Source organism: Typopeltis vanoorti, chromosome 14, assembly GCF_054136105.1.
Source record: "Typopeltis vanoorti isolate ZY-2024b chromosome 14, IOZ_Tvanoo_1.0, whole genome shotgun sequence".
NCBI classification, from domain to species: Eukaryota; Metazoa; Arthropoda; class Arachnida; order Uropygi; family Thelyphonidae; genus Typopeltis; species Typopeltis vanoorti.
Window position 1 is genome coordinate 24708112 of NC_143562.1, and position 72089 is coordinate 24780200.

The 72089-nt window shown below is 35.7% G+C and overlaps 2 protein-coding genes across 2 annotated transcripts; one reads left to right on the top strand and one right to left on the bottom strand.

Annotated features, from left to right (window-relative positions):
• The first annotated feature begins 5999 nt into the window (after positions 1 to 5999).
• LOC150099312 (uncharacterized) lies at positions 6000 to 23118 on the top strand. The gene is made up of 6 exons (XM_090403645.1): positions 6000 to 6164; positions 7313 to 7398; positions 7562 to 7723; positions 12080 to 12237; positions 13188 to 13344; positions 22573 to 23118. Exons 1-6 carry the CDS (start codon positions 6085 to 6087, stop codon positions 22635 to 22637), a joined length of 708 nt encoding a protein of 235 aa, XP_090259771.1. The 5' UTR covers positions 6000 to 6084; the 3' UTR covers positions 22638 to 23118.
• A 115-nt stretch (positions 23119 to 23233) lies between these two features.
• Positions 23234 to 32420, bottom strand: LOC150099313 (uncharacterized). The gene is made up of 2 exons (XM_090403646.1): positions 32150 to 32420; positions 23234 to 23669 (listed from the first exon to the last, which is right to left on the bottom strand). The coding sequence occupies exons 1-2, from the start codon at positions 32165 to 32167 to the stop codon at positions 23370 to 23372; spliced, it is 318 nt and encodes a 105-aa protein (XP_090259772.1). The 5' UTR covers positions 32168 to 32420; the 3' UTR covers positions 23234 to 23369.
• Between the last annotated feature and the right edge of the window lie 39669 nt (positions 32421 to 72089).

The window sequence follows — 72089 nt, forward strand, 5'->3', positions numbered from 1 at the left end:
TGGTTCTTGATTGATTTTTAATATAATTATTGTTCGAAATTATTTGCTTGCAGTAATAAGTCGAACCAAATCTGAGGAAAGGCGAAACGCAAGCATTTTCAGATTTATATTGTCTCTGGTAAGCTACTCGACGCATTGAACACACGGATATTATTTTGTTCCTGTTTTTAGCTATTTTATATTCGCCACCGCGGCAAAGATTAACCTTTGTCTTGCAGTACGTGTGCTCTGCTCGTGATGTTCAGGCAAGTCAAACGGAAAAGTGATTGCGGGGTGCGCTTGTCGTGCATGAAAGCAAAAAGAGCGGTAGTTATATGTTCAAAGAACCGCACGTTGCCCTGTAGTCTATTCCGAATGAGTTACGGAGGCTACACAATAAGGGAAAATATCGTACACTTCAACAACAACAAAAAAAAAAAAAATCAAAATTCTATTTGAACTATCAGTACTGTGCTAGTCATAGTGAAATTGGCAAAGATAGATTTATTAAGGGGGGGGGGGGGGAGTAGATATGCAGACCTTAGGGAGACAGTTGAGTGTATGAATGAGTATAATATGCCCAAGCGAGTACGAAGGACAACAAATCAGAATAGGATAATTAGTATAAGGCATCAAGGTAGGGATGAGGCTAACGAGGGTCTGCATTTCATGTATACTAATGCTAGGAGTATTAGGAACAAGAAGGAAGAATTTTTGGCCTTGGTTGGAACTTCCAGGCCACAGGTTATTGGCATTGGCTAACTGAAGATGATATAGCTAGTGGGATTGAATTTGAGGGGTATAGTGTGTTCAGGAGGGACAGGGAGAATAAAATGGGAGGAGGAGTATTATTGTTGATAGCTGATGAGCTATAGCCAAGAAGAATAGAAGTTGAATTGCAGGATAGAGAAAAGAGCACATTTGAGGCCATTTGGTGTGAGATTGAGGGTAGCAGAACAAAATATACAGTTGGGTGCTTCTATAGACCAGGCGATGGAAAATATGGTGGATAGTATGCATAAGCAAATAGAAGAAATGAGTGGAAGGAGGGTAATTATTATGGGAGATTTCAACTATGGTAGCATTGATTGGAGGGAGGAGAGGAAACATGGGAGGAAGGAATTGGATTTTATGCGGTTATTAAGGGATAACTATCTGCGATAGCATGTAATTGAAAATACTATGGGTCAGAGAGTGCTTGACCTAGTAGTTACATCTGAGGATTTGGCTGTAACAAATATGACTACATTGCCACCAATCGGTGGGAGTGATCATAGGGTCTTGACTTGGGAGGTGGCTAAAGGTGTGGAATTTACAATTAAGACAGGGTACATGTGGAAGTATCGGGCTGGTAAGTATGACAAGTGTAGGAGTTTGATTGGTTCAGTGCCATGGCATGTAAAACTGCAAGGGCTGGATGTTGATAGTGCATGGGAGGCGGTTAAGAAGTGTTTGCAGGAGGCAATAGCTGACTGTATACCTAGAGTCCGAATAATAAATAAAGTAGGGATTAAATGGATGAATAACACTTTTAAGCTTGAGCTGCAAAAAAATAAACTGTGGAGGGAATTTAAGGAGAAAGGTGACCTGCAGGCACATGAACGGTATAAAGCCCAGGCCAGAAGGGTAAAGAATGTGGTAAGAAAAGCAAAAAAAGGATTATGAAAGAACATTAGCCATGCAGGCTAAAGAGAATCCCAAACAGTTTTTTCGATATGCTGCAAGTAAAAGAAAAAATGTATACGGCAGATCAATTTTAAAGAATGCCGATGGTAGGGAGGTAAACGAATCAGTTGATATAGTAGAATTAATGAGCGAGCACTTTGCAAGAGTATATTATCCAGGTGGTGACATTGCAGAAATGGAAGAACCAACAGCTTATACAGGAATTGTGGTGAATGAAATGAAGGTGAATAGTCCATTACAAAACCTCAATGTCAATTCATCTGTGGGATTGGATGGTATACCAGCTCGTGTCGTACGAGAAGCGGCAAAAGAATTGTCAGTGCCAGTGACCATTTTATTTAATTTGAATCTCGTGTGTGGGTTAGTCCCAAGGGGATGGAAAGAGGGGAAAATAGTTCCACTGCATAAAGGAGGTTCCAAGACTGCTGTTGAAAATTGCCGGCCGATCAGCATATCAGGAATTGTTGTCAAGGTCTTGGAGAAAATAGTCAAGAGGAAAATACAAGATTGGATTGATGAAAATGGGATACTGTATGGGAGACAGCATGGTTTTGTGAAGGATAGATCATGCCTCAGTAACTTGCTCACGTTCTATAACACAATGACGGCCGAACTGGATAAGGGTTTACAGTGGTTCTACTGGACCTTGCTAAAGCCTTTGATAGGATACCACACGGAATTCTAACCAGTAAACTGCAGCATATGAGAATGAATATAGGGTTGGTGAGATGGATAGGAGGGTGGTTGATGGAGAGATATCAGAGAGTGGTTTATTCAGAAGTAGGATCCAAAAGACGGCCTGTGACTAGCAGTGTGCTGCAGGGTTCTGTTTTTGGACCGCAACTGTTTAATTTGTTCATTAATGATATAGGGTATCATTAATGAACAAATGAGAGGAACTGTGCATCTGTTTGCAGATGATGTAAAGTTAGGTAGAGCAATAGTGAATGCTCAGGATGTCAAAATTTTGCAGGATGATTTGGATAGTTTGTAGGACTGGGCTAAGGAGAATGGATGTCAATTTAATGTGGGAAAATGTGAAGTTTTGCATTTTGGGGTGAAAAGATTGGCAGCAGTATACCACATTGGTGGAACTGTACTCCAGGAGATTGATGAGACCAGGGATTTGGGTGTGTTGGTGGATAGGGAGTTGAAGTTTAGGGGATACATCGCAAAAGTGGCAAAGTCAGCTCATCAAATCACTTGGTTGCTGAAAAACACTTTAACGAGCAGAGACATACAGGTTATTGTTCCTCTGTATCGAGCCTTGATATGACCCCATCTAGACTACTGTGCCCAGATGTGGGTGCCAGGGTTTCTTCTCGATGGGGAGGAGGTGAAGAGGATCCAGAGACGAGTGACCAAGATAATAGCAGGACTATGGAATGAACCTTATGAGAACAGTTTGAAGATTTGTTGTAATTGGTTAATAGGCCATAAAGGAGTGATATGATTGAGACATTCAAATTACTGAAGGGTTTCTATAAGATTGATTCAGAAGGTATTTTTGAGAACAGGACTGGTGGTGGGAGGACTAGGGGCCATCCATGGAAGCTTGGTAAGAATGTGGTTAGCAAGGTTATTAGAGCTGGGTTTTTTACGTGGAGAGTGGTAAATGAGTGGAATAAGCTGCCAGAGTCTGTTGTCTGCTGCTGTAAGTGCGTAGTTTGTGGACGGGAACATCATCGCACTTGACTCCACAGAGCCCTGTTCTCAACCCTACTGAACACTGGTGAGGTCAAGGGACCCCTCCCCACAACAGTCCAGGACTTCATTACATGTCTACAGAAAGAATGGTATATTTGTAGTTCCAAATCTTGCAGGCAAAAAAGAAAAAATAATAGAGCGATAAGAAAAAAAAAAAAACTCAATTGACCAGTGTCAATCATTGATCTCTCCGGTTCAGGTTGTTTGATTTCTCATTCTTAAAAGAAAAGTTCCATAACATGGGGTTGAGGGAAGGCCCTAAAAATCATAAATAAAAAAAAATAGTAAAATCTATATTGAAAAATCAAGAGAAATAAAAAAAAAAAATGAGAGAAACAAAATGGGCAATTACCTGGACGGTGATACGGTCCCCAGTAAGCTCAAAACCAACCCTGATGTTGACCCTTCGGTTTTATTTCGGTCAACTCTAAAATGCCTGGAAAAAAAAAAAAAAAAGATTTTCACTTGGTCAATTCCTGATATTTTTGATGGTGGATTGGACTTCACTTTAAAAACCTCTATTCGTGTAAGATGTATCTTTTGTGTGCCAGGAAAAGTTAAAAATCAGCGAAGATTTTAATTTTATGTTATATATTGCTTACTTCCCTAAGCATAATTTTTTACTGTAATTTCAGGTTTTTCCCTCTTATCGGGAAGAAGTTGTAGCCCAAGAAAAATTGGCATGACAATTACACTAGATCTGTTGTTATGGTTAAAGAAAATTTAGCATAGATCGCCACAATCTTATGTTAATTTTATGTTAAATATTGCTTACTTCCCTAAGCATAATTTTTTACCGTACCTTCTAATTATATACACTTCAACACGTCTATCAGCAAGGTTCTGAATTTCAGGTTTTTCCCTCTTATCGGGAAGAAGTTGTAACCCAAGAAAAATTGGCATGACAATTACACTAGATCTGTTGTTATGGTTAAAGAAAATTTAGCATAGATCGCACAATCTTTAATTGCATCTCACGGTCGATTAATTCCATTCATCAACCGAAAAACCTCTCTTTAACTGCAGCTATTATTATTAAAGCTCTAATCATGGCAGGAGGGTAACAGCAATAGCCGAGCCTCAGTTAGAACTAAATTGGCTACAGCATTGCCATCCATTACCCTCCAAGGGTATGGTGGTCAACATTAATTCACCTTTTTAACTGCAGAGAAAAAATATATTACTTATATTACTATGATATAAGATATTTAAAGGTGTATTATTATTTTTAAAATATTTTTCAAAAAATTAATTTTTTGTAAAAATTGCAAGTTGCATTATTATTATTATTATTATTATTATTATTATTATTATTATTATTATTATTATTTATAAGGGTAATAAAATTTCTTAATAAATTTTGTAATTTTTTTAATCGGTTTTGTGACGAAGAGAATATCAATTTGTATTTTTTTTTAAATCACAGACATGATTTGCTGTATTTAAGTATTCCTTTCATTTGTTAAAAAGTTATATTCACTCGTCTCTTTTTATCTTTTATCATTTTCTGCTTCCTATGTTTTTCCCCCACAATTTTTTTCAATGCCAAAGTATCCATACATTTATGACATTTGACTCTAAAAATTTTGTTTCCTTTTTCAGTCATGTTGCATACTATGTTGTCATTGTGTGTATTAGCAGGCGACAAATTGCGTTAACCCAGGTGCAACATGCGTAAAATGATGACATTCAAATAATAAAAGGATTCATGGGTGTGACAGGAAATTCTCGCAGTTCATCCGGACACTCCAAATCCTGTAGTTTTCATTACACATTATAACATTTGATCAGACATTGCATGGATAGAATATATCACGAGGTACATCATCGATAAATATCTTTAGAACACTTTATAAACACCAGGCGGCGCAGCTGTACTAGTGAGCTGTACACGCGCATTCAGGATATCCTGAATAACCCAAACAAATAAGGAATTTCGATATATAATCAAAGTTCGCTCGAGTCAGGAAGTGACGTCACACACACAGGAAGTGCGTCATCTTCTTAAAAATCAGATAGAGTCAGCTTCAAGGCGAGCTAAGCAAGAATCAAGTGTGAACGTATTTCATATCGGCGAACTTCCTGTTGATTTTTATAGACTCGCTAGGCGGCGTTGTTAACAAGGTCATATTTCGTGAAAGCAAGATTTAATCTTACCTTTTATTATTTGATTTAATCCTGTCCTTTGTTTTGACCCTTATGAAAAGAGCGCCATCTATCAATAGAACTATAAATAAATTCATTCCAACAATTTTATGAGTTACGGGATATCTAAATAACGAAATCAATAGTGTTTTAACGAGCAACTACTAATCAGAGGCATAATAAATTAATTATAGGATATAATAAAAGTCTATCTTGCGAATTTCTATTATGAAAATATTTTATGTACTTCCTGCAAACGAGAACAACTCAAATCAAGGTAAAGTCTTACAAAAAAGTTCCTTTCTTCCCAACCCTTTCCCCTATTTGACCCTCCCTTGACAGAGAAATTCTTATCTTACATCCAAAGTAGATATGACGCACTCTGTTTTCCGGTTGGTGGATCAAGAATGCGTGGTTACACTCTTTCGCGAACAGTGCCACCTATTAACGTGAAACTGGCGTCAGTAGGAAGCCGTTTCCCCCCCAACCACCCTTTGTTTGGTCACCTATAAAGCAGACAGCTCTGATATATTTGTTTATATTGTTTGAAAGTGTAATCGTATAGCTATGCAGCAAGTCATACGTACCATCTGTGTCCTATTTAGTCTTTGGGCCTCTTGTGGCTTTGCATATGTCTTATTCGAAGAGTAAGTAGTGGTATGTTTTAATTAAATGCATGTTTCTTGAATTTTTTTTATCCCAAAATAAATGTTCATAATAGAAAATAGCGCACATTATATTGCCAATGGGTTTGTGCGTGCTTATTGGCACGTGATAATGAAATGTACATTGCTAACTAAACTGCCCATGCGTAGGAAATGATATGACAACAACCGAATTAATTGATACTCCAGGGAATGACAGAGAATAAAATATTACCGAATTAAGTTCGTGTCTGATGAATTAATATTTTTATTTTCTTGTTGGTAATTTTGATCGCTTTCATTTACAGAAAGATGAGGATTTTCATAAACTATTCTAAAATGAAGATATAACAGACATTATTCTTTATTTACCAGAGAGAAAACTAGGAGCACATCAAGCGCACAATGTTTAATTTAAAAATTTTATTTCCCTTCATTAAACTCAATAAACATGCCCAGAGGCAATTGTTGGTTGTCATAGTAATATGCATCTCGGTTGCCATAGCAACTAGCAAGCTCTTTATTCTGTAAAGCTCTTCTCTTCAGGTAGTTCACAGACCGTTGATTTTAACCAAGGTCATTACTATTATTGTTCACCTGAACAAAGAAAATGCAGGTTCACTAACTCACGTACTTATATATTTCTATATATAGCCAAAAAAAAAAAAAAAAAAAAAAAATAGCCAGTATCAAGCAATTATGTTATCATGGTGAGGTCGAAATAATTTTAATATTATAATATGGAAATAAAATGTAATCTGATAAAGAGTTAGATTTGCTTTCAAGAAAAGCAAATCTAATAAAATAAATAATAAAAATAAATAAATAAATACATTAGTTTATGTTACGGATATCAATTGTCATTGTAAACAACGATCTTTTATTGCAATATCATCCTTTTTACGAGAATACTCGTAATGAATTTTATTATAAAAATTATCTATATCATTCGCTGTTAATTATTATCCTGGAATTCATGTCATCATTACTATTGCATATTCTTAATTTGTATCTATAAAGATTCTAGAAAATCAGTAAAACTATTATTATTATAGAATATACTGATAGAATATTATTATTAGGAATATTGGTCAATACTGAATTTTTCTTTGAACAATTGTAACTACCAGAAGTTATCTTTCTTCTATCAGTCCCAGAGATCAGCAGCTACATCCCAGAACTTTCTATCTATCAGCTACTCAAGAAGATGAAGTAATCACACGGGTATTATGTGATGGTAAATATTGATTTGCGCATGATCACAACAGAATATATTGATTGCGCATGCCTACGATAGAATGTACTGATTGCGCATGCGTACAACAGAATCTAGTAATATTGATTTTTAATAAGTATTTTTCGGCTCGCTGTATATCACTGTCTTCATTTGGTGTTTTTAGGCTATGAGTGTCCACAGTTTAAGATTCTAAATGATTATGCCAACTACGTTCAGCTGAGGGAATACAAACAGGCGACTTTCCTACTTTCAACTAATCGGAAGTCATGTGATTTCCCCGGGACTTTAGAAGCAGCTTCGGCACTTCTAGAACAATATAGAAACGGTACGTTAAAAAAAATAAATAAAAATAAAATAACTGAACAGCTTATTTGGTTAAGAAAGTGGTGTATTAGGAAAGAACGAAAAATTATCCTGCTTTAATATATTAAAATATAATCTAAAGATAAAATATATAAATATAAAATATACAATTGAATAATATAATATAAAGTCTGTAAGCATAAGGTTCATCCTTTAAACATTTCAATTAAATCATAAAAGAATTCAAATAAACTAAATAAATAAATAAATTAAATGATTTAATTGAAATTATTAATTAAAATAAATTAAATAAATTGCATTTTTTTTTTTTTAAAAGAAGAAAGTTTGACCTTATTCAATGAGAAATCCATATAAAATATTTCAAAATATATATTTCTTAAATGTATTACATTTACTTAAATAAATTTTACATTAAGCTAAAGGATCTAGTTCATATTTATTTTCAATTATCAAAAATATTTATTATATAATGAATAAAGCTATAGATCAAGTTTCTTATTTATCAGTTATCTTATTTATTTTAAATCATTGGAGATTTAAAAAAAGTCCTTTTTAGGACTTCCAGGGTGACAAATGGCAATGCTATAGCCAATGAAGTTTTAACTGAGGCTCGGCTATTGCCGTTACCCAGCCATGACCAGAGCTTTTTAGCTCAACAACACTCCATCCACACAGATTATCTTCATTCAGATGACGGGATAAAGAATCAAGGACTCAGTCCATCGCCCAGTTCTTTTAAGAACTTTAAGAACTTTTAAATCATTAAAAAATACAATAAAATTGATAATTGACATTAATGGCTTTAGGGGTGATGCAAGATGTTTTTCATATTCCCTGCTATCTATTACGGTTACAGTGAGGAAGAATTTTTTGAGCAGTTTGGTCGCCCTGAATGGGCAACCAAACAGCTCATAATGAAGATTATGTATCGCTACAGGAAATTAAAATGGGTTTTGGTCTCTTTTAGGTTTAAATATATCCGTTGCCTCGTGGGCTACAGCTTGATGAACTAGATCGTTGGGGTGTACGGATGGTTTTAAGAAAAACTGTTGTTAAAGAGATTGTAGGGAAGAGAAGAGATAAGAATTATTTGTATCTCCATGAAGATGATTGTTTCTGATGAACCATAGGGCGTTTAGAATCATTCGCAAGCACTTGTTTTGCACACGTTGCATTTTGAGAATTTTAGTGATGGAGATATGGCTCCAGGCTGGAGAAGCATAAGTGACTATGGGACGAATCGTCAGCTGGTATAAAAGCAATTTGATTCTGATGTTTAGCTTACTGTTCCTGTTAATTAGGGGATAGATGGGCGATAGCTTTAGATGCCTTTGCACACGTAGTCTGCATGTGTTGGTTAAAAATTAATTTTTTGTCGAGCACGACACCAAGGTATTTTGTTTCTGTCTCCTGCAGGAGATGTCTTACTTAACAGTAAGACATCTCCTGCAGGGCTTTTTTTCACACAGATGTAGAAAAGGCAGAAACCATAGCAAAAAATTTAGAAGAGCAATGCAAACCTTCATATGAAGACTTCGATCACTTGTATAAAATTCACAGACAGGTCAGACACTCATTAAAACTTCCTGATACCGATTCTGATATTACAAAAAATTTAAAGAACAAAAAAGCTCCTGGTCCAGATGGCATCACAAATAAGGTGATCAAGCTAATGCTCCGAAATGCTGTAGTGCATCTGACCATAATAATAAATGCAATCTTAAGATTTCACTACTTTCCTTCCACCTGTAAACAGGCTGATGTAATCCCAATTCATAAGCCAGGGAATGACCTGCACTTGTCTCTCAATTATCGTCCCATCAGCCTCTTGGGTAAGATTGCAGAGAAGGTCATCCTCTCACGACTTCAAACTTCAGTACATGAACTAAAAATCCTTCCTAAAGAGCAATTCGGTTTTCGGCAACACCATAGTACTACCCAGCAAATCCTCAGAATAGTTGAATATATTACCACCAGCTACGACTGTGTGAAAAAAAGCCCTGGTCAGAAAGTGTAGGGGAAAGGGATCTGCCTTTGTTTCTGATATTTCTTAGTAGTCTCCAGATAGAGCGATCAGTATGTGAGATAGAGGCTAACTTTTCTTCGCATAGTTAGTCTCTGTGTGCTTTGAGTGCATCTCTCAGTGGCCCCATTTAGTCTGTTAAGAACTTTTTTATCATGTGGTGCGCAGATATTGTGAAATCTTTTCCTTTTGCTCTGTTTGTTTCTATGATGAAGTTCATAATGTCTTCAGGATCCTACGTAGCTGGAAAGGATGCAGCCATTCTTGTTGGTGCACAATTCAACGCAGGGTGCTTGGAGTTTAAATCTCTGGCAATAATGATGGACTCTATGACACCTAAAATGGCATTTAGATCAGAATGCAGTAGAGTTTTTAAGAGTGGGTTGTAAGCTGAGTAGATTTTCAGTCTGCCAGCCGAGCTAGTGAATACTTCCACGCCTGTGACCTTAAGGTTAGTGGTTGGAGGGTTATTTACAGAATGGTGTTTGATATAATTTTTAATGAATATGGCAGTGCTTCCGCCTCTATAGTTTAACCTGTCGGTTCTGTATAGGAGAAAGCCCCTCATTTTAGCGCTGTCCGAGAGTCTTAGATGTTTCTCGCTTATTAGAATAACATCTGGTTGATATCTATGGGTAAAATCTTGTAGCTCCAAAATTTTGTTTTTGAGGCCATTTGCATGTCATGCAACGATCCGAAAAGAGGCTGGAATTACTTTGTTTCTATTCATCTATAAGTGCTGTGAGGATGGCCTGGGTTTCGTGTAGGAATCTTTTAGTGGAGGTTGCTGAAGGGTTTGACAGGATGAAGTGTTGTAGAATGTTTGCTAAAGAGGCCGTAAGAACAGCTGTCAGGTTTTTAGGTGCTGTTGGCTGATTCTGTTGTGGTGTTGACTTGTTTGTACGGGCCCCATCAGCATAACTTCTTGTTTGCCTTTGGCTCCCTCTATCTTTGAAGGCCTCCGACTGTGGCCGCCGAGTCTCCGGCTGTGGTGCAGCGGCCTCTGGTATTCTTGTACTAGAGGAGGAGGACTGTTTAGCTGTCTCCAACTCTGTTCCTCGGGTGCTGAATACATCCCTTATAGTTGGGATGTACTCAGTTTCTGGGAGTGGCCAAACTTTTAGCACCAGTGGCATTGCCCAGAAGAAGCCCTTTTCCGGAGTGGATCTGGTGTGATGAGCCCGCAGATTGATTTTAAGTTGTAAATATTTTTGTAAATGTTGTGGATCTCTATAACGATTAACGGCATGGGAGTCTTGTCAGATCTATACATTCTGCTGACCTTAATAGGAGGAGGCAGATCCTGTAAGTTAAGATCAGCAGCTATCTCTTCTGGATCAATGTCTTCACAAGCGCCACGGAAGACCACTTTAAAATTTTTTTCTGAACTGAGCGAGAAGGTATGGTAATGAATACCTCTGACGTCCATTTCCTTTGTTAATTTTCTATAATCTATCGCCGTGGCGGGTTATATCTTGATAACCTCATCCACATTTTTTGCCTTTGTGTAGTCAATTTGTAAACTGGACATTGTAATCTCAGAGGACCATCTGTGGTTTTCTCTTAATATGATCGAAGGCACCTTATCTTTGGGAGAAGCAGCGGAGTCCGAAACTTGACCATCTTGTTCCATTTCTTTGCCTTTGAGTGGTTCTACTGTTGTTGTGCGCGGACCTCTTCAAAATCTGAGGGTGTGGAGATCACCGATTCCAACTGTTCCTCCATATTCGTGGCGTCATCGCCTGTGACGCTTGCGGGTGGGGGGGGACGTATCATAAAGTTTCACCTTTCCCGGCCAATTGTTATTAAGTAGCTCGCCTAGTCTGATGAATTCACGATATACTTTCTCATCTATTTGTTTTTCCATGTCTATCAATGTGAAGTGTCAGAAGCTGAGGGGGGTAAAAAAAAAACGCTTACCGTGCAGTTATAGTCTGGCCGGCATTTCTGCAAAACTCCGAATTGTTTGGATAAAAGCACTGGCATAAAATTACGAGATCTTCAGAACTCATCTTCAACAAGTATCACTTACAAAAGTCAGCACATATCACTCTACTAACCAACTATTCGTTATCTATCTACTACCATAATTTAAGATACCACAATTTAAGATACAATAAGATACAATAAACTAAAAGATCCGCTTCTTTTAAGTTTTAATTATTAAAAAATAATTTAAGTGTAAATAAAGATTAGTTTATTTTTTATTTAATTATAAAGATAACTTTAATATTACTTTAGAAATTACAAATAATATCATGTCACAACTTTTGTTATATTCTTTTGTCATTTTTAAAGATTATTCGTTTTTATTTTATTTAAAATTTATTGCAGGTTCTAATGAACGAACAAAAGTGTTTCCTCCATCTTTACCATTGTTAATTCATGTCGATCATCATGCAGTTCCCAGCTTCAATCCCTGGTGCAGAATGAATTTTAGTGTTGGCATCTACATCCCTCATTACTGGGGTATTCCACCTACACCATCAGAGGTATTTTCTCCGTAATCACTACCCTCGAATACTTAATTATTGAGAGATTAATTTTTCTTTTTGAATGATCAAATGAAATCACTGCGTTCCACATCAACTGCGCATGACTTTAACTGTAATTTTCTGTTAACTTAGTTACTATAGTAACCAGAATGCCAAATAAGAAAAAAAAAAAAAAACGAACACGACAGCGCAATATTCTGTTTTTTATTCTTTTAATGGAAATGATTGCTTTATTTATATTTTATTAATTTATTTTTATATAATTTTATATTAAACATTATTGTATTCATTATTATTTGTTTTATAATAAAAGCAAAATGATTTTAATATATAAATTTATTTATTAAAATGTATAAATTATAAATACATTTATAATAAACTAGTTATAATCATCCTTACATGCAATTTAATTTTAATGAAAATTTCTAATAACTGAATTCTTAAAAAGGTTTAAATTTATACTTTTTCTGATCATTTTTTACATAATGGTTACATAGATTTAATAAACTTTTGGAATCTTTATGTAATTAACAATAAGCGAACATTGAAACTTTCCCCACATTCTTTTTCTTTCTCTTTTCAAAGCAGCTTTGTTATATTTCAACACATCGAGTATATAAACAAAAACAAAACCTATTTGCTCATTTCAATTGCTGAAGCATGAAAAAGGATATTACTCTTTCTGTAGAAACTTTCTCTTTCGAGTTTGCCTAACCCGTTTACTGGAAATCAGATCTGTAAATATTTATGAAGGTAATAGTTTCAGTGAGAAACCGGATTTTCCATAAAATCATTACAACATACTGAGCTTTCATTGCAATCTGACGGCAGATAAACTAACTACACAAGGGTTAGATTTTTGTGTTTTATTCAAGATAGATAATACTCGCTTTATATATGCAAAATAACAATATAACTTTAACGTCCGTGTACCATTTTTTTCTTAGCCTTCCTTGAAGTTCAGTTCTATACCTAATGGTTTTCGAGCATATGTGCATACATTCAGTGGACCATTACCAGACACATTACTGAAGGAGGTAGGAGTGTTCCAGAGTAACTTGGATGAGATGCAATTGTGTTATAAATCAGATCGTTTTTATATCGGTAAGTATTTCTACTTGTTGATAAATCGTATTACAGATCTAACTTTTAAGCTCATTAGTGATAAGCAATTTGCAATGTCTTCATAATTTCTCTCTCTCTCTCTCTCTCTCTCACACACACACACACACACACACACACACACACACACACACACACACACACACACACACACACACACACACACACACACACACACACACACACACACACACACACACACACACACACACACAAATTTTACTTTGGGCTCTTCATATGCTCCCACGACGGGAAACTCATCAGGCCACAGTCAGAAACCAGCTTGAAAAGAAAATAATAATAGTAAATAAATAAATATAATAAATAAAAATTTGATTAGGACTATATGTTGCCAGAAAAATTAGCATATCTACAAAGGATTAAATTATTTTTTTACTTATGCGCGTTCTGTTTGTGTGGTGCAAGGCTCGTCGTAATTGGACAGCAGACTGATGAAAAGTGAAAAGTTGTAACATACAGTGGCGAATTAATGTCACTTCTTCATATCAGATGGATGTAAGGAAGATTACTGCCATCACACTAATCTTCGTGTGGGGATGCTTCCCCTAATTTCGACAAAAAAAAAAAAGTCTTGTTATCGTGATCAGAAAAATTCTAACGGATTAACAAACAGGAGGTAAATCGTTTAGAATTATCCTCCTCTGGAGACCAAACAGACAATTTTGAAGTCACTTCAGGTGTCCAGTGAGGATGTAGTGATGGTGGTGTCACACCGGGCAATGATGATCATCGGCCATCTACAGATACGCATAGCAGGATTCCAATCTACAGCCACGTTGCACAGAGCAGATGGAATCCATTCCCCCCCCCCCACCACCACCAGTCAGCAATAATTCTTTCATCTAGTTGTGATGTGCACGTTTACGATTGTTTTCTGACAAAGTGCTAACGCGTATGAATATTATTTTTGACTCCGTTTGCGAAGCCTTTAATTTTACGTTAAGAAACTACACACCTACAGGCACAATTACTTTATTTAGGGAAAAGCCATTACAAACCAATAATTATTTGTAGTTTGACATCATACTTATTATACATTTTAACCATTAACATTACTGACAGGATGGGTGAAGCACTAATGCTTTTCTTATTCCCCTTTATCTGTAATGAGAGTTGTTTGGGAATGGGAGGTTTGTGAGCAGTTAAGCTCGCCCTCTGAGGGCAGTTGTGTTAGCTATGATCAGTTAGAGAATAGCCTTCGGTCTTTTGTGTTTGTAGTACTCTGTTTCATTGTAATTGACAGCTTGTACGATTAGTGGGTTTGAATGTGAACTTGACTTCACGAAGACGTTTTCTGCTAAATTACGAAGAAAGGAGGAAATGCATGGCCGGTTTCTCGGTGAATTTCTGATGAACCACGGTGCATCCAGGATCATCCTAAAGCATTTTCTTTGGATTCTCTGCAATTTCGAAATGTTTGATCTTGAAGTGTGACTCCATGCTGGTGAGGCGTAGGTAATGACTGGGGTAGGTAATGAGTTCAACGTATTAACATCCGGTAAAGAAGCAATTCATTATGCAGGTTCAATTTGCTCTTGCGGTTGATCAATGGGTAGAGCTATACTAACTTATCATGCACACTCCGAAAAAAACTAATATAAATTCATTATTATATTCTCGTAAAAGTATAGGAAAAAAAGGAATAAATAAAGAAAACCTTCTTCTTAAAATACTTTTTTAGATTAATTTTTCACTGAATTATTATTGTTGCCCTTTAATTTTATAAACAAAATGATTTAATAATATTTCTGGATGAAAGTAAATTCTAAATTTCCTTCGTGTAAGAACTCATTTTGTATGATTCTTGCTTAGTTACTTCAACGTCATTATTACACTGTTAGCGGTGGTTCTTTTTCTGAAAATAACCCGGATGATTATCGGCATGACAAATGATAATGCACCACGTCAAAGCTAAAATCATGTCAGAAAAGACATGATTAAGAACATAGAAGTGCAAAGGTTAGAGAGGCTAGCACAGAATCCCGATCTATGCTTATATATCCTCCATTTTTGTGCATCATCATTCCTCCCAACGTGTTCAGATAATGAAAATCAGTGACTAATGTAACCCAGAGAGGAAAAATATAGTTTTCAGGTGTTGTATTTATAGGCATATTTCTATATTTCGGTTTAATATGATATTTTTATCAATTTTATTTCGTTTAAAATTTTTTTTATTTATTTAATTTTTTTTACGATTCTGGTTCAAATTTCGATTTAGGCTTTTCAAAATATATTCAGTTCAAAGGTTTTTTTATATTATTATTTAATCCAAAGAAAAATATCGATTTTTTTTTTCTCATTCCTGTGTACCTATTGAACAGCTAACTATTCGGTAAACCAGACCGATCCATTGGGGATACAGCATTCAAATTCTTACAAACGATACCGCCACATTGGAGAAAGCGCTGAAAAGACTTTACTTTTATAAGAAAATACTGCTTTTTTATGGTGGTTTAAAGTATTATATTTTGTGAGTTCAACAAACTTCATCATTAGCCTGTAGAGTAAGATAGGCTGAGAGTCAGCAGATAGTAGGAGAGGAAATAAAGATAGAGTGCATAGTGGTAGAGTAGGTGAAAGAGGCCTCAGCTGCAGGGGCGTTTCTAAAACGGTCGTTGATTTTTCACTTTAGAAAAAGGAAAAATCCTGAAAAGGAAAACATGTAACAAACAGAAAGTATAACATAAGTATCGAGAAAGCCAAAGGAATGGAAAACTAAATTTAGAGGTGGAGGAAGGATCTGGCCCGAGTGATGCAGCTCACAAGGAACTGCACCGCCTCGCTGTAAGCCTTCGCCGCTCGGGTTCTCAGGTCCTCCCCCACCTGTGGGATCTAACAACCAGTGAAGCTGAGTACAGAAAACCCACAAAGTGGTTACTGTGTCTTTCTTTTGTTGTGGGCTGTTAATATTCTCTTGGCCACTTCACTTCCCTTGACCATGTCCAGTTTGCAGAGAGCTATAAAAAACGCCGAAACTGCCTCCTCATCTAAATCCATAGCTACCTCAACTTGATCAGGGCTGATGTCATCAACGAAAAGGTCACCCCATTTTGCACTGACAACATCAGGTCCATGCTTCCCTGTAAGGAGGAGTTCAGGTTCTCCTAATTTTGCCATCGCTTCTTTGAATTTATCCGCCACCCCAGGGATACCTCTAATAAGATGGCTTAGAGTCTCCCCTGCTTTTGCATGAGGGACTTCTGGGTGGGCGGTCTCAGATACTTTAGCTGTTTTTGGTGTTATCAACTCTTCTTCTTGTGGGCTTAATGGCCGCTTGGAAGTGTTGGTATCTGCCTCCATCTTTTCTTCTTCCTTGGCTATATCATCATCATCATCATCATCAAATTCCTGCCATGTACCCACAAGGGGTGTACAGGATCCTTGGCTATATCTATATCTATATTAGTAGCTTCTCTTTCTTCTACTGTAGTTATATCGACTGTTTCTTCTGTGTGGTTTTACTGCTCGCTTCTGTTGTGGAAATTTTTTTTCCCTTACGGTTTTTCTTGGTTGTCTCAGAGGTGGAGGGATAGCTTTCTGTAGCATCATGAGTGGCCTTTAAAGGTGGAGAAGCTTCCTGTGCTGTGCTATTTTCATTGCTTGGTGCAGTTGCAGGTGTGATTGCACCTCCCATCCTTTCTACAAGGGTTCTTGATGGGCATGTGTCCACTTTGTGGTCAATGACCCCGCATTTCAGGCAAGCTGCCTCACATTTTTCTTTATTGTGGCCTGCTTGGAGGCAGTTTTTGCACTTAACTCTAGGACAGTCTGTCCCAAGGTGAGTCAACGCACCACATCGGAAACACTGTTTTTTTAGGCCAGGGTAGTTAATCATTACTCTGGCGGATCCGATATCAACAAAGTTGGGAACAGGCGTTTTCATCTCGAGGGAGATAATGACCTCGCCCGACTTCCATTGAGGGTTGTCTGCATCGTTCAGGACTTATATGTTGCGTACAACGCCCCATTTTCCGAACACTTCATGGATTACTTTTTCGTCACTTTGTATATACTCCAAGGGGAATCTGGGGATTTTAAGCATTTTGATAATGCTCTCCACCATAAATGGAACAATTTCCTTTCCATTACATTGAAAGCCTTCGAGTAGCACTCCTAACTACAACTTGGTATCTGCCATCACCAAAGGGCGTGAATCCGAAAATCTGGTCCGCACCGACGCTGTCAATGAGGGCCTTGGCCAAAAGTCGGGGTCTCAGATCGGAGTCAGTCTCGATGCCGAGAGTCCACGTGCGCGGCAAAACATTGGCCATAGCTGGCGAGGGGAGGCCTCACTATTCCCACCACCAAGTGTTTATTATTGTTATTGCCCCGGTCCGAGGTTTAGGAAGATCTGTAAATTTCTGATTGAATATCGTGAACCCCGATGGGATTCGTACCGATATTAACGGTTAAGAACAGATACGAAATGCTAGTCTTCTAAAGATCAATGATGACCCTACCAGATGACCAGAAAACTACACACTTGATCTAAGCCAAAAGTTCTTAAAAGAACTGGGCGATGGACTGAGTCCTTGACTATTTATCCCATCATCTGAATGAAGAAAATCTGTGTAGTGGAGTGTTAGTTAAAACTTCTCTGGCTACAGCATTGAGTCTAAGCCAAAAGGCCGAGAAGCGATCAATATTACTTTAGTATATCTGATATTCCGTATGGTGTGTACATAGAATAATAATTTTATTCTTGACCACTTTAATTTTTTAGATTTCTTGATATAGTTAGCAATAATAATTAAGAATAAAAAACAAGTTTAGGAAAGAAATGCTTAAACTTTTAAAATGATTATAAGTAATACAAGAAGCAAATACACATCGCTCATTTGTGAGAAGAATGACCTAAAAATGATTCATTTTTGAGTGATCTACAGAAATTTAAAGGAAATCTTAAATTCTACTAATTCTAATAATAATAATTTTTAAAAGCGTATTGAACAATTATGTTGATTGATTCGAAAATTTTAAACTCGTTGATTGAAAATTTTCGTTTTTTTTTTTTTTTTTTTTTTTTTTTTGTGCGTTATGTTGCCCTTCTCACAAATGAGCGATATATATTGTAGTTTATTTCTTTTATTCAATTAATTTAATAAATCCTATGCTTTATATATGCTACATAAATTATATATATATATATATATATATATATATATATATATATATATATATATAATGAGATTCGTATATTTATAAATTAATGGGGATTTTAATTTTACGTTTGTCATTTTCTCGTTTACTATTATTATATGTTATTTATAATATAATACAACATAGCACCTCCAGCGCGTATGAATACAAAGAGATTTGGGCCTTTCGATTGTTAAAGCCCTGTGCTCAATTCTCGTCCCGACAAACCATTTTTTAAATGCACCTTTTCAACTGAAGGTGAGTTAACGGACCCACATTCTGAGAGAGCAAGGCTTTTTCTTCCGGTAATTGGAATTTTTTTTTATCCTTTATACAGGCAAAGCGTCCAAAGAATATACGCAATTAAGGTGCTATTAGAGAGTGGTGAATGACATAGAGTGTGTATAGTAGATTTTGTCAGATTTTAGGGGACAATAAATGTCGTACTGTATGTAATAGTGGACTGTGTTGCGCAAGTGGTGGAGGATTAAGTAGTGCACACATAAAGTGGATTACGCGGTGTGGAGAGCCCTTCCGTGGTATGTCCTTGCACAACAGAATCGTGTTCCAGTTGATGTGTAGAACTCCGCACTCCGCATCCTATCATAAACTCCGTCAGTTCCCTTCTCGCAGCTATTTCATCCGGACACAATTGCACTGACTTGGGAGTATCCTATTCCTCCAATTTATGCCGGCTACAAACATGTGACTTGTCACATAGCACGATGTCCTTTGCCCATTGACTTCTTTTCAAGCAGTGTATTAGTATCTGAATTTTCGAGAACAATAATACACAAGTATTTAGTTTAGTTCATTGTTAAAGACTTTATTTTTTTCGGGGTCCTACGAAGCAACTTAAGACCACAAAATGAATAAATAAATAAACCAAATTTTTTTTCCATGTCGGTGCTTTTTTTCTGGATGTTTTTCATGCAATTAAACTAAGGCGATTAAGAAACATTATAGAAAAATAATAGTGGGTAGTAAAAAGTATCAATGTTTGATTATTTAACTTAATAAATAGCTATAGCAACAGGGATTAAAGCATTTGCTTTTAGCATATGTTTTGTACCTTTAGCCTTTTTTATACTTTTAGCCTGTTTCTTTTTATTACCACAGTTCTATAGTTAATATAGTTCTTTAGCATTATGTAATTTCATTTCTTATTACATAAAAAACAACGCAAAGGATCGCAGCACGCAGAGGGTGAAGCTTGACGCTTTTTATATTCCCTGTTGTCTGTTTCGGGAGCAGTGATGGGAGAGATTTGTGAGCTATTTTAGCTCGCCCTGAGTGGGCAGAAGTGGTTATTCGTCGTTGAGTGTTAGGATGGCTTTCGGTCTTTTATGTTTCCAGTACTCATTACCGTCATAGTTTCCGGCTTGTTGTATCAGTTGGTTTGGATGGATAGATGTCTTCATAAAGAATTTTTCTGCTAGGGAGCGTAGTAGTGGAGAGAGATGTAGGGGATATTTATGTCCCGGTGGATCTGGGCGTTCCTGATGAACCACGGGGCGTCAGTATCATTCGCAGGCACTTGTTCTGTAGTCTTTGTAGCTTGAGGATGTTTGTCTTGGAGGTATGGCTCCAGGCTGGGGAGGCGTATATGACTGGGGGACGGATCACTGTCTTGTACAGTAGTATTTTATTTGTTGAGCTTAGTTTGCTGTGTCTGTTGATCAAGGGGTATAGCTGGGCGATAACTTTCGAAGCTTTGGTGCATGTGCTCTTGATGTGACTGTTGAAGCATAATCGCTTATCGAGAATTATTCCGAGGTATTTTGCTTCAGTTTTCCAGGGAATTTTGGAGTTGAACAGGGTGATGTCTCCTTTGGGGGATGCTCGTCTTCTTGTGAAGAGTATCGTTGTGCTTTTCTGTGGGTTTAATTGTAGTCGCCACTCTGTAAACCATTTTCTAGATTCAGGATGGTATCTTGTAGTTCTTTGGTAACGAGATGTGGTTGGCAAGATCTGGCTAGAATAGCTGTGTCATCTGCATAAAGAGCGATGGCGGATGTGAGATGATTTTGAGGGATGTCTGCCATATAGATATTTAACAGGATCGGGGCTAGCAGTGATCCTTGAGGAACTCAAGCGAGGATTTTCTGTCGGGTTGAGACTGTTTCATTGATTTTAACTTGCATCCTCCTGTTTGAGAGGTATGATTTGATCAGGTGTATCATGTTTAGTGGAAGGTTAGCGATGATAAGTTTGTAGAGGAGGCCTTGGTGCCAAATCTTATCGAAGGCCATTAAGATGTCTAGGAAGATGGCTCCAGTGCTGATTCCAATTAAATCCTGTGGTGATGTATTCTACCAGTCTATGAATCTCTTGGGTGGTGCTGTGATTTTAACGGAAGCCAAATTGTTCTTGTGGAATGATATTTAGTTGATTGACATGATTTTTGAGTCTGATGAGGATGATTCTCTCTGCTATTTTCCCTAAGTTGGATAGCAGGCTGATGGGACGGTAATTTTCAGGTAGGTGTGGGTCTTTGCCTGGTTTTTTGAATTGGGATGATGTCAGCTATTTTCCATGACTGGAGAAAGTGCTGCCATTTGGGGATGGAGTTTATGATGTTTGCCAGATGTGCTATGGCTTTGCGTGGTAGTGCCTTGATGACTATGTTAGTGATGCCGTCGGGACCAGGGGCTTTTTTGATCTTGAGATGGTTGATGATGCTGATTATTTCGCTAGGTGAGGTAGGCATTATAGGGCTTGGATTGACATCGGGACGATTTACTGTGAACTTGACTTTACGATGGATCTTGTATACATGGCTGATGTTTAGGTTCTCATATGCAGGACTGCATTGTTTCTCTAGGTTTCTTGCTATGGCTTCGGCTTTGTTAGCATCTGTGTATGCAAGGTGCTGTTCTGCTTGCAGGGGGGGGAGGGATTTGCGCTTGTTCCTGAGGTTGTTTAGGAATTTCCATATGGAACGATCTGCTGTGGAGATGGAGGTGAGCTTGTTGTCCCATTGTTGGTTCTTGTGGTTCTGGAGAGCTTCTCGGACAGATTTGTTTAATCTGTTGAGGGCTGTTTTGTCCTGGGGAGCACGAGTGTTATGATATCTTTTTATTTGTCTGTTTTTTTCCCTTATTAAGTCCATGATTTCTTCCGGGAGAGGATTTTGTTTGTGGGTAATCGTGAATACTGTGGCTGCTGTTATGGCTTTATTGATTTGATTGGTGAGGTTCTTTATTGCCGTATCTATTTCTTCCTTGGCTTTTATATGGGGAACCGGACCAATGTGTTCTGGTAGCACTTTCTTAAGTTTTTCCCAGATAATGGAGGTTTGGGGGGGGGTGACTGGTCTTTGTTCCCTAAGTGAAGTAGGATTGGGTTGTGGTCTGATGATAATTCGTTCAGTGCTTGAATGCTGTGCTGATATTTGATGTTGTGTAGGATGGCGATGTCTAGGATGTCGGCTGTGCCAGTTCGGCTGTGGTGGGTTGGTTCAGTGGGTCCTGTTACGACAGCGTTGTTTAATCCTGTGTAGCTGAAGAGGATACGGCCATTTTTATTTGTGGTTCTGCTGTTCCAGGAAGGATATTTGGAGTTTAAGTCCCCAGCGACGATGATGGATTCATTTGTGCCTAGTACAGAATCCAAGTCAGAAAATAGCAGGGCCTAATAAGGGGAGTTGTAGGCGGCGTAGATTTTAAGTCTTCCAATTGAATTTGTGTGGACTTCGACACCGGTGAGTTCTAGGTTGGAGGTTGGGGGGGGGTGAGTATTCCATTGTGCCTGATAAGATCGCTAGAATACAGGTGTTTGTTATAATAGCTTTAAGATTAATTTAAATTGGTGTATTAGTTTCCTTTTTTTAATTGCATTTTAAATTTTCCTCTTAATCATTAAGTCTTAACAAACTGTGTATACAAAAATTTGAAACTTTATTGGATTCTTAGTTGGATTGAGTAAGGATAGGATTCCTTTACTCGCTCCAACTAGGAATCCAATAAACAGTACTGTATTTGTTTGTTGGGATTTGAAATCATTATTAATAATGTAACTTTTTATTTGTTTATTTTTTTTTTTTAGCCATTTACACATTTCCGGGATACAAAGGAGACTCCAGGGACGAAATTTGGTTGGAAAGATGCTGAAGAATAAACTCCAAGAAGTGGATGTAGTGACTGCATTTCGTTTTTACGTTTAATTTTTATTAAAAGTCTACTTTTCCACCGATCTACAGCCATTAAAAGATTACACATAAAAAATATCGCAAGTTCTTCCCAGTCAAAGATAAATCGAAGCCTTCACTATTTTGCTTACGACTAGGAAAGTAGCTTGGATCAAGCATCCACTGATGACTTTAAAGTGTGCAAAGGAAGCGAGGATATAGATGTAATTATATATAGATTTTAATTACTGCATCAAGGGCAGTAGTTCTCAACTGACATGTTTACAAAACCCGTAAATGAATTACTGATTGGAAAAGACATTTAAATAATAAAAAAACAAAAATCGAATAAACGTTTTATTTTAAAAATATTTATTTCATACCTTTCTTTGTTTTAATTTTCTCTTTTCTCTGTCAATTTTTTTTTTTTTTTTTTTTTGTAATTCCATCAATATAGAAATTAATAGTTAAAAATACACGCACTATGTATTCACGCATGCGCACACATAATGAGTGTGCGCATGCGTGATTCAAGAAAAGTTTAATAAACAAATTCTCCTAGTAATAATATGAGAGAAGAAAGTATGCGAACAGTTTATTTATCAAATAATGAAATATACTCAAACTACAAACATTTATTTGAACTAAAAAACCAAGAGTAACATAGAATTCAATTTACAATGCACTAGAGAGAGAGAGAGCGATCCGATGTTACTCAATGGTGATGTCCATGGTGTCCCTGATGTCCACTTACAGGAAAGTCAGCGTACCATCCAAACGCACCGTGTTTGCCGGAGTATGCACCCATATCAAGATGGCCGTCGGTGTCATGCCCATGATGCGAAGCAGATCGCTCAAGTTCTTTTTCTTGTTTGCCATCATCTTCTGAAGCAGCATAATCTTCGTCTTCCTCACTCTCGTCATAATCTTCTTCCGCGCTTTCTTCATTTTTGGCTGCTTGACGAGGTGCAGAGAACGCCACGACGACCAGTGCCGCCATTAACGCATACAAAAACTGCATAAAACAAATGGGAAAATTGCATTTAAAATATTTAAAGTCTTATCTTGACCCAAACTATAGTTTGAAATTTAACTATAGTTTTTATTTTAAAAAAATTGTATTTAGTCTGTTTATTTAAATAAAAAATATATGACACATCTATTTAATATATACATCCATATATGCACATACACACATACACACCCTTTTAAGAATAAATATCCTTTAAGTTATTTATTGATTTTTAACACAACTCGTACTACTTGTGATATATATATATTTCCTGGTGAATGAGTCCTTTTTAGGACTTCCAGGGTAACGAATGGCAATGCTGTAGCCAACGAACTTTTAACTGAGGCTCGGCTATTGCTGTTACCCAGCCATGACTAGAGCTTTTAGCTCAATAACACCCCATCCACACAGATTTCCTTCATTCAGATGACGGGATAAAGAGTCAAGGATTCAGTCCTTCTCCCAGTTCTTTTAAGAACTCATACTACTTGTTTAAAACAAGTTTTCAATTTCAAAAAGTTAAAAAAAGTATATTTGGACATACTCTACAATAAAAATTAAAATTAATTATTTTTTCAATATATACAGGGTGTTCGGGATAAATTTGACAGTTTCGTAAGGAAAAATAAAATCTTCTTTGTATCTATTAAATTTAATGAATTGACAAAAAAACATTACAGGCAGAGTTAATTACAATACTATCAACAAGATTTACTCAAAATAACCACCATTAGCATCGATCACAGCTTCAATTCTGCTTCGGAACCTCGAACAAGCTGATGCTACAGTCTCCCTGGGAAGGGCCGCAAAAACTGTTTTAATTTTATCCATTAACTGGGCTTTTGTATTACTGGAAGTGCGATTGGTGTCTTTTTCAACTGCGCCCCATACAAAATAATCCATGGGGTTATGGTCTGGGGAGTTTGGAGGCCAAACATTTGGACTGGTGAAGTCGTAGAAATTTTCAGACAACCATTTTTGACTTTTCCCAGAGGTGTGGCAAGGGGCCGAATCCTGCTGCCATACATACGGCCTACCATTGGCTACCCTTGTTATCCAGGGCTTGACTACAGTTAGCAACTCCACGAACAAAGCCCGAATTCCAATGCCAGGGTTCTTCAACACCTGTTCCTGCAGATTTGCGAGGAATTCTGCTGTACGAACGCAATCAGATCGTCTGCTAGGGATCTTTCTTCTTGCTACATCCTCGTAGTCACCATTGCAAGTCTCTAGTTCATGCCTGATTGTTTTTACTGTATTCAGGGAGCATTGGGCAGCAGTCGTAATATCCTTATTTTGATGGCGGGCACGAATCATCATGATACAAGTTATTCTCTTCCATGATTCAGGTGGGTTCCAGCTATCCATCCTTTCTGACATCTTGTATGTGAATGAAGAAGGGTTCAAACTTTTAAATGAAGAGAAGTGTGTGTTAATACACGTAACTTACGGAAAAATATAATTAATTATAAATATGTCAAATTTATCCCGAACACCCTGTATAATATATATATATATGACTACTACTATTAACTCGGAGATTGGATATGTTCATTTTAATATATAATATAATATATATTATATATATAATATATATCATATATATATATATATATATATATATATATATATATATATATATGATATTCCAACCGAGTAAAAATTCATTTTTACTCGGTTGGAATATTATAAAAAAAAGGTTTAAAAACTATTACCGAGAGAAAAGATGACGAGATATATTTAACAAGATACTACTAGTTTACTAGTTTCGTTACATGAACATCCTCAGGTATCACAATCAAAGAAGTATATAAAAATAATTACAGACTTAAAATTGTACTAACAGAACAAGTATAAAAAACAGGAGCGTGTTTGAAAAAAATGCAAGTATGAGTTCCAAACAAACGAATACTACGCGCTGTCGCGAGTGCGCCAGTACTGAACAGAAGCAACGTGTGCGCCAGAGAGATTGTAACTCAGGCTGTGGTTGATATAATAAAATCTTGGAACTTTTAAATAGTGATACCTACTCAGAAATTGCTAATGACCCTACGATGGAACTACACAATAGAACTAATAATTTATTAAAAACCACCTTAGAGTTACAAAGAAACATTCGGCTTCCTCTTCGGTCACTTCATCCCTTGATACTTCGACTGTATGGTCTCGCCAAGGTTCACAAAAATAACTGCCCACTCAGAACTATAGTTGAGGGCATACACTCTCCCACTTATAATCTCTCCAAATTTCTAGCGAGTTTTCTAAGAAATCTTTCTGGAATTTCTTCTTCACATATTAAAAACTCTGCAGATTTTGTTTCTAAAATCAAGGACATCAAACTTAAGAAAACAGATTTAATGGCCAGTTTTGATAATGTCTCTCTCTTTACAAATGTACCTGCTCAAGAAGTCCTCGATCTTCTCAAGAACAAATTATCAAAAAAACTCTTTGCTCTTCTCTCCCATTGCATAAAGTCAGGATACTTCAAATATGATAACAAGATCTACTTACAAAACTCAGGTCTGGCTATGGGCAGCCCACTCTCTCCGATTCTTGCGGATATATTTCTCAACGAATTTGAAGGAAAAGCTATTAACTCCTTTCACTTTAAACCAAAAGTCTGGTACCGCTATATTGATGATATTTTCCTCATCTGGGAAGACGGTGTCAACAACCTTTATTTATTTTTAGACCACCTAAACAAGTGCCATGAAAAAATCTCTTTCACCCTCGAACTGGAATCAGATGACTGCCTTCCCTTTTTAGACCTCAAACTTAGCAGATATGCTGAGAGCATTAAAATCTCAATTTTTAGAAAGCCTACTCATACTGACAGATACCTTCATGCTTCCTCCCATCACTATCCCCCACAAAAATGCGGTATTATTTCCACTTTAGCCCACCGAGCCAAATCATTACTTACAGAAGAAACAGAAATTGAAAATGAACTCCGTTTTCTTAAAAAAACGTTTATTAACAATGGTTTCTCTCCAAAGAAAATTGACAAATTTCTTTCCCCCAGGCACTCAACTACTTCTGAAGATCCCTCTTCCCCAAGAGCCTTCCTCTCTCTCTTTGCCTTACATCAGCTCTCTTTCACCAAAACTGGCAAAGATTCTCAAGAAATTCAACTTCAAAACGTGCTTCACTACGCTTCCAAAACTTCGTTCATTACTTTGCAAACATAAACAGAAACATCTTCCTACTCAGTTTCCAGGAGTATACAAGATTTTGTGTGATTGCGGAAAGCCATACTATGGACAGACTGCTAAATCCATCCTTCTACGTTTGGATGAACACCGTAGAGATATCTCCTATAACAGGACTAGAGCTAGCGCTCTCTCTAGCCACGTTCTCTTTTCAGCTAACTCAGACGAAGGCCGCCAGCACATTGTAAACTGGACTCAAACTGCTAACATCCATGTGTGCTACGATGAACTCGAAAGAAAGATTGTTGAATCTAGGGAAATTTCTCTAGATTCCTCTCATATCAACAACAGCCTGAGTTACAATCTCTCTGACGCACACGTTGCTTCTGTTCAGTACTGGCGCACTCGCGACAGCGCGTAGTATTCGTTTGTTTGGAACTCATACTTGCATTTTTTTCAAACACGCTCCTGTTTTTTATACTTGTTCTGTTAGTACAATTTTAAGTCTGTAATTTTTTTTATATACTTCTTTGATTGTGATTCCTGAGGATGTTCATGTAACGAAACTAGTAAACTAGTAGTATCTTGTTAAATATATCTTGTTATCTTTTCTCTTGGTAATAGTCATTAAACCTTTTTTTATTATATATATATATGTGTGTGTGTGTGTGACTACTACTCTTAACTCGGAGATTGGATATGTTCATTTTAATATAAACTGCCTAAAAACCCGAGAATTATAACAAATTTTGATTTATTAAAAACGCAACATGTTTCGTCAAGAATGACTTCATCAGGCAATAAGAACATAGAAAGCTATTAAAAGACACTGAAATAAACATTGAGACACTCTAGAGCTATACAGTTATAAAGTTATGATATTCGACTGTAAATTACAGTTATTATGAACTTGTGCTATAGTCCGTGTTAAAGTTCTATTGTTGTACACTTGTGCGTGTGTGGAACCACGCGATCTCCAGTATCTGATAGTAGAGCTGAAAGAGTCAGGCAAATTATAACTGAGATTATTGTTCATATGAAGAGGGTCCGAGGTGATTTCTTTTGACTCTACAATGCGGCGTTCTACCTCATTATGGCAAATGTGTTGGTTTGAAGTTCTTATAGTTCTTATAGCGATGGACTGAGTCCTTGACTCTTTATCCCGTCATCTGAATGAAGTGAATCTGTGTGGATGGAGTGTTATTGAGCTAAAAAGCTCTAGTCATGGCTGGGTAACGGCAATAGCCGAGCCTCAGTTAAAACTTCATTGGCTAGCATTGCCATTTGTTACCCTGGAAGTCCAAAAAGGACTTTTATCATTTTTCAATACCAGGTTTGAAGTTGTTGTCCAATAATAATATATATATTATTATTATTATTATTATATTTTGTTTTCATTATTTTATAACTTTCTCAAAATTCCAGGTTTATTAATTCATTTTAATTGCATTTAGATAAATTCGTTTTTATATATGTATAATTAATTAATGTATATTTACTTAATAATAATTTAATTAATATTTAATTTTCTTTTTAATTTATATTTATACATTATATATTTGCTGTAACATTTATTGTCATCTTTACTGTTTTTATGTTTCTTTTAAAGTTAATTTAAACTTTATTAGTTATATCTTTAATTTATTTAATATTTTAATGTCATATTAATGGAATATTTTATATTTAGTCTCACATATTTAAATCTTATTATATTATTCAATTGTGTTTATTTATAGTTATATTTTATGTTATACACCAAAATTATATTTGAATTAGTTTTTATTTATTTTTCATTTATGTAATGTTGTTGGCTTGGGAAGGAAGGAAGTTATCAACCGTGAGATGCAGTGATTCTCGTCACTTTTAAAATTCCAAGAATTTTAATCTTGGAAATGAACGATAATAATATATAATATAATAATATATAATAATATATATATACAACTATTATTATGACTATCATGTATTTTCATAATTAGATTGCATAGCATAACATATATATACAACTATTATTATGACTATCATGTATTTTCATAATTAGATTGCATAGCATAACATAATATTAATGCACTTTGTTGCCAAAATTATATGGACTTCCCATTTTCGTGATATTACTGGCAAACTAATATACATGCTAAATAACTATTGTTGTGAACGGTACTGTAAACGGAAGTGGTTTACAGCTAACACAATTAGAGCAAATGAGATCAATTTGGGCTGACGTCATTGTGATAACTGGCTGTAAAAACAAACTAAAAAAAAACAGTCAAGCAGGCAGCGTACATAAATGGTCGCTAAGGAACAGGAGAGTATGTCGAAAAAAATGTACATTATTTCAGGGCATCTGTAGATTTTTTTCTACCTAAAAGTTCAGAGTATTCATTTACAGCTGTAGATGTTTGTTCCAAATTCCACAGCCTCGGTCTTCGTGGATGGGATGATGCGTGGAAACCAAACACCACCACAAAATATGCTCTGTTTGTTGCGAATCTCGAGATTGGACAACAAACTGATGAAAGGTTGTGGTACGGAGTAATGACTCACGATAAACGCTTACAAACTAAAACTACATTTGTAACTGCAGTTTAGATGTTATGGCAATATGTATAGCTTCTACAGGATATGACTGCCATTTTGATTTATAATGGATCAAAATAGTCGTGTCTTGTAGTAATATCTGCGATTGTAATAAGCCATGATGCAACTATGTATTCATGTACCTAAAAGTAGATACTGGCTTCCCAATGAATTCCAAATGTTAGGAAATAAGACCTTCGCCTACTCCATTTATGAACTAAAAACGTTCTCTTTCGACGTCTATTTTGTAAGCAATCAGGCGTCGACACAAAAGTGACAATAATTAGATGACTAGATGAAAAATCTGGATTGGAAAAATAAAAGAATTATAGTAACTGGGAAAGAAATAAATCACCTACGATTTGCTGATGTTGTTCTTTTAGGAAGTTCTGCAGAAGAACTTCAACAAGTGATCACTGAATTGAATGCACGAAATAAACTTAAATATAAACAAAGGCCGAACCAAAAGAATGTACAATAAATACATTACCAAAAGGTCAGTGTAAATGGAACACCAGGAAATTGATATAGAAGCCTCCCATGTTTACTTGGACAAACGATCACAATATAGGGAGTCTGTGAACAAGAAATGAAACTTAGAATTCAACTTGGTTGGATAGTCTTTGGAAAAAATAAAAAAACACCATGATACACTCAAAGGAAATATCTCAATCTACCTTAAAAGAAAAAAAAAATTCGAAAGTTTTTATACTTTCGGTCATGACGTATGGAAGTGAAACGTAGACTTTGACTAAGAAATTGACCAATAAGTTAAGGAAATGGAAAGATTATTATTGGTCAATTTCTTAGTCAAAGTCTCAAATTGATGTGAGAATGGTGTCCTAGAGATGGAAAGAGAGGAGGAGCAAAGAGAGAAGGGGGGGGGATGAGATTAAACAGTTGACTGGAACTCCGTGGCATGGAAAAGCCCAGGATAGGATTGAATGAAGGACTTTGAGGGATGCCTTCGTCCAGCAGTGGAAAGAAAATGGCTGAGGAAGAAGAATAGATGACGTCTCTTCTTTCAGACTTCATCAGCCTGAAAAGTAATCGAAATTAAAGAGAATGGTTCTCTAACGCATTTATTATTATAAATACACAACAATTAATATAGACGAGTTTTATGGCTAGGTAGGAAACTAAGCAGAATTACTGAGTAAGAAACTTGTAAACATTAGATTTGAATCCCACTAAATTTTGTTTGGGTCAATACAACGAAATGTTGTTGCAAAACATTCTTCTCAGAATAAGTCTATTTTACGAAAAAGAGTGAACGAAAAAGAAGAAAAAAAATGTGTCTGGTAAATTTGGAATCGAATTATGAAGGGAAGATGATTAGTCATTCACATCGCTTGTGTTTTAACAGATTGAGAGAAGAATGGAGAAATTAGCCTTGAACACTTCTGTTGAACACGGAAATATCTGCAAGAAAATGCAATCTGGGTCAATACTCAACCCTAATTTCTCTTTTCTGAACTGCGTCAAGAAATTTTTAGGGAGCAGTAATCAATAGTTGATTGCGATCTCTATACAGCGAATAGTTCGCTGATAATCACCACTTGGAATGAAGGATAAAACCCAGTTTTTGGATACTGAGGACGCGATATTTGTAAAGTGTTCACTGGAAGAGTAAACTCATCCTGTCTAGGTATTTAGGCATTGTCAGAAAGTAAGAATGGAAGAGTTTACTCTTCCAGTGAACATGATTCTTCAAATGATTCTCTTCAGTGAGACTACGATAGCCTCGTTAACTTTCATGCCAACAAAATTCAATCCTCTGTTACTTCCACAAAAAATGACTATTAACGAGGCCATCGTAGTCTCACTGAAGAGAATCATTTGAAGATCAGCATTCAGATTGTAGAGGTTGTATTCATCATCATCATAACACTAATTAACAAGTGAGTAGATAGAAGATACACGCAATGGATTTAAGGCTCTGGGTAAGTAAATAGTTTTATTTAGTCCTAATCTTTAGGACTAAATAAAAGTAGACCATATTGGTCTGTTCCGGTCTCATTATCCATCCAATATCCTTTTTTTTAAGGTCTACCCTACCTTCTCTTTCCAATTAGCTTATATTTTAGAGTTTGTTTAGGATATTGGGTGTTGGCCATTCGGTTTACATGTTCAATCCATTTTTGTTTATAATTGTTTAGTTTTTCTTCTATTGATTTTTTTTTTAGTTCTTTTAAAATGTCTTCGTTCCTTTTTTTTTTTTTTGATCTAATAATGTATATTTTGCAGTTCTTCTCATAAATCTCATTTCACTCGTTTTTAGTCGATATTCTAGAAGTTTATTCCTTAATTTTTGGAAGTGGAAGATTTGCCATTTACAAAACGTTTAGTATGCTGTGATGAACCAAACTGTGGGGGTGGATATACAATCCACCCGAGAAGGTCACTGATATACAAAAAGAAAAATATAGAGAAATAGAATCATTCTGAAAGATGAATGATAGCAAATATGATAAGATTCTCTGATGGAAAATCAGTGGGGTGTTAACCGATTATTTTCTCAGTCAAAAATATTTCAAACTTAGCACGTAATTCCCTTGATACCAAATTTGAGCCTAACAGATGATTGTGTAGAATACGCAGAGCCATCTGAGTTTCTATCTTTTGATTTTATACTATAAACGGGTAATTATTTTTCAATCAAGTATTTTATATGCTGTTTATACTGTCAGATATGAGTTTTTTTATACGAAAAAATCAGTTGAAGATTACAAGGACTGAATGAAACGATTTACTTACCCAGAGCCTTAAATCCATGACGTGTATCTTCTATCTACTCACTCGTTAATTTTATGAAATGGGATAGGGTCGGGGCAAATCCTAATTTAGCATCATCCTACGGGAAACTGTGATAGGCTGATACGGTGGTGGAAGACACCGACATAAATAGTCATCCATGCTTAACTATTAATTTTCTTGTTCACCACCAGATGGCCGTGCAAATGTGAAAATGACCAGGAAACGAGAAACAAAACAGCGTGGAAAAACTTCCACTCGTCCATTACGACAGTGTCTTTCGGAGACACGTGCGATAAAAAGGGAGGAGGAATGACAGTTAACGATAATTGCTTTGGCACTCTGCCCCGCTGGTGGCGCGATATCGCATTGGCGTCATTAAAATCTCGTTCTCTGTCATTTCTGCCTAATTTCATTACACCGATTTTTTTTTTTATTGTTTCAATAACCTGCCTGTGACTTCTCCTGACCTGATTTGCTTCGCTTTGAATGTTTTGACCTTTGTTTTTCAGACCGTAATCAGTGAAACTCAGCTGTTCGTACTCGGTGTAAGCTTCCGGGATAATTATTAACATCCGGTAGGTATTGGACAACATTAAACTGCGCAACATCTCAAAATGCACACAAGAAAAGAACAGGAAATTGAAAACTTGAAAAGAGAATTGACGCAGCTGATTACAAGCAGATAACACAGACTTCTAGAACTGTTCTGATTGGCCATCCAAGTTAATAAAAAGATTATTTATTTATTTCATCCATTAATCATTTTAGAGGAGCTAAAGACAAACTATAATTTTAACGTGATGATATCTCATTTATTTTTTTATTTTTTTGTACTTTTTTTTTATAGATGCGGAAATAATTTATTTTTTGGAACAGAAAAGAAAACAATAGAAATAGTAAGGCATATTCGGGGATGGAGCTACCTCCTCTCTCTCGACCAAAGGCTAAATTTGCCGAATATTGAGAAGACATACCTGGTTGTGCAATTATGTAAAGTAGAAATGACAAGATAGTGATGAGCCGAAACGTAAAATAACAGAAAATAACAGAAAATGAGGAAATTCAGTTATGTGAACTTAAATATATATTTTCGATAATTGAAAAAAAAAAAAAACATTAATAAAATCAGTAAACAAAGAAGATGAATGGAATAGACTGTAGATTTTGAAAGACTAAAAATTTAAATTATACATTATTATTATTATTATTATTATTACTATTATCTGAAACCTCCAAGGAGTCAAGGACTCATCCAGGGAGGCTCTAAATTACCCAACCCAGCTATCATACCCTCCCTTAAATTCATTCACACTAGATGCACTCACTACCCCTAAGGGCAAATTATTCCACTCACTCACTCACTGCTCTCTGGGGGGAAAACCTAGCCCTTACCATTTTATTGACTGTGAACAACCTTAACTTCCATGGATGCCCCCGTGTTCTCTCCCCACCTTCCATATAACGAAAAATTTCATCAGTTGATATCCTATAATATCCATTCCAAAGGTTATAGACCTCTATCATATCACTCCTCTTTCTCCTGTTAACCAAAGTCTGTAATATACACACCTGCAATCTGTCCTCATAATCTAAATTCCATAATTCGGATATAATCTTTGTAACTCTTCTTTGCACCCTTTCCACAGCTTCTTTATTCATACTTTCGCATCATCGGAAAATAATTGCACATTTCCTTTTAGACGCTTTCTAATGTTGTACAGATTGAATAACAATGGCCCAAGGACTGAACCTTGAAGGACACCACAGTCACACTCAGCGTACATCACTTTCAGATATCTGTCTGTCAACCATCCACTGATCCAAATCAAGAGTTTATATTCCAATCCCATATTCTCAGGTTGACGCAACAGCCTTTGGCGTGATATCCTATCAAATGCCTTAGGAAAATCCAACATTATCATAGTGTATCAATTCCCTTTATCCAACTCGGCCGTAACATTATTAAAAAATATTAGCAAATTGCTAAAACATCACTTTCCCTTTAGTAAACCCATACTGCTCCTTGCAGATATAGTTTGTTTGTCTACCCATTTCTGTATGCGAGTTCTTACCGACTTCTCTAAAATCTTCACTACCACACCAGAGATACTGATAAGTCGGCAGTTAGACACATCAGTTTTTGTACAATGGAACTATCATACATTCCTGTGGTATCTACTTACAAAAGCGTAGCCAATTCGGCTGAACAATTCTTTAGCAAACAGGCTGATATTCCCTCTCTCCCTATAGACGAATTCTTATCCAGGTCATGCAACAGATCTTCAACCTCATTCTCATGCACCTCTAACTCTTTGTCCAATGTAGCAGTACTGTGCACCACGTTATATACACCTAGTTGATATATCTTAGCAAAGTGAGCACTCATTAACTGAACAATCTTATTAGCTTCTGATATTAGCGTACTATCTGCATTCAGTGAAGTCATTCGTCATTATTTCTTTTGCTTGAATTGTAGCTTGTATGGCCAATTTCTTTTCATATTCCGATTTAGCTTTTCTCACAATACTCGTTACTTTTCTGGCCTGAGCTTTACATATTTCATAACTCCTCTCACTCTTATTCTCACGATACTCTTTCCACATCATCTTCTTCTTGTTGTGGACTCTTGCTTAGTAGGGTTGCACATCCATTTCACTTCCAACCTATTTATTCTTCGAATACTAGGGATACATTGAGATACCCCCTCATTAAGCACTTTTCAAAGATTCCCATGCATTGCTGACATTATTCCCATTCAGTAACTGATACCATGGATCCAAAGATAGTATTCTCCTATGTTGATCATAATTTCCAGCTTTATTTCAGCATGTAACCTTTATTAATCGGAGCTTCAATACAATTAGATATTTCCCAAGAAAGTACAGCATGACCACTGTCACCAACTGGTGATAAAATAGCCATATTCTTAATAGGGACCCCTTCTGACTCTAGGAACAACTGTAACACTCTTTATGAAAACTAAATGAATTGTAAAACTAAAAATTAAGGGAAAAAAGAGAAACAAAATCTAGTACGGTATATAAAAGACCGGAATATAACGATGTGCTGGATGTTTCCTTGAGAAAATGCTGTCAAATGATAAAAGGTGCAAAACTATCTTGTTATCCCAATCTATAAGTTATACAACCATCTATCTTTTAAATATAAATTTTTGTATTTATTTTTCTAATAAATATTTTTATATTTAAATAAATTATTATGTTCATTTAAATTTTATATCTATCATCAAAAGTTTTATTTTATATTACATCTAATTTAAATTAGATCTAATTTAAAACCTTATTTAAATTTGCTTTGTTTTAATTTAGAAGCAACATGAAACAATTTCAGGAAATTTTGTATTTTTATAATATAATATTTTACATATTGGAAAAAATGGGAACCTTGTTTCAAATACAAAAACCAAAATGGTGTACTAATAAAATTTAAATTCAAACATAAATAATCTAATAAAAAATAACATTAATACATGTCATAACAATAAAATGAATGTTAAATACTTATTTATTAAAATTTTAACAATTTTCTTATTGATTAATATTAAGATTGCTTAGAAAATAAATTTATTGATAGCTTAATTGATAGCTAGGTATATAAGTTTTTAGATCAACTTTAGTGTTTTACTCTCTGTTGGTTACCGTATGTGATACCAGATGGAGACACCACTGGTGAGGTAGCGAATTCGTCCATTGTAGTTCAAGTGCTCTCACCTCTCTTTTATGCTATATACTGTAGATGTCCCATTTTTCCTAACACCACAAACTGCCTTTATTAGTATTAGTTTTTAATAATTAATTTTTAAAAAAATAAATTTTTACTCAAATAAAAATGAAAATTTTCTATCAAGTTTCTCCATATTTGCAACTTCAATAATTCGGTGCAAATAAAAAATAAATAATATTTTGATAATATTTAAAGTAAAACTATTCATTTTATAAGACATAAAAAATTACTAGTTATCGGTTGTTACTGTTAATTACTAGTTACTAGTTATTTTTCTGCTATACAAATGGACTTTAATTTTTTTTTTTAACTATCTTTCTTTAGTTATAATTTTGTTTAATCAGCACACGATTAAAGCAAACCAGCATGCTAATTATTTTTGTGTTTACTAGTTTTGTTCTGGTACATGTGTAATTTAGTGATAAATTAGGAAGCTATCTACCTACAAAAAATGTTATAGTTTCGATTCTAATCGCTTCCTTGAGGAATTTTAAGCGTTGACTGATTTAAGTAGTTTTTTTCCTCTGTCTCAGAAGTTTAAATGTTCAACACCGAAAAATCAGTCCGCAGAAAACATACAATATTTATTCCATAACAATTAGGAATTTTTTTTACGGTGTTCTAGTAGCATTTTTGTCTCTACTGGAGTTCGCCCACGCACGCACGTACGCAAGCACACACACACACGCGCGCGCGCGTAACAATCAGTTTCTGCCGTATGTACTCTAAACATAAGTATACCTTTTTTTTTTGTGTGTGTGTGTGAAATTTTTCCACTAATGAACATTCAGACCCAAACTAAAACATTTCGACAAATTTTAATAAGAATTCTAAATGGCATATTTCATTAAATTTAATCCAGCTAAGGAATCATTATAGTGAATTGGAATTTCCTAAATGTTTCTAACATAAAAACTCCGATTGATATTCTTTCGTGAATCTAAAATTGCAAATTTATTAAATGCCATTCAGCCTGAGTTATTCTAGTTGGTAATATAGACTCGTTTGTCCTTCTTATGTCCTTGAGTTACGGAATAAATAGAGTCCAGACGGATGGACAAAACGATCTTTTTAAAGTAGTAACTTCGAATTTAAAAATGCGCCTAATATTTAATGTAATTTATTTTACATTAGTGTTATTTAACTGGTTAATATGAGCTCCAGAACTCAATAATATTTGTCAAAAATTATTGGATTATTTTTTTAGGGGGATGCGCGAGTACTAAATCTGGGAAACGTGGATTGTTAGGATGGGGGGGGGAGGAGAATGAAGATAGCCATCGAAAATGTAATCGGAGAACAATCAAAGACCTGGGAAGAAGTCTATGAGAAAGAAGACTTGATGACCTTGTTATTTTAATCCAAGTTCAACCAGGATTAGGAAAACATAGTTTGCTAACATCTTCAAAGGCATCGAAGTTGATGGCAGTAGAGAAGTAAAAAAAAACCTGAGAAAGAGCTTACTACTGATTATGGCAAATGACGTTTATGAGTTTGAAGAACTATGGCAGGATAGTAAGATGGTTTTAAAGGTGTTTGATGTCAAGTAATCATTTTTAGTTTCGGTTGCTGTAGATCTAGAATTAATAAAGGTATTATTAATTGAATTAATTACTAGAATTAATAAAGGTATTATATATATATATATATATGTTAAAGATACCGAGCTATTTTAAAACTTGGTTTTAATCCATTTCCCAAGTAAGCAAACAGACAAACAAGTCAAGTTTGCGCCTGCAAGTGTTGATTTGAGTAAGCTTTTTGAAAAATTTGAATATGCTCTGATCACTAATCTTAATATTTACCCTTAATGAAAAGCACATCTCCTGGAGGATGTGTATAATGCTTTGTATTAAAGGCAAGGGGCCACTACCCAGACCGGTTTCGACCTTTATTGAGGTCTCATCAGTGGGAGCCAGGCTAGAAATACCAAGATTTTAGTCATACAGAGCGTATAAGTATTTTACCAGAACAAGTTACTATAAGGTGTTTTAACCTTATTAAATAAAAATCTCAGGAGGAGATATAAATGTAGAAAGTATTTTAAAATTTGGTTATTTAAGTAATTTAAGTAATTTAAAATTGGATTGCTTCCTCTTTTATATCAATTGATGAAAAGCAGTAGAAGGTGTGTTAAAGTCATTATAATAATTTATTAAAATACTGTAATTTTTAAAAAAAAATTAAAATTTTTGCTTAGGAATTTTAATTAATTAATTTTTATAGTAATTATAAAATAATCTTTTATTTTAGAAATATTATTTTAAATTATTTTTCAAAAATGTACATACCGAAAATATGTATGACATATTTAATTTTTTTTTCATGCCATCAACTTGCTAATATAATTTATATTTTCTTAATTAATTAAAATCGAATAAGAAAAAACCGTGCTATTCATTAATTATATATGTTGAGATTATTTTTGAGAGGAGATCGTACTTTATCAAACAGTTTATGATATTATTTCAATTTGCAACTGGAGTGTAGACTATCGTCAATAGATGGCAGCATAGTAAATGTGCATATTAACTGGAACAAGATGCACATTTCAAAGTAGATAAACCAGTCACAAAAAACATCGGAATTTCCACAAATTCGTAATTTGTTTAGATTAATATACTAAACCCAAAATGAAAATACTTTTTTTGCTTCCAAGACTTATTTCAAGATACAGGGAACAGGTAACTGTAGCACTGACACCTGAACATCATACAGTGTAGGAAAAATTTTATTTATTGATTGATTGATTTAAATTGTAATCTTATCACATGATAGCTGCGAACTCAGGATGAGAGAGAATCGGAAACAAATAAACAATAAAACAATGAAAACAACAATTGTACTATTATGCAAATATATATAATTATAATATACTATTACATATGATATAGATACCATTATATATTACTATTTTGTTATTATATAACATAAGTGGAAAATAAAATTATTGAAAGGAATTCTGTAGTAATAAACTATAAGCAAAAGTCTTGGCTTGCCGTTACCCAGCCATCACTAGAGCTTTTATCTGAATAACACCCCATCCACACAGATTTTCTTCAATCAGATGAAGGGATAAAGAGTCAAGGACTCAGTCCATCTCCCCCCCTCCCTACCCCCCCCCCCCAAATTATTATTATTATTACATTTTCTTTTCTTTTTTTTTAATGAATAATTTTTTTATGCTAAATATTTATACATACAATACATCTTGTGTGACATTGTACCTTATAATTTTACAGAGTTCAGCACTAAGTGCTGCAATTCCACCATTGGATTTCAATTAAAATTTTTAATAATACTTTTTTGCTTTTATATTATGTATTTACAACACATGTTCTTATAATATTAACAATGAAGATTATACAGAATTTTTTGTATAATTTTTTAATATTTATTTTATTTTTATTTTATTTTTTTTTTAAGTTTGAGAAAGAGTGATTATACATACAAATTTCTGCATTTGCTTATAAGGATTACTTGTAGATGAGTGAGGCAAGTTAATCCCACCTACTTCGAAGCTTGGGTTAGCTTTTATGAAGAGAGTGGGATTTAGCCTTCACTATTTGTGTTGTTGCTACTGTTTATGTATGGGATGTAGGCATTGGATGCTGGTGATTTGTGATGTGTATATTAGTGTTAATGGTTTCTTAACTTTGTTGGTATATTTTCCAGAGTTCGTTTTTTAATGTTTTGTAGTTATCTACGTGCTTTAACTTTCTTGGTAGGTTGTTATGCAATAACAACCTACCAAGGTTTTTGCGTGGGTATCTGATGTGATCTCACAAAAGAACCGTGTGAGTTGTTGAAGGGTGTGGGGATGTAAAGAGTTGTTGCAGGTCGTGTTATACGATATGTGTCTCTGTTATTTCGATAGGTGATGTTGAAGTAATTCCTTGTTAATGTCATGTAGTGTTTCAGGTTTTTAATGCTCAGAATTCTATGTATCTCCATGTGCTTGTCGGATATTGGTTGTTGCGTGTAAGGTGTCCAGATCACTGTTGACACGATTTTCCTGTGTAGTGTTTCTAATTTTATTAGGTGGCTGTTTGATGTATTTGTATGGACTGTTATTCCGTATCTGAGTAAGAATTCGCAGATACCGTGATATAGGAGTTTTTTTATGTTGGGTGGAATAATGTCTTTAATTTGGAAGAGTTTTGCTGCGATGATTCGGAGTTTGTTGTGTAGGTATTCTATATGTTTTGTCCATTTAAGGTGGGAATCTATATAGAGACCGAGGTATTTTGCGTGTGTTACAGGTTTGATTTCGGAACATTGGCAGGTGTTTTTGTTGTTAATGCAGCGGTATGTGTGACAATGTATCGATAGTGATGCGGGGCGTATGATTCTTGGGTTGTGTATTATCAACATTGTGTTTTGGTGCCGTTGATTAGAATTGCGTTTGGTGGAGGTATGTTGTGATTTCGTTTAGGTCTTGTTGTGATTTCGTTTAGGCCTTGTTGTGCTTTGCAGAGAGCTGTGTTAATGTCTGTGTGGATTGCTAATAGTGCAGTGTCATCTGCGTATTGAAATATTTGAATTCTTATGGATATATTATGAACATCGTTAATGTATATGTTGAATAGAGTGGGTGATAATATGGCACCTCGAGGTACACCGTGTTTTTCTTGTATATTCCGACTGTGATATGTACCTATTTTTGTTACTTGTGTTCTGTTTGAGAGGTAGTTCTTGAACCATGTGTGCAGTGTTCCTCTTATACCTATTGAGTATAGTTTGGTGAGTAGTATGTCATGTTCAAGTGTGTAAAATGCTTTGGTTAGGTCCAGCAGTATAAGGACGGCGTACTTGTTTTTGTCGAGAGCTTTGTTTATTGTGTCGGCGATGTATTCTAATAAAGTGATGGTGCTTTTTGTTTTCTGAAAGCCGTATTGGTTTTGTGAGATGATGTTGTACTTCTGTAAATAGTTCTGTAGTCTGTTGTGTGTTATTTTGTCTAGGATTTTTGAGATGACTTCTAGTGTAGCTATTGGTCTGTAGTTCTGAGTATCGTTTCTTTTGCCGTGTTTGTATATTGGCGTAATTACTGCAGTTTTTAGTTGTTGTGGAATAATGCCAAAGACAAATATTATATTCACGAGTTTCAAAAGTATTGGATTTATTTGTTCAAAGTGTGTTATAAGGTCTGTGAGTCTTATTTTGTCTATTCCTGGAGTGGTCTTTGGTTTTAGTTGTAGGAGTGCTTCTTTCAGTTCCTGTTTTGTTACGGGTGGAAAATACATCGTTTGTTGTTGATTTTGTGTCGGTAGGTTTTTGTTAATCGTTGGTAGTTTGTCTTTTTTGAGTTGTGTGATGTTGTTTGTGAAAGCATGGTTGAATGAGTCTGCTAGTTACTCTTGGTTTGTATCCTGACCGAAGCTTTGTGCAATAAAAATGTGACTTTTCATGTGACTAAAGAACAGATTCCAATTAATATTATTATAATTTGCATAATGCACCTTCAGCATACTTCATGTATTATTATTATTATTATTATTATTATTATTATTATTATTATTATTATTATTATTATTATTATTATTATTATTATTATTATTAATAGCTTCTAAGTAGGTGGGATTAACTCGCCTCACTCAACCACACGTAATTCTTATAACCAAAAACGCAGATTATGTAATAAAACAGTCAGTACTTTACTAACTGTTTTATTACATACTGATTATTATGTGATAATATCATTAATATAATACTCTTATGTAACATGAAAAAAAAAGAATGTAACAAATTATTCTTATTATATAAACAAAAAATATTATTATACAAAAAAAATTCTGAATAATCTTCGTTGCTAACATTAGAAGAACATGTGTTGTAAAGTCCTAATATAGAGATAAAAAATACTATTAAAATTTTAGTTGGAATCAATGTAGAAAATGCAGCACTTAGGGCTGAATTCTGTAAAATCATAAGTTGCAATGCCACTCAAGATGTCTATTGTAGGTATAAATATTTTAGCAATCAATAAATTGCTATTACTATTAAAAAACTATAATAATAATAATTTGTTATTGTAGTTCACAGTTACACAAGGAAATATGATTGCGAGTTACAGCCGACATTTTTTTTTCTTTCAAATTTGATAAAAATATGATCGATACAGGAGCGTTTAGAATATGTACAATTAACACATCATATTTTATGTTTAGTACACACCTATAAATAATAATAATTATTATAATTATAATTATATATTTCGCAGGATAATATTTTTATCATTCAGGTTATTTACAGTTATATGGTTAACGCATTGCAGTCTGTTGAAGTGTTTACTGGTAGTGAAATAATACCAATATTGATAACAACTATGATAATGTTGATTACGAGGATTAGTTGACTGAGGCGAGCTAATTCCATCTACGTCGAAGCTTGGGTTAGCTTTTATGAAGAGAGTGGGATTTAGCCTTCACTCTTTGTGTTATTGCTACTGTTTATGTATGAGATGTAGGTATTGGATGCTAGTGATTTGTGATGTGTATATTAGTGTTAATGGTTTCTTAACTTTGTTGGTATATTTTCCAGAGTTTGTGTTTTAATGTTCTGTGGTTATCTACGTGTTTTAAATTTCTTGGTAGGTTGTTGAGTTGTGTGGGCATCTGATGTGATCTCACAAAAGATCCGTATGAGTTGTGGAAGGGTATGGGGATGTAGAGAGTTGTTGTAGGTCGTGTTATACGATATGTGTCTCTGTTGTTTCGATAAATGATGTTGAAGTAATTCCTTGTTAATGTCATGTAGTGTTTCAGGTTTTTGATGCTCAGAATTCTGTGTATCGCCATGTGCTTGTCGGATATTGGTTGTTGCGTGTAAGATGTCCAGATCACTGTTGACACGATTTTCCTGTGTAGTGTTTCTAATTTTGTTAGGTGGCTGTTTGATGTATTTGTATGGATTGTTATTCCGTATCTGAGTAGGGATTCGCAGATACCGTGATATAGGAGTTTTTTCATGGATGGAATAATGTCTTTAACTTGGAAGAGTTTTGCTGCGATGATTCGGAGTTTGTTGTGTAGGTATTCTATATGTTTTGTCCATTTAAGGTGGCAATCTATGTATCAAGGTATTCGGCATGTGTTAAGGGTGTGATTTCAGGATTGGCAGCTATTTTTGTTGTTAATGCAGCGGTATGTGTGACAGTGTATCGATAGTGGTGCGGGGCGCGTGATTCTCGAGTTGTGTATTATTATTAACATCTGTGGTTTGATGCATGCCGTTGATTACAATTGAGATTTGGTAGCAGTATGTCGTGATTTCGTTTAGGTCTTGTTGTGCTTTGGAGAAAGCATCGTTGATTTCTATGTGGACAGCAAGTAGCGCGGTGTCGTCTGTATATTGATATACTGTATTTGTATATCAATTTGTATTATTACTGTGTGACAGTGTAGCGATAGTGGTGTGGGGGGCGTGATTCTCGGATTATGTATAATTGACATCTGTGTCTTGGTGCATTTTAAATGGTAAATTTTATTTATTATACTCATCTTCATTTCTTTTTACTTCATAATATATTGCAGATTATAGATGTCTTACATACATAATTAAACACTAAAATTCTACTCAGTTATATTAAAAGTAAACATTATGACTAAATTTCCGAAAGGGATCTCATCGGATTTCTCTAGTGCTAGAATAGCGAAAGTTCTAGCAGAAGTATGTTAATCCTACTGGTTTATGTACAAAAGAAGCGACAGTTAGTATACCATTATTAAACACACGAATATCTAATAAGCAATAGCACGCGTTTTCGTACTAAGTGTGCACATTCATAGAGATTTCGTACTGAGTTACGTGGTAATTTTTATATTTATTATAATAAATATTACTAGCCTCGAGAACAATGCCTTCTGAGCTTATGATAGTGTTGAATGATGCCATAAAAATAATAAACTATATAAAATCGCCACCTCTTAAAAGCAGGCTCTTCAACCTAATGTGTGAAGATATGGGAAGCCACCACGAGTCCCTCCTGCTGCACACTGAAGTAAGGTGGTTGTCTCGAGGAAAACGTTGACACGTTTGATGGAACTGCGTGCAGAGGCAGCAGCATTTTTGATGGACCATAACGCTCTATTGGCGACGGTTTTACACGATGAAGATTCGGTGTGCAAACTGGCGTATTTGGCCGACATTATTAGCAAAATGAACGAAAGGAATCTATCATTGCAAGGAAAACTGCCATAGTTTTTGATGCAAACGCCAAAGAGTCTGCTATTAAGAGGAAATTTATGTATTGGTCGGAGTGCGTGGAAATGGAAGATATCGACTGCTTCCCTCTTACAAAACGTTTCTCGAATGAAAATAACTGCAATTATCATCAATTGTATCTAAAATAAGAAAACTGTTTATACGTTTATACGTTATTTTATGTTATGTCTTAATTTAGGCCTACTGGTGCACTCTAGTTGCACTGTAGTTAATAAAATTAAATAGTAATTGTCTTCTATAATGAATAATAAAAATTACGAATAACAAGTAATGAACGAATATATATTTGAATTGAATTGGATGTAATGATTCAATTGGAGGAACTGAGTTTATCGTATGAACGTTATTGTAAGATACACATTAACTTGTAAGACACAGAGTAGGCCTAAGGGGCTCCGTCATAGAAATTGATTCTAAAAAGGGCTCCGTGAGTCAAAAAGATTGGGAACCGCTGTTCTAACATAATCCCACCAATATAATACGACATTGGATATCTAATCACGTCGAAGTGAATGACTTTGTATTTATTGACATTGAACTGGCATCCATTTTCCCATGCCCACAATTGCAGCCTATTCCAATCATTCTGCAAGTACTGTATATATCAGCAGCATTCCTGATTACCGTACCTATCTTTGCATCATCAGCAAATAGCTGTATGTCGCTTGTTAAATCTTTCCCAATATTATTAATGTACAGATTAATAACAATGGACCAATCACTGATCCTTGTGGTACACCACTGGTTACCTTAAATCTTGCATACTAACATTCTACCATATACCACTTTTTGATATCTGTCAGTCAGCCATCCTCTTATCCACGCTAATATTCTATAATCCAAACCCATATTATCCAATTTATTCAATAGTCTACCATGCTGTATTCTGTCAAAAGCTTTAGCAAAATCCAAAAGTATCATGGTGTATCCATTCCCCTTGTTTAGTTCAATGGTAACATTGTTATAGAATGTGAGCAAGTTGCTAAAACATGACCTTCCTTTCGTAAACCCATGTTGTTCATTGCAAAGTAAAGATTCTCTGTCAACCCATTTCTGAATGCGAGCCCTAACCGACTTTTCCAAAATCTTCACCACCACTCCTGAGATACTAATTGGTTGATGGTTGGATACATCGGTCTTTGCACTGCCCTTATGCAATGGAATTAGCATACACTCCTTCCATTCCTGCGGAATCTTCCCTGTTCTGAGACCCATGTTAAACAGCTTGGTCAAAGGAATAGCCAGTTCAGCTGAACACTCTTTTAGCACACGTGCTGATATTCCATTAGTCCCTATTGATGAATTTCTATTTAGTTTGTGCAACAGCTCTAATACCTCTGTCTCACAGACCTGCGTTTCTTCATCTAGTGAAGAGGTAACAGTGAGTTCAATGTTGCCTACGCCAGGTTCATAGCATTTAACAAAATGGGCACTCATTAACTGAACAACGTTTTCTGCATCTCAGGCCATCTGTATTTAGAAGAGTTATTCTTTCTTATTAATTCTTTCTTTCTTACAGCATATCGATAGAATTCTTGTGGGTTGTCTTCAGCACGCAGAGCCAGTTTCTTTTCATACTCAGACTTTGCTTTCCGTACAACAGTTGTGACTATTCTAGCCTGCTGCTTATAACGTTCATAACGGACATCATCCTTATGCACACGGTGTTCCTTCCACATCATACTTTTCTTACGAATCTCTTGCTTCATAAGATTACACATCCATTTGATTCCTATTCTATTTATTCTTCGAACTCTCGGAACACATTCTGATATCGCATCATTTAAGTATTGTTTAAATGCTTTCCATGCACTGTCGATATTCTTTCCATCCAGCAACCGATCTCATTCCACTGAACTCAGTATTCTCCTCAGTTGGTCATAATTTCCTGCTTTGTAGTTCACCATTGTAACCTTTTCTAAATGGAACATTCATGAACGTAGTCACTCCCAAGCGAGTACAGCGAGATCACTGTCACCAACTGGAGGCAGAATAGTTACGTGTTTAACTGAAAAGTCCTCTGATACTATAATCAAATCTAACACTCTTTGATTTCGAGTTTCTTCTGTCACATGCTTCTTGAAGAAGTTGTCCCGCAACAGCTCAATAAATGCATTTTCATTCTTCTCATGAGATTCTACTGCTACCCAATCAATATTTGGATAATTAAAGTCTCCCATTATGATTACTCTTTTCGCGCTCATCTTTTCTATTTGGTGATGCATTTCTCCATCACTAGCAACCGATCCACCAGGTCTGTAACAACACCCCACTATGTAATTTGTCTTGTGAGATTCCACCTCACACCAGATGGCTTCAAACTCACTGCCACATGAAATATTGTTAGTAGTAGTACCACATTCATAGGTCTCAACTCGAACTGGATTCAAGTCATAAGACATCATTAGCAGCAGAACCCCTCCTCTCCTATCCTCTCTATCCTTCCTAAAATAGTATACTCTGCACACCTGATACCAGTTGGTTTGCCTGATTCTGATAGCGAGGTCTCACTAATTCCTACAATCTGAGGTCGTAACATATTGACTAAGGCAACAAACTCTACCCCTTTGTTTCTGATACTCCTAGCATTTGTGTACAGACATAATAATCTACCTGCATGTTCTTTTGTATACTTTTGTTTGCAGTCTGCCTGACACAGTTGAACATCTTGCAGATCTCTAATCTCCTCTGATGCCTTACACATGTAGACATCTTTGCACACATTTGATGAATCCGCACCGGACGAACACAAACTTCGTCATCATTTCCATGACAAAGCCCATTTCGTCATTAACATGGTTACATAACATTGTCGCTCTTACACTCACATTCACACCTTTCCTCCCTTCATAATTTAGTTTTCCTGACTGTTTGTGTTAGGTCTCCTACCAGTTCCAGACTCCTAATATCAAACGCATTCAGGTGTACGCCATCCCTCTTCTACAAATCCAATCTTCCCTCAAACTCACTCCACACATCCAAAACTCACATCCATTCCTTCTACAAAGTGAAAAGCGATTTTCTCTTTCTCCCTCTTCATTCTCGCCTCTTCCAGCAACCCTTTCATGTCCTCTCTCATGCTGAACTTGCAGGTTTATATTTCAAATTCATTAAATTAAAAAATATATATAATTAATTATATAAATTCAAAAGAACTATGAAAATGATAAAAATATTTTAATAAATTTAAGCAATTAAAAAAGTATTTCATACACCTTTTGAAAATTAACGTAAAATTGTTTAAAGGTGATTGATTATCAAATGCTTATTGATTGATTAGCAAGCAAATGATTATCATTACAATAATGGAATTTGAAAATAAATTTTCGCGGTATTCAACTTTTATAGCATTGATACACTTCATGTGTAAAGCGTTCGAATTTCTATGGCATTCATAACACGGAAGGTGTTGCCAAAAAAAAAAAGCCATTTCCTTTGGTCACACAAACATGTGTACGATACATTCTTTTCAAACTCTTTCATTTTTTCTTGAATTTTTCTTTTTTAAACATTCATACGCACTCTTCTTTTCAGCGTGATATTCAAAATATCCTTCCCCCAACTAATCCTATTTCAAAGCCCATTGTGTCTTCGAATCAGCATGAATTTTCACCATTAACACCGCACACGAGACTTTCTTGTGCTGCGTGGCATCTTTATGTTGCAACACGGCATTAGTATGAATAATACATATCCTGGACAGAAATCCGGCATATACTTTCCGTGATTATTTATTCTTTTTAGAAAAAGAATAAATAATCACGAAATGTGTTGGCAAAATTTTTTGAAAATTTCCCAACACATTTCTGTATATTCTGTAATCATTTCCTAGTATGTTGTTAAATGACCAGTTTCTTCTTTAGTTGCAATTTCTAAACGGAACTCGTTTCGCAGTTACAATGAGGCAAAGTGTCGCTCTTAATTGAAGCAAAGGTGCGTATTTAACTATTTTGATGAGCGGGCATGCATAAAACAAGAAAACACGGACCCAGAAAATTAATGACGATATCGCTGTTTTAATGAGAATTGACAGAACAGAAAATTGATAAGACGTGTACTCTTTTCCACACCACCTCAGGGGTAGAGAATCAGGCGCGCCTTTTTAACGTGGTATCCCCAGTAGGCCTAATCCACCAATTGATAAATTTAAAATTTACCAGTTTACTTTGTGACAAAAGAGTTGAATATCGTTTTTATTCTTCTTCCCCATCGCTCCAGAGATGCATAAATGAAATTTATTAGGCACATCAATATTTGTACCACCGTTGTGCAATTGTTGTTGTTGTTGTTGTTGTTGTTGTTGTTGTTGTTGTCAGCCTGTAGAATCCCACTGCTGGGAAAAGGCCTCCCCCATGTTATTCCATTCGGTTCTATTTTGTGCTGTTCTCGACCAGCTCGCTCCTGCTGTAAGAGTCAGTTCATCTCTCCATCTGGTTTCTCCCTACCTCTGCTTCTCTTCCCTCTCCAGGTATCCAGCAAGTGGTGAGTTTATCCCATCTTGTTTTGTCATCAAGTGTTCTGCCCATTTCCAATTTAAGGGTTTTACTGTTCTTATGACGTCAGTGACAATCGTTTTTTATCTTATTTCTAGGGATCTTCTTTTTTCTATTCTTTTGATGTTTGACATATTTCGATGCATTGCTCTTCGGCATGTTCTCTGAGAATGGTCGCTTGTTTAGTTGCTGGTGATAATGTTTGTGATCCATAGGTTAGAATGGGTAGTAGGATCATATTATGAAGTTTGCATTTTAGGCAGATTGGTGGTACTCTCTTCGTCCGCTCTTTTAAACTCCCTAATTTCAATAATTTCCTTGATGGTATGTAGATGATCAATAGTTGAAAAACCTTTTCTAAATCCTGCTGGTTCAATGGGTTGGGTCTGATTGAGTTGGTTTGCAAATCTATTTTGGATAATCCTAATAAATATTGTATAATGATGTGAGACGAGGCTTATGGGTCTCTGTAGTTGCTTATATTTGATCTCTCATTCACCCTTCTTATGAAGTAGCATTATTTCCGAATTTAGCCACTGCCTTGGTGCTGCTTCTCTATGTAGGATGCCAAGTTCGAGAAGTTCTGGGAATAGTTCCACGAGTCCTATTTTAAAGAATCTGGAATTTGATCACCGCCCGTGCTTTGCCATTTTTCAATTGTTTGACCGCCTATTCAATTTCTTTTTCGGCGATTTCCAAGATGGAATCATCACACTTTCTATTTGTTTGATTTGTCTGTTAGAATAGTTGCCTGATTACTTGAATATAATTCTTGATAGAATATTCTTGCCATTTTGAGAATTGAGAATTCGATCTGTTATTTGTTTTATGACCAAATTCGTCTACTAAGGAATGGATCCAGGATTTGCCATTTTTCTAATTTCTCTTTTGACTAATTTGTTTAGTTCAACAAACTCTATTTTGTTTTGTATTGATTGGAACTTTTTTTTTCTTAAGTAATTTTCTTTGTTTTATTAAGTTTTCAGTGTTATCAGTTATTTTTGATTCTTTAGTTCTCTTGTTGCTACACAGTGGTTGGTATGCGAGCTTCATTGCTTCCTCCATATTATCTCAAAATATTTGAGAATTATTCAATCTGGTGATTTGTGAGTTGTTAATATTTGCCTTAATTTGTCTCTAAATTTCTTCTGGTTTCTTTATAGATCTTGAACTACCGGTTGTCTGTTTATGAATCAATTATTCTGTTTTTTGTTTTTTGGTTCCATGATCTGAATTAAATTTGGAATTGATGAGTGAATCTGTTAAAATACATCGTCTATTTCTCGTCTTGTTTTTCCGCCGGTGATATCCATGTCATCTTCTTTTTTATCTTTTCCTAAAGAAGCGATTTCGAATCTTCAGCTGGTGGTTAAAGACGAATTATAGGAGTTCCTGTAGAACTAAATCTTCACCGTTTTGTTGATATTAATACTTAGCTAGGCATTAAAGTCTTCCCTTATAATGACCTGGTAGTTACGGGCTGTTATTGCTAGTGCAAGTTCATCATAGAACACCACTATTTCTTCCTGATCCTAGCTTGTGGTGGGAGCATAAACCCGTATCACCGTTAGTGATTTTTGTTTCCTAATTGTAACTTTAATGAGGCAATTCTGCTTGTATAACTTTTAAATTCTGCGATATGCTTTTTCCATTTGCTCTTGATTATGAAATCGACTCCGTTAAGTCTATTTTTCGCTTTCATTATGATAAAATAGTAAACCGTTGGCTCTTTCGATAATATTTTCGGTCACGTCTCACCTCTGAGAGTTCAATGAAGTCCCAGTTGATTTTTTCCAGGGCTTCTTCTAGTTCTACTAATCAGCCCTCTGATTGTAACGTACAGACATTCAATGAGGCGATTTTTATTGTATACATTTGAGTGGTAGATTTAGTTATAGTTTTAGTAAACGTTTTCGTGAGGGTTTTCCTAGTTCTCTTATCAGAGCGGGACCTCCCTTGAAGATTTGGGTTCGCATTTCATTCGCCTGGAAGAGATTTGTCAAAATCGGTCTTGGTCCTTTTTTGTTTCTCTTTGTCACGAAACGTATCTTGTGCAATTGTATTATTATTATTATTACTATTATTACAGGACAACTCCTAGAGTCCCAGGACTCACGTCGGGAGGGCACTCTACTGTGAAGGGAACCATCTCCCTTACTACGTAATTCTCCAACCAAACGCAATAAAACCTCCTTATCCGATCTGCCAACTCATCTTCAACCGTAAAAGTCCGTATAAAGAATCCAACGTTATCATACATTCTTTCAATCTACTGTACTGGTGCAATGCGGTTATCATATATTCCCTTGTGCTAAGACTCATATTACACAGCCAGGTGAGCATCTGTGCTCATATATTCCATCAATCCCTACTCCCGAATTCGTATTCCACTTATGCAAAAGCTCCAGTGCGTCCTCCTCATCTCCCTCAATCCCTTCTTTCATTGGAGAGGTAGCTGTGAGGTGAATATGGCATACACAAGCCTGAAACCTTTCATCAAAACGACACTCATTAGTTGAGCAATCTTTTCTGCATCCAACATCCGAATTGAGAGGAGTTATTCTTTCACATTCACTCTTTGTTTCTTGCAACATAAGGATAGAATCCTTTTGGACTGCTTCAGCTTGCAGTGCCAGTTTCATTTCATTGCACAGTTACTTCTTCTTACAAGAGTTGTCACTCTTTAGGCCTGAGCCTCATCATTTTCATACATTCGACCACTTTATTTATTCGAGATTATACGCAGTCTCAGTTCTGACCATAAAGATGTTCACTTCCGCTTCCCGTCTGCCCTTTATTTCCTGACATACTTACATCTTAACTCTCTCATCCACATATCTTTGACTCCCTTCAACTCAGGGGTGGGGTTTGTGGAGATATTCGCTTCATTATATCATGCCAAACAGAATCCAAATCAAATCTTCCAAATATTTTTCTCCGTTGGATAAAAGCACTTAACGTTCGTTGTGTATGCAGTTTCCCCCTCTAGGCAGCTCCTACCACAATCTAGTCAGGATTTGTTTCCTTGTTTTTACTGTTCTCTCCGTGTATTAGCGTTACAGATTTTTATTCTTCTTTGTACAGGTTTTTATAATATTTTTGATGTTCTTCTTTTTTATTATTGCTTACTATTGTTTAGGTTTTTGGGGTCATTTTGTTTATGTAACTACCTTAATGAGATAAAAGTCTAACTTCCATTTTTTTAAAAAAATCTATAAAACTATTATTAAATGATTTGTAAAACTAAATTTTTTAAGATATTTAGAAATTTCTTTAAATATTTTTATAAAAAAATAACAATACTTACCTCCTACCAATTTTTTTTTCTATAATTTTATTCAAATAATACCCTAGAAGAATAAGGGATCGGCAGGGAGCGAGGGAAGCGTGATAGTCGATCGTGAGATGCGGTGATTAACACCATTGGAGGGTAATGGATGGCACTGCTGTAACCAATGAAGTTCTAACTGAGGCTCGGCTATTGCTGTTACCCTCCTGCCATGATCAGAGCTTTAATTGCTCAATAACACCTTATCCCTACAGCGTCCTCTACAGACAACGGGGAAGACGAAAAGCATTTTTGCTTCGCCCCTTTAAGCCAGTCCTTATAAGGATAAAAATCATTATTTTTTTTATTATGCATTGCAAAATGTTGAAAGAAATTAAGCGATTTGTTTTATGCAAAATATTTATGGAGATCATTTTTGATAGTTTCATTGGCACAAGAGGGAGACAGAGGTAACCTACAAAATGCTAGCGAGAGAGAGTGTGTGTGTGTATGTATGCCAGAATCCGCATATTTAATTATAATATTGCATAGCACGATTTTCAAGTGCCTGAACATGTTCTGCAGACGATTCAGTTACAGAATTGATTACATTAGTTATACTAGCATGCAGTGGATGTACCGAGCGATATTTTGATTCTCTATACTTGAACATGTTCATAGAAAAATAAAATAAAATAAAAATGTAATCATTAGGAATGTGCAGACGGGAGGGGGAGGTGTCGTCTTTTCTGGTCCATCTATCGGATAAAACTAAATAAATAAACAAGTTAGGTGGACAGAGTCAAAATAATGAGGATAGTGCCTTTAAATGCCTTATGCTAAAATGCAATTTAGGAAATCATACAGGAATGGCCAGGCAAATGTTTGTGAGTAGACAATGTAAAATTACAGCGCGACAATGGTGTGACAGCATAAATTATTTAAATTTCCTTGGAGTGTATCTTGTAATATTCCCTTTCCAAACTTGATTTGAGAAACATCTTGAATCGGCTGTAAGCACTCATAAGCTGAAACGTGAAGTATTGGCAAACAACGGAAAATTGTAGTAGAAATATTATTAGTTCAATATGGATACGGAGCGCAATTCTATAACTTTGCAGTTTGAAACAAAGCCAAAATAAATTCTTAAAGTTCTTAAAAGAACTGGGCGATGGACTGAATCCTTGACTCTTTATCCCGTCATCTGAATGAAGTAAATCTGTATGGATAGAGTGTTATTGAGCTAAAAAGCTCTAGTCATGGCTGGGTAACGGCAATAGCCGAGCTTCAGTTAAAACTTCATTGGCTATAGCATTGCCATTTGTTACCCTGTAAGTCCTAAAAAGGACTTTTCCGGGAATCAGGTGTTCATTCCTTAATCTGATTCCAGCCAAAATAAATCCTTATATCCTTATAAGGACTGGCTTAAAGGGGCGAAGCAAGAATGCTTTTCATCTTCCCCGTTATCTGTAGAGGACAGTGTAGGGATAAGGTGTTATTGAGCAATTAAAGCTCTGATCATGGCAGGAAGGTAACAGCAATAGCCGAGCCTCAGTTAGAACTTCATTAGCTACAGCATTGCCATCCATTACCCTCCAAGGGTATTGGATTGAATGAATCAATCACCGCATATGACGGTCGATTGATTTAGACAGCCAAAATTAAATAACCAAATTAATTACTAATATTAATTAATTATATAATAAACAAAATGGTGTATTATTATATAGCAATTTAACATTATTTTCCTCTTCCTATAGATTCAAACCTGATATATTTAAAAACTATAATATATTTCTATAGTAATTTTAATATAAACATTTAAAATTGCTGCAAACTACTTTCATATTACGTACTTTCTACACTCGTTTTTAATCTAGCATTTATTTTACGCTTCCTAAACCTACACAAAACATAATTAATTTTAATTAATTATTTTTAATTAATTAATTAAAAACGTTGGTTAATTAATTTTTTAATTAACGAACGTTGACGTTGGATTGCAATTATAAGATAAAGATAACTACATCATTAACGCTAATGTATTTTAGATCGGTAGAGCGCATGAGACCTAACAAAAAGTTCTGTTGTAATAAATTTTATATAATTTTCTCCGTTTTTTAAAATTATTTTCTTAACTTTTTGAAATTAGGGAAAAAGAATAATTTTTTAGTAAATATTTAGTTTATATACAGAGTATTCCAAAATAAATTACGGTATTCGTATTCAGAGCAGTCTGCAGAAGGAAGACATTTCGAAAATTAAAAAAAAAAAAAGTTTTTAAAAAAAGACCGATAGGGGAAATATGGCGCTGTGAGCTAGAGAAAGTTACATTAATTGAAACTATTTGTTATATGCGCTAAATTGGAGGAATCACGTGTTCGAAAGGATACACGCGACCTACTATTTGAACAGTGGATCACAAATAGAGCAAACTCTGTGTTATGAATGCCATGCATTTTTATATAAGTGTTTTTTTTGTTGTTTTGTTTTGTTTTACAAATAAAAATGAATAATGTACAGATCATTGCATGGACTATCATAGATGTCATAAACTCAACGCCTTAAAGTTATAAACTTGATAAGTTTAACATCCGAACTTAATTTAAATTTAATTAGCTACATTTAATTTAATTTAATGTAGCTAATTTCATTTATTTTAATTCTAAAATACCTTAGAACAAAAACAATAGAAATAAATAAAAATAAGAAATAAATAGAAATAAAACAAAAATAAATTAATTTTAAATTATTCTTAATTCTTTATTTATTTATTCTTATGGCAAAAGCAGCTTCAGTTCAATGTCCCCCTGAATACTGTGCCCCCCCCTCCCAGTCTGGGAAAGAGGTGCGCATAATAACATTTACACATTCAGCTAAAAGTCTACCATGCGCAGATAAAAATCAGTTATCTGCGCATGGTAGATGCGCATTTCATTTCTTATCATAACAAGAAGAGCATTTATGTTTAATTGTTTAATTTTTATTTCAGATAGCCTTTCTCACACCTAGATATCTCACACCTCGGGGTTATCATCCCGCTATCGAAGTAGAGGTTTCATTGCTGTGAACGATGTTTGCGAACTTATAAAAGTGCTTTTTAAACACGCAAACTGTTTGAGCGTTTTCTGATTTTTGCTGCATTTCATTATTGTTTTCCTGATTTTCTGTTATTCTAGTGGATTCTGATCCCACACCGGACATCTTCCTAATAATATTCCAATTAATAATATTCCAATTGCGACTATGAAGGCATCCCCTTCGTGTGGACTTTCTATTTTTTTGGTTAACAAGTGTATAATAAGTCATTAGCAATTTTATCTCGTTAAAGGATAAATAAACATCTCCCAATGCAATGCGTTCTTCTGTCGAAATACGAAGCGATATTTGATTGAGTATCAGATTTGTGGTAATAATTCATTACCACGAATCGAGACATAACACACGCCGTCAATCCTCTTAGAGGCTGAAGATGCCATGGACCTATTGGGCTCATGCCAGGATAGATTCGATGGCAGATGTAACCTCAGAAGAGAAACATATTTCGGTTGGCTAACGGAATACTTTCAAAAGCGAAGAAAGTGACGGAGTGAGAGTAGATAGATAGATAGCTAAAGATAGTTTTCTGGAAATGAGACAGGATTGTATTCTGGTGGACTAAATTCATCATTTCCTCGCTACACTTGGGAATGAGCAAGGAGACCAGTGCTGAAGACATTGTTTAAGGAAGACCTTGAAGCGTGGCCACTACAAGGTTTTGCGAATGACAAGATGGTTGGAGACTGCTGTCATCATCATCAATGCGATGAATAGGATTCGATGTCAAGTAGAAAAGGTCATTGATGTGTAGCAAGAATAGTGTATGCCACAGTACTGAGCACTGAAGTGCACCGAAATTTCTGAAATAGTGGAAGAAATCTGCCTGTCTTGTTCATGTATACGGGAGTTGGAGAGAAAAACTGATGCCAAGAACTATGCCTTAACTTTAAGAGATATTATCATTGTAACATCAGAGAGGGGGAGAGAGAGCGAGAGATTGGAAACACGGAAACAGAAAAGTTGCAACCCACAGTCTTGTCAAGGAACCAGAAGGGTTGACTATCATTTGTGAAGAAGCCAATGGAGTGCATTTAGCTCTTATCAAGCTTGCTTTGAAATATTTTGTTCGGTTGCGCGCTGCAGTGTAAGCAGAGTGAGAGTTCTTTCATTTCACTCATTAAGCATACGCTGAATGTTTCGGAAGAGCTTTTGTAGAACTAGTGTTTCGTTAAGGGGTCGAGGATTGGATTGGAGTTGGAATAAAAGCATGCATCCAAGAGAGAGAGAGAGAGAGAGAGAGAGAGTTATGTTTATAGAGAGAAGTAGACGCTATCGTCAGAGGAGGGGAAGCAATAATCAGACCCCTACAACAGTGCGACAGTTAATCGGCTGAGAACATTGAGATGAAGAACGATCTTTAGAAAAACGAGCCGTGAACAAGGCTGTGGCCAAACTTGCCAAGAGAAGAAATAACCACAGCGAAGTTCTTGAGTTGGTGAATAAAAGATTCAAAGAGTTGAGTGAAAGAATCGAATTATTTGAAATTGTGGTGGGTTGGCGAACAATTTGTGTTAAACCGTCACTGACAGCAAATTTTTCGGCTGCTTTATTAGCTTGGTCTGTAAAGTTGGAGCAGAGGATCCAGTCTGCATGGTGGACGTTGAATTCACCAAGAAATATTATCTCCCTGCCATCATAATTAGACTGGATGTGATCGGCTTTCAGAAATAGGAAATCAAAAACGTCAGTGAAGTCTTCGGAGTTTGGAGAACTGTAAAGGAGGCAGATGAAGGCAACAAAGGCTCGTCCAATTAACTGGGATATGAAATACTACTTGCGCTAATTCACTCCTCTCTCTCTCTCTCTCTCTCTCTCTCCAACACCAAAGCAAATCTCATCCATTCTTTCTTATATGAACTTTCACCTAAACCTTTATATAACGAGTACTATTTCCTTGTTGAGGATGGATACAATACCCCCTTGGCGGAGCAATATGTCAAGCTAAGAATTCTGATCTCATCACCTACTACTTTTGCTTGTTATTATTCAACATTATAGCCAAACAAACCAATCTACGACGACAGTATCACTTCCTTCCCTGTTCGGAGGATGAGAAATCCGACTTTTCTTGATGAAAACGTCTGCCACATCGGTGCACCATCCACGTATTTAATGAACTCAGTGATTTGCATCTGTTCCCGCGTTTACGTTATAAAGAACTGTTGAAGCCTTCAGCAAAAATAAATCATTTTTCAAGAAGCTTTCTAATGTAGGATTATTTTCATTCATAGGGTTATTACGAATCCTTAGTATATTTTTTGATCTATAAATTATAATAAATATTAAGACATTTTAATGTCTTAAGTGAATACTTAAGTTGTTCTTAGAGTAAAGCAATTATTTTAAAAGATTGTTGATACACCTTTTTACTTATTGATCTCTTTTGTATTGATAAAATTTCTTTAATTCATCCAGGTTATTTTATTTTATTCTTCCAGGGTAACGTAATGGATGGCAATGCTGTAGCTAATGAAGTTCTACCTGAGGCTCGGCTATTGCTGTTACCCTCCTGTCACGATAAGAGCTTTAATAGCCAAATTTTGAATATGGTGGGGAGGATGGAATCGACCGTGAGATCCGTTGATTAATACCCTTGGAGGGTAATGGATGGCAATGCTGTAGGCAATAAAGTTCTAATTGAGGCTGGGGCTATTGCTGTTACCCTCCTGCCATGATCAGAGCTTTAATAGCTCAATAACACCTTATCCCTACACTGTCCTCTACAGATAACGGGGAAGATAAAAAGCATTGTTGCTTCGCCCCTTTAAGCCAGTCGTTATAAGGATAATCTTGAATATTGAGACTTACTAATTATAGATTGAACATCCCAGTCCTTTTTAGGACTTCCAGGGTAACGAATGGCAATGCTGTAGCCAATGAAGTTTTAACCGAGGCTCGGCTAATGCCGTTACTCAGCTATAATTAGAGCTTTTAGCTCAATAACACCCCATCCACACAGATTTTCTTCATTCAGATGACGAGAAAAGAGTCAAGGACTCAGTCCATCGCCCAGTTCTTTTTAGAATCTTGAATATTGATTCCCTTCTGTATCTTATCTTCTATTCTAAATAAATGTCTTTTCCTTCCACGATCTCATCCGTCTAACCAAACACAAGGAATATCCACTTGCAATTCTCTCATTTGATCTGGAAAACGCGTTTGATTGTGCTACTGGCATCATGTCCTCCAAAAATTGCGGTGGGACCTGGGCTGCTCAAAATAATCAGAAATATTTACTCAGAGGCCTCCACCCACGTATGCAAAAGGCGTAAGGCAGGATTGCCTGCTGACTCCTCGCCTCTTTTCACTAGCTTTAGAACCCTTCATCAACAAAATAGATTACCCTCCCGCAGTCAGTGGAATACCGTTACCCCTAGTCTCCGGACAGAGCAAGATTGTGGCATATGCTAACAAAGTAGTTGAAACGCTCCGAGACTGGGATTCCATCCTCATCTGCTTTGGCGTATTGCAGCAGTTCACCATGATCAGTGAGCTTTACTTAAAGGAAGCAAAAACAACAATTAAAATATTCGGAAATTTCCACACAAACTGTCTTTTATGGTTTAACTCCGCTAGTACATCCTCTTACAGTACTGGGCGTTCCTTTTCTGGTGAGTCCGGTTCTGCTTGTCCGAAAACTACAGGACTCCTGTAACAAAAAAAAAGCTTTTTAAGGCCAGTCATTCCACGACAGAGCTACAGTATTAAAAACAGTCATTACCCCAATGCTCATGCATACGATTAACGTAACCAGCATAACAGAAGTTCAAGAAAATCAACTTCATAACCCACTAATAGATTTTTTCTGGCATAATAGGAAGCAGAAAACCAGGAAAGAATACTTAAAACTGACCAAGGGAGATTTTTACTTCCCGGTCTAAAATACTTATATTATGTGAACACATTTAAAACCATAACAAAAGGCCTTCAGTTCGAACCACGAATCTGGAACTTTGATTAAGTACGTTTTGAGGCATTTTCTTCCCTACTGTGGGACCACGGATTATGCTGGTCCTCGCGCAGAGGTTCTGCCCGAGTGGTGTTATCCACTATCTAATTACATAAAGAAGTTTACGTCGGATGGTACAAATGTTCGCCAAATAAAATCAAAAACGTTATATTGGTATTTTTTCAGCTTTCTAAATATGACCCTCCACATCTCGGAACAAATGCGGAGGGATTATTCAACGATATCAAAAATAGTTGGGGACACCCATTTCAGTGGGACTTGGCCTGGAGCCAATGGCATCTTTCGGTGAAGTGGATAAAATCGCGATGCTGACCCGAACCGTGCGATCCGTTCCGTGATTGCAGAACGTTGAAACGATGGGACATTTCTTCTACTCTTCCCCCCCCCCCCAGCTCATCGTATCTGGCGAGACTCAGTAATGTACTACACATCACAATGCTGACCTTTGAGGAGGTTGTGTATTCCCGCAACCTCTTAGAAAAACGCAGAAATTGTTAATTTTCTAGTAAATTTGCTGAAATATCTGGAAAGCGAGAAAACATTCCCAGATACGGGAAGAAAATAGAATATACGCACGAATCCTCAGTGGGTTTAATTTTTACTTGCGTAAGTTCTTGGCACAGGAGAGATATCCGCTAGGGGATGGAAGATTCTTCAACAAATGGTGCAAACCACCGATTATCTGTTTCATGACACAGGAAGAAATTAAACCTTGTCTATTTTTATAAAATAATTCTTTGGTTTTACAGTTCACAAATAGAATAGGGTTGACCTGACTAAACCCGAACGGCGAAGGTCATCGAGGAGGTTTATCTGCTCCCTGAGAACTGCACCACTTGGTTCTTCCCTCGATTTTTTCTGTTCATTTGGTTCAATAATCAATGCTTATTACATTTTATTTTCGTGATAATTTTATTTCTTTTTTATTTATTTTGGATAATTTATGTTCAGTTTTCATTTTTAGCATTTGTTTTTAGACAGGTGTGGTGAGAGTGATATCTAAAGACCGTTTAGCCACAAGTTTACGGTTATAAAGCTAAACTGATCGACTGAGGCCTCTTTATAAGCTCCTACTATCATACTCTACCTTTTGATCTCTTTCCCCCTCTCACTACTTGCTGACCCTCAGCACCCTTTTATACAATAAAGGCAGATGTTGAGGGACATGAATTCCCAAAATATCTATAAAGTTCATATTATGAAAGAAAGTGGCATTGAACCTGATATGACAGGCTTCCCCGCCAACCTTGGTGGCGGGGAAGCCTGTCACTGAGTGGAGCCAACGCTGAGTTGGAGGTCTTTCGGCCACTACGGAGTGATCTAGGGATCGTCCTAATTTTCAGAGACGGTTTTACTTACCTAGTACGACATGTCTATGCATGTCGTACGAGGCGACCGAAATTGGAACCCAGGGAGGGTAATGGATCGTAATGCTGTAGCCTTAACCGAGGCTCGGCTAATGCTATTACCCTCCTGCCATGATCAGAGATTATAGCGCTATATTACCCCACAAATTAATTTTCTTCTATAGATAAGGGAATATGAAAAGCCTTCTTGCTTCACCCATCGAGCCAAAAAACAAAGGTGCCCTTACTATGGGCTAACATTCCGAATAAGGGTTTGTTTTAAAAACAGATTCAAACACAGCTTTTCCCGATCAAACCAGCATCGTCAGAACTGATTAAATTGCAGCGGATCACGAATTACTGCACATATTTATTAAGATGTGGTCAGTTTGGGAAATATTTGCTATTCGGTCTTTGAAGAAATGATTGCAACTAGGATCGCATTATTAATGACGGTACGTTTATAAACCTATTCTCTCAAGCCGAGTGAAAATTCGTTCAATGTATCGGAAACAATTTACTGTTTTCGACATCATTCAACCGTGTGAATTGAGAATCCATCAGAAAACGCAATTCAGATATGAAGAGAAAGGTTCAACGAAATGAATAGTGCGTTGATTCTCTTTCGATCCAGCAACTATTTCAATGTATCGTCGAAGATTTCTTCTAATTTCTACAAACTTGATGTTATCGTGTTCCACTCCTCCTCCTCCTCCTTTTAAACATGAATGTGTTACTCGAATGTAGAAGACGGTCTTGGTTGTGCTCTCATCCAACGTTCCACTGCTTCCCACAGATGTTCTATCAAGTTTAGATCAAGGCCAAGTAGCGGGCTGAAATGTTTCGTATCAAATAGCCTTTAACATATGCCAAAAACGATCAGGGCTTGGATTTCTCGATATGCATTACCATGTGTTGAGTTTGTTATATCTTCAGTTAGAATCGGAAATTTATTTCTGGGCTCTACTCACCTGATGAATATAGAAGGAACTTGACATTGTCACCAAGATGACAACAAAAAGACTCAGAGGAAGACAAAGTCTTGGTGGAGTGATCATTCAGTGGTTCCTTTGAAGAAGCAAATGTTAGATATGTCAATATTGGAGTGCTAACAAGTAATAATGTTTATTAGGTGGAGTTTCTAACATAATAATATACAAATACAGATGCTTTCAAATATATTAAAGTAAATATAGTTGCAGGTCTGCTGACCTCATAATACAATATTTACATATCATAATTCCTCTCCATTTATCCTACGAGAAAATAGAAAAATTAGTTCCAAGAATTTATGGTGTACCAAAAATTCATAAGATAGGTATTCCCTTAAGATCAAAAGTAGATGGTAAAGACTCTCCGACCTCTAATTTAGCAAAACATGTCACCAACATGATTTTACCTCATACAGAAAAAACATCTTTCATCAAGAACAGTACACATTTTATTGAAAAAGTAAAAGCTTTTTTTATGAAAAACTTTGAAAATAATGCTTTAAACAATTATCATTAAAAAACCAAAAATATGGCTACACTATGTAGACGATATATTCATCATATGGCCAGGAATAACAGATGAACTCATTGCTTTCAAAGTTTACCTAAATAATTTGCATACTAATATAAAATTTAATTTAGAACAAGAAGAACGTAGGAAGCTGCCTTTTCTAGACATTCTATTAGAAATCAATGAAAAGGATAATAAACTTTCTTTCTCAATATATAGAAACCCACCAACACAGGAGGATTTCTTAATGCAGCCTCACACCACCACCCTTCGCAGAAAAATAGGTCTAATAAAAGAAACGAAAAATTGGAATATCTAACACACATCTTTCAAAAGAATGGTTATTAAACCAAGATTATTAAAAAATCCTCTACACACACCTCCTACAAGCATCTCTCAGAAACAAGATTTCCAAAACGCCATTACGCTTCCATATATCAAAAACGTTACAGACAAGATGGATAAATTACTAAACAAACATAACATCAAAGTAACCTTTGTGTCGTACATAGAAAAAAAACTGTTACATAAGGAAATTTAAAGAAGCTGCAAACATGCTTAAAATACCAACACAATGCAATAAAAATCAAGGATTAATTCTCCACCAAGTTTGGTCAGCTTTGATAAAAAATATACCTCAGTCAGACCTCGGACATTATGAACGTGAACAACAGAACGTGGCATCATCCATCATTGTTTAAACTCAGCACTGCTTTGAATCTGCATTCTGATTTTTAATTTTATGAATAGTCAGACAGCTACAACTGTACAGTATGAAAAATTAATCTCTTTTTTGTTGTTTGAACTTTCAGATACCTTTTACTCCTGAAGATGGAAGTCAAACGACTTACGAAACTTGTCGGGTCTTTTATTAATTCATTGTGTGTTATGTAGCTTATTAAACTAATGTGGTCCAATTACCGGAATATGTCATGAAAACTATTCAATTCAAGCAATATATAAAGCCATATAAATATCATATTAACTAACACAAACTATTTATAATTTGCGATTTTTGAAATTATAGTCCTTATAAGGACTGGCTTAAAGGGGCGAAGCAAGAATGCTTTTCATCTTCCCCGTTTTCTGTAGAGGACAGTGTAGGGATAAGGTGTTATTGAGCTATTAAATCTATGATCATGGCAGGAGGGTAACAGCAATAGCCGAGCCTTAGTTAGAACTTCATTAGCTACAGCAGTGCCATCCATTACCCTCCAAGGGTATTGGATTGAATGAATCCAAATACCTTTTTGAAATTTAGTAACGATTTTAATATTTGTATATGACTGATAGAAAAAGCAGAAAAGTGTAGCTAAATATTTTGTTATTTTCAAAACATAATAAGTATACAGTACTTATTTATTAGATATACAGTACTCTTTTATGTATACAGCATAGAAAATAAGAAAATCTTCTTTTAAGATTGTTCTGTTATAGACACCTTCAAAATTGGTAATGACCATCGTATGGTACGCGGTAAAATCCAAATAAACTAACAAAAGAAGAAAAATGCTTTGGAGTTCATAGCAAAACAGATGAACATAAACTCAATATTAAAAAAGATATATTCCAACACGAACTAAACAATAGGCTTAAATATCTTATTATAGATGAAAATCCTGAGCTACCAGAAAGTAATGACGTTATTACCCCAAATCTTTTACAACACTCATTGGAAATAGCGGCTACCACGGAACAAAGCAAGAAATATTTCTGAAAAAAAAAAACCAGCGTATGAAGAAAGGAAAAGAAATGAAACATTCAAGTAACCTACAGAATAAAATTGAATACACGGAATTGTGCAAAACGATTCGAAAACGACTGAAATGAAACGTCGTCTCCAAAAAGCCAAACAGCAATTGATGAACAGCAACAAACAGATGGATGCAGTCAAAATACATCTCAGAGACAGATGTGCTATAGCAAAAAGAGTTGAAGAATGTTACTCAATATTCTATCAGAATGATGGATTAAACGAAGAAGACAACTACGACAACACTGCTGAAGTACCACGGATTCAACCAGAAGTTATGTGGAGCATCCAAAGATTGCAAAATGGGAAAACTGCAGGTGAGGATGGAATTATAGCTGAACTTCTAAAAACAGGTGGAGAAATAATCTACAAACTCTTAGCAAAACTATTTACTTTATGCCTAAAGAAACATGATGTCGCAACACTGTAGAAGAAGGCAAACTAATTCTGATACATAAAAAAGGGGAGGTAGAGGATTTGACGACTGCCGACCTACCAGTCTACTATCAGTGGTTTACAAAAGTCTTACCTCATAGGCTTGGAACGACTGTAGACCTAGCACAACCACAAGAACAGGCAAGCTTTCGAAGGGCTTTAGTACAATGGACCATACTTTAGTACAATGGTTTTATTGACAGTGAGACAGCTTTGATTCACTAAAAATTTGTTCAAAACTGCAAGCATTACAAAACCAACAAGTGTAGGAACCATACATCAGAACCATCAAATCAGCATACACCAATGCCACAGCAGCAATTCATTTCAATGGAAACATCTCTACTTTTGGAATAGAGAGAGGTATAAGACAGGGTGACACAATATCTCCAATTATTGACAGCGTGCCCAGAAGAAATATTCAAACTTCTTGTGGGAAGGGAAATATCTGAAGATAAATGGAATATATTTGAGCCATTTACGCTTTGTAGATGACATAGTTATCTTTACTTCAACTGAGCATGAATTCCAGACTCGTATCCATGAACTCCAAATTGCTAGAAAAACAGCTGGCCTAAAGATAAACCTAAAGAAGTCCCAAGTTGTGTGCAATAGTTATGTCCAACCAGAAATAATAAAATCAATAATGAGGAAAATAAACAAGTAGATCTTTACATACTTAGGGAAACAGATATCTATTGATCGAAATATCATGGACGAAATTAAAAGGCGCACGATGTGGAGAGCATTTGGAAAATTGCATTCAATATTCAAAAACCAACTACTATTATGTATGAAAAGAAATGTTTTCAACCAATGTATTTTTCCTATACTGACATATGGTTGTGAAACATGGACGATGAATGCAAAGGAAATTCAAAAATTAAGAAAAAACATAATTTAGTATGGAAAGAAGTATCCTTGGTATCACAAGATTGGATCACAAAAGGAAGAAATCAAACCAAAGTTTCTGTCATCATAGGAAGTGCGAAACATCTGAAGTGACAATGGGCTGCGCATATTGCTCAAAGACCAGATCAACGATGGACAAAAGAAGTACTGGATTGATTCCACTAGAGGGAAAACGACCACAACTCCAACCCAAATCAGGGTGGATTGATGATATCGTCAGATTGCAGTAGTGACATGGGAAAGGAGAGCTATGGACAGACAGGTTTGGAGTAATCTTGGAAAGGCCTTCATCCGGCAGTGGATCGACAATGGCTGTTGATGATGATATATATACATAAACTCAAATCTCTATTAAATACAGAGCCATTCTCAGTAAACTCCCTGCCATTTATTTTGGGATTTTTTGATCACTCACAAATCCTACATCATTTGTCAGAACCCTGGTCGACGTTTGCCGTGATGTATCGATGTTAATCCTGGGGTCTAGAACAACGCAAAACCATATTATGAATAACGAATAGATATATAGCACACCGAGAGAATGATCGTATATCGGTGTAGAGAATGCTAAGGGATCTCCATGTACCGCATTGATTTGTTCCTACACAAATGTTCCAGACAAACAGTTACAATGTTGGGCTACTTCGTGGAAAAGGCCGCGGTCCATTTATTGTACTCTTCTTGACACGAAGACCTACTTTTTCATACTGGAGAGCTCTTCACACGAGATGATCTTGCAGTTCTGTGGAGATGAACTTATTTATCAACAGCATCGTACCAGAAATCTACTATTTGTAAGCGAATGTCTTCGGATCGAAGTTTCCAAGATGGTATGACCTGTTTAGAGTTCTGATCTTAACTCTAGAGATTGGAACACCTTTCTTCTTCTTCGGAATGAAGTATGGCCATCAGCGTTTCTTTTTTGTTTTTAAATAGAAGTTGTAGGCAGGAATAAAGAGAAAATATGTGTTCTGTGACTTTTTCCATAGTCTACGTGAAACAGGTAACGAAAGCATTTATCGCTGGGTCAATAGTTGCAGATAATACAGGCGGTGTTCATGACATTGATGACAATCAGTTAATTCAGAGGATAGGAAAGGGTAAATATGTGCGTTCAATTCCGAGAGTTCGCTTATGAAGAATAAAATGGTGTTCAACCGATTAGTTTTTCACAAAAGTTTCAGCTGGATATGGAACCTGCCCAACAAGGACGTCTTCTGAAAATCTATACAACATTTTAACTTGTTAAATTTCTTTAAAAAAACTATACATCAACAACTAGCACCGCTGGATTCGGCGGGAAAAAGGCCTACATCATCTTTATACAAAGGACGAATAGATCCGATTTGTAAGAGAGGATAAAAATAAAACAAGCTGTCCAAGAATTAAGAGTAACGTCCTTATAAGGACTGGCTTAAAGGGGCGAAGCAATATTGCTTTTCATATTCCCCGTTGTCTGTAGAGGACAGTGTAAGGAGAAGATGTTATTTGGCTATAAAGCTCTGATCATGGCAAGAAGGTAACAGCAATAGCCGAGCCCCAGTTAGAACTTCATTGGCTACAGCATTGCCATCCATTACCCTCCAAAGGTGCTAATTTTAGTCGCCTCGTACGACATGGATTAGCTACATTGGTGCTATTCTTATCCCGGCAACCACACGGGGAAATACAAAAGTAACGTTCTTATAGTTCTTATAAGAACTGGGCGATGGACTGAGTCCTTGACTCTTTATCCCGTCATCTGAATGAAGTAAATCTGTATGGATGGAGTGTTGTTGAGCTAAAAAGCTCTAGTCATGGCTGGGTAACGGCAATAGCCGAGCCTCAGGTAAAACTTCATTGGCTACAGCATTACCATTTGTTACCCTGGAAGTCCTAAAAAGGACTTTTTTTTTTTTGGCACACAAAAGTAACGTTTCTTTTAAATATAAATTTATATAAAATTTATAATATTAAAATAAAGGTGTTCTAAAAAAATAATAAATTATCCAAGATATAAATTCATTTATCAGATTACTTTCATTTATTTAAATATTTCTTTTACTCACAATACTATTTTTAATAAATATTTTACATATTTAAGATATTATATGGTATATTAGGTGTTGGATTTGATATAAACAAAATTAACTTTTACGGCATACACATTGTGAACATGATAGCTGGCTAAGATAGTGGAAAGGTTTCAGTTTGACATAAGGCAAGACATCATAATGGAAGATTTATGAATCCAACCATATATGAAAAAAGAAACTAAAAATCGTCGAATTACCAGTCCCTATATGAATATAATCAACAATGCCTATACAATCAACAGCTACATCATGTCGGCTGGGGCGTCGCCCGGATAAACAAGGCCCGCGATACCAATCGAGCGATCGGGGTTGGATCGAAAAGTGGGATACCGAAAGGAAACAGAAACTGAAACTAACAGAACTGTTATCAGTAGGAACGTGGAATGTACGGACACTCTGGATGTCAGGAAAATTAGAACTACTTCGTGAGGAAATGAAGAGATATCTGTGGGAGGTACTAGGATTGGCAGAGATGAGATGGACATCATCTGGAGAGATTAATGGATGCGAAGTAATATGGTCAGGACATGACACCATGCAGGAAGCAGCAGTTGGCTTCCTTCTTAGCAAAACAGAGCTCGAGAGGTACTGTTAGGCTACAAACCAGTTAATGAGCAAAACATATTAGCAAGATTTCAGGCAAAGCCATTCAACATATCAATAGTCCAGATATATGCACCCACATCTGACAGCACAGATGAGGATATTGACTTATTCCACAAAGATCCGACGGAGACAATAGAAAGAATACCAAAGCAAGATGTGCTAATTATTGAAGGAGATTGGAATGCCAACGTTGGAATAAATAATGATTGTTGGGAAAGTGTCATGGGAAAATATGGTTTCGGAGAAAGAAATGAACGAGGTAAAAAATTTTTAGAATTTGCTGTGGACCACGAGATGAAGATTCCAACAAAAGGAGTGTAGAAAATGGACATGGCGATCAAATGATGGGAAAACCAAAAACATGATTTTTATGATTATGATTAACAGAAGATGGATAACATCAGTACAGCAATGTCGAATTTTTCAAGGAGCAGATATGAACTCGGACCATAGTTTAGTGATTGCAAACATCAAGTTGAAATTAAAAAAGAAATATAAACCCCAACATCACAATAGTAGAGATACAGCACGAATAAGTGAAGCAGAAATAAGAAGAAGGTTCAGAACAGTGTTAGAAGAGAAACTTAAAAGTGTGGAGAAAGAAAACACTCGAATTTAAGAGTGAAAAGAGTAATGAAGGCGATAGAAGAAACAACAGAAGAAGAGAAGATCAAGAAGAAATGGATTACACAAGAAACACTTAAGTTAGTACTGGAGAAAAGAATGTTGAAGATAAGAAGGGATACATCAGAACAAATAGAAGAGCAATATAGAAGAAAGTGTAATGAGGTGAAAAAATCAGTCAGAATGGATAAAATGAAATGGTTAGAAGGCCGATGCAACAATATAGAACAATACTGTGGAGAGCATAAAACAACGGAGGTATACAAAATGATCAGAACCATTAATAGAAAGTGGCACCAAAACAGACCACAATTGAAGATGAAAAAGGCAAAGTATTGATGAATTAAGAAAAAACTGTACATCGGCGGACAAGATACTGTAGTAAGTTACATGAAGAAAAACTAGATTCAGTAAGCGTTGGGAAACTCACTGAAGAATTGAAGCAAATATCACCACCAGGTAATGTGCACGATATGGACATTTTAAGAGGAGAAGTAGAAAAAGCAATAGGACGGCTAAAATACAACAAGAGTCCTGGTAACGATAACATTACTGGAGAAATGATTAAATATGGTGGTGAAAGTACGGTTACAGAAATGCACCAACTATGTAATATGGTATGGAAAGAAGGGAAAATGCCAGGGGAGTAAATAAAATCAATATTAGTCACACTATACAAGAAAGGAAATAAGCTAGAATGTAAAAATTATAGAACAATTGCCGTGATAAGTCACCTTGGTAAAGTGATGATGTACATATTGACAGAAAGATTGAGAACACACTTGGAAGCATTCCTTGCAGACAAAGCAAGCAGGATTTAGGAAGGATAGAACTACAATTCAACAGATTTTTACAATGAGGTTAACAGCAGAGAAATCAAGGAGAAAAAACAAAAAACATATATACTTGCTTTGTTGATTTTCAGAAAGCATTTGACAGTATTGACCAGAAAGTGACATTCGCAGTTCTGGAATGCTATGGAATTGATAAAAAACTAATAGCTATATTAAAAGATGTTTACCAGAATGCAGTTGCAGCAGTTAGAATAGGTGTTGATTTCAGGAAATGGTTTAAAACAAGCAGAGGTACTAGACAGGGAGACCCAATATCACCAAGCATTTTCATCGCCCATTTAGAAAGAGCAATGGACAAATTGAAGGAAGATGCCAAAGGAATATCTGTACACGGAATGAGAATTAACAATCTGAGATTTGCAGATGACATTGTTATTATTGAAGAAGACGAAAGAGAACTACTAAAAACACTGGAACTGTTAAATGAGGAAGGGAAGAGATTTGGACTTGTTATGAACTTGGAAAAAACAAAGACAATGGTATTTGGTGAGAAGAACATGAAAAAAAAGATACAAGTCGATGTAACTGATATAGAAAATGTAGAACAATTCACATATTTGGGAAGTACATATGACTTGGACTGTAAAAAAGAGATATAAAGATCAGGATTGCAAAGGGAAGAACAAATCTGAAGGCCATGGATAACATCTGGTAAAGAAAAGTGATCAGTCTGCAAACAAAACTAAGAGTACTGGAAACTTGTATCTTCAGCGGTGTACTGTACGGATATGAAACGTGGGTAATAAATAAGGAATCAAGAAAAATAATTTTGGCATTTGAAAGAACTTGTTACAGGAAAATTATAAGAATAGGATGGGTACAGAAAATCACCAATGAAGAGCTCTATCAGAAGATACAACCAAAACAGAATCTAATGCAGAGGATTATAAAACGGAAGCTGCAATTATTTGGACACATCTGTAGAATGAGTGAGGACTTGAAGATAAAGACCTTTATGTTTGGTATTTTGGATGGTGTAAACAGAAGAGGTAGATCATACAGAGAATGGATAGACGATATAAAAGACTGGTGTGGAATGGGTCTACAAAAACTGCGACACTGTGCACTGGACAAAGAAAGTGGAAGAAGATAGTGAAACAGGCATCAGACATCAACGGGCATTGAGCCCATGGTTCGTGATGATGATGATGATGATGATGATGTGAATATAATCTTAGGCATTCTCCTTACCTTCGTTAACACTACTCAAAAGCCACGAGATAACTCTGCTGTCGAAGATAAGTCTCTGATAAATTTTTGAACTATTTACCAAGATTATTTCTATATTTGGCTATAAAATATGGTTGGATCTATATATTAATATATTTTATATTAATATAAAAGATGTATTTCCTAGCAATTGACATACACATGATAATGTTATTGCCATAGTGTTTGATTTTTTTAATCGCAAGTTACGTCCTATTACTGTAAACAAAATATAAACTCAAATATCTAAGGAACGTGAAAGTGATGAGAATACATACATTCAAACCGATAAGAAGAGATGCATTATAACTATTGAGACTAAATATAGAAATTATTAAATGGTTTGCAAATATTACGTATGATTTCGAAATGAATAAATCGACTGTTAAAACGCATTTCACTCGCTCACTATGAAACCCAAATTACTATACATGGACAATATTCATTTGTTTTCAATTTGCAATCGGTGGCTGAGCGATTGCATAATTCTTTGAAATGAATTACGTATTCGATTTGCCAAAGTTCCTGGAGGCAGAGCCACAAATAAACGTAAATAAATATAATTTTTATTAATTCTGAAACTAGTTTTTAAAGTAAAGAAACAACATTATTTCAATATTTTTATATAGCTATTAATTAAAATATTTTTTAATAAATAAAAAATATAACAACACCTTAATTTTTATAAAATAGAAAATAACTATTTATAGTAGGTATCCAATCTGATTTTGCCAGAAAGTCGTCATTTTCTGTGGCGTGCATCCGCTTAACACCATTGAGCTTTATGAAATGAGGTAAAGAGGGCGCAGCAGGTCAAATTCTCAGAGTTCTAGTATCTAGTATTTTAAACCTCTGAAAAGGTGGGACCGGGTGAGCTAAAATTTTGAGCTCACTCAGCACCTAGCAGATGTGATTGGTTATTGTGTCAACCAATCCAATTCAACCTTGTCATTTGTCAATGACAAATGAACTAAATTTGTCATTTAAATTTAGTTCTGAAGCAAAGCCTCTCCAATATCGATGAATGTAGATTCTTTTTCAATACTATCAGTTAGTAGCATATTTTTCTAAATCATCGAAACGAATGCAGGCTTTACAAGATTTTGTTGTTAAAAAATTCCCCTCCGTCGCACCAACCAGATGGAACTTTACTTCCAGTTTAACGAGCACAGTAAAACGTCACAGAAATCAACTCATTGAATTTTTTGAACACACGGTAGAGAATTCTGGGGAATGGGACGTGGATGCTGTCACCAAAGCTCGTGGTTTTTTTGCATTTCTTGCAATGTTTTCAAACAATTTTATTGCTAGAATTTTTTCTGTTTTATTTAGCTATACTACTATCTTGAATAATATACTGCAAAATCTTCATCCTGTGATATATTTTACTGTTGTAAAAACGTGCAACACTATGAAGCAGCTTAGGAATGACAGGGAACATGGATTTGATGATATTTGGGTTTCTGTATCAAAGGGGAAGCATGCAGTTGATGAGTTGAGACCTAAGAGACGAAAAGGACCGGAAAAGACGAAGAAGGGCATGTGCCTTCGATTATACCAGAAAATAGTAGACTGCATGTGGCTGGAGAGGGAAGAAAGACACTCTTCACTTTCGAAATTTTTTCATCTTCTTTGTAGTGAAAGATATGGTCAGTATGGAAGACGTTTCCTGATAGTATTTTAGAAAACTTTTAGAAAACTATGGCCCAGTTTGTGACTACATTCGCTTGAAAAATGAACTGAAAGTACGGTGCGGCTATCTGAGAGTCCTTAAACCTAACACAGTATATTAATATCTGAAATTGTGTGTGAGCTGTATGGTA

Coding starts and splice junctions, on each gene's coding strand:
- LOC150099312 (XM_090403645.1), top strand. CDS start 6,085: ATGCAGCAAGTCATACGTACCATCTGTGTCCTATTTAGTCTTTGGGCC. Junction 7,399..7,561: donor CACACGGGTATTATGTGATG/GTAAATATTGAT, acceptor TGGTGTTTTTAG/GCTATGAGTGTCCACAGTTT. Junction 7,724..12,079: donor TCTAGAACAATATAGAAACG/GTACGTTAAAAA, acceptor AATTTATTGCAG/GTTCTAATGAACGAACAAAA.